This window comes from Vombatus ursinus, unplaced genomic scaffold (assembly GCF_900497805.2).
Source record: "Vombatus ursinus unplaced genomic scaffold, bare-nosed wombat genome assembly UNPS02014812.1, whole genome shotgun sequence".
NCBI lineage: Eukaryota > Metazoa > Chordata > Mammalia > Diprotodontia > Vombatidae > Vombatus > Vombatus ursinus.
Genome location: NW_020954590.1, coordinates 100,018,437 through 100,090,525, shown reverse-complemented (window position 1 = coordinate 100,090,525; position 72,089 = coordinate 100,018,437). Strand labels below are relative to the sequence as shown.

At 37.3% G+C, this 72,089-nt stretch overlaps 1 protein-coding gene across 3 annotated transcripts; it reads left to right on the top strand.

Annotated features, from left to right (window-relative positions):
- The first annotated feature begins 21,759 nt into the window (after positions 1 to 21,759).
- On the top strand, positions 21,760 to 45,631 carry LOC114053924 (peroxisome biogenesis factor 2). Of its 3 annotated transcripts, none has more exons than XM_027877071.1 (3): positions 21,760 to 21,993; positions 42,128 to 42,252; positions 43,332 to 45,631. In XM_027877071.1, exon 3 carries the CDS (start codon positions 43,352 to 43,354, stop codon positions 44,267 to 44,269), a length of 918 nt encoding a protein of 305 aa, XP_027732872.1. In that variant the 5' UTR covers positions 21,760 to 21,993; positions 42,128 to 42,252; positions 43,332 to 43,351; the 3' UTR covers positions 44,270 to 45,631. The 3 variants fall into 3 exon arrangements, with proteins under 3 accessions (XP_027732872.1, XP_027732874.1, XP_027732873.1); XM_027877073.1 differs by lacking the exon at positions 21,760 to 21,993 and adding an exon at positions 22,170 to 22,325; XM_027877072.1 differs by lacking the exon at positions 21,760 to 21,993 and adding an exon at positions 41,377 to 42,036.
- Positions 45,632 to 72,089: the final 26,458 nt, after the last annotated feature.

Here is a 72,089-nt window from a genome sequence, read left to right as displayed (position 1 = left end):
ATACATTTACCACATAACTATCATTGGAGAGTCTGACCCAAGCTCCTTCTCTACATTTATGTTTGTTGGAACAAATGTCAATTCAGTGCTTTAATACTAATATGAACAAACACACACACACACACACACACACACACATACACAAAGTTATATGCAATAGGACATTCAAGAAATAAATTAAATGAATGAATAATAGTAGTTAGCACGGCTTTTGCACTTTGAGGTTTGCAAAGTGCTTTACAAATATTATCTAGAAGAAACCAAGATGGTGAAGTAGAGGCAGCAACCCAACTGAACTCTCTCAATATTCCTCTCCAAAGAACTTCAAAATGATCCCTCAAGTCAAATTCTGCAGTGGCAGAGCTAACAAAAGGTCAGAGTGAGACATTTTCCCAGTCTAAGACAACTTAGGAGGCTGGCAAGAGAGGTATGTGACTCAGAGCAGGAGAGTGGGGGTGGGGGTGGGAAGGAGCATGGGAGCTGGCCCAGAGCAAAGCAAGAGTATCAACAGTGGGCCTTGGAGATGGCTGTGACTATGGGGGCAGCAGCAGCAGCTTCCAAAACTGTCCCCTTCAGTAAGGGGGTCAGACAACTGATCAGAAAGAGAATTCAGGGGACTATTTACTGGCACTAGATGTAGTTAGGGCTGATTTGCAACTCTATTGATGATAAGCATTTCTGGGTTGCAGTTTCAGGACAAAAATGAGTGCTTATGTTTGGTCACAAGGGAGCAGGAGCCCAAGTCACAGCTCCAAAGCAGAAAGGAACACTAATATTTGTGGCTGCAGGAAAGCAGGGACCCTTCCTGGGTAATAACTAAATCACAGACCATGAAAGTCATGACTACAGCTTGTCCTGGATCACAACACCTTGGAAGCACTAAAAATTTGCAGACCTCCCTTCCCCACCCAAGACTATCTCTGAAAATAGAAGCACAAAAAAGCCTGAAGTTTGAGACAGTGCCTCCCTACCCCAAAGTGGCAGAGCCCAACTTGAATAAAAAGTTCAAAATCAAGAAATAGGCTGGGAAAATGAGCAACAACAACAAATAAATAAATAAATGAAACTTGACCATAAAAGCTCCTAGAATGGCAGGAAAGACCACAGAAGAAGACAACAATGTGAAAACAGCTATAAGCAAAGCCTCAAAGAAAAATACTAACTGTATACAAGCCCAACAAGAATTCCTGGAATAATTAAAGAAAGAGATAAAAGTAGCAGAGGAAAATTGGGAAAAGAAATGAGAGTGATAAAGAAAATTATGAAGAGAATTAACAACTTAGTAAAAGAGGCACCAAAAAATACTGAAGAAAATAACACCTTAAAAAACAGAATTGATCTAATGATAAAAGAGGCATAAAACTTCACTGAAGAAAAGAACTCTTTTAATAGAATAGGTCAAATTGAAAAGAAGGTACAAAAATTCACTGAAGAAAAGAACTCCTTAAAAAGCAGAATTGGTCAAATGTGAAAAGAGGTACAAAATCTTATTGAAGAAAATAATTCCTTAAAAATAAGAATTGAGCAAGTGGGAACTAATGACTCCATGAGACATCAAGACAATAAAATAAGGCTGAAAAGAATGAAAAAAATAGAAGAAAATGTGAAATATTTCATTGGGAAAACAACCTTGAAAATAGATCAAGGAGACATAATTTAAGAATTGAACTACCAGAAAGTCATGATCAAAAAAGAGCCTAGACATCAAATTTGAAGAAATTATGGAAGAAGATCCAGAGGGTAAAATAGAAATTGAAAGAATCCATCAATAACCTCTTGAAAAAGATCCCAAAATGAAAACTTCCAGGAATACTATAGCGAAATTCCAGAGCTTCCAGGTCAAGGAGAAAATATAGCAAGCAGCCTACAAAAAAAAATTCAGATATCATGGAGCCACAGTCAGGATTACACAAGATTTAGCAGCTTCCATGCTAAAAGATCAGAAGGAATGGGATATGATATTCCAAAAGGCAAAGGAGCTAGTTTCTCAATGATACTGTTAAGATGATGATCTGAAATCTCATCACCATGCATGATTGACTTAGTTTTTGATACTCAAGTTGACAGTTGCTTCTTCCCTTGGATGGGAGAACTGGAACAATAAACTCCCAAAGCTTTCCTTTATAGAAGCCTCAGAACTTTCAAAAACTTCCCAGTTAACTCTCCATTTTCCATGAGCAACTCTGCTCAGTTTTCATTCCATGGAATATCATGGCCCCATTCTAGGTACCCTTTTTTCTCCCCCTCCCTCTCCCTTTCAGTTTCCTTTTATGTATGGTTTTCTCCCATTAGATTATAAGGTCCTGAAGGGCAAGACCTGTCTTTTTTTTTATTTGTACCCCAGTGCTTAGCACAGTGCCTGTAACACAGTAGACACTTAATAAATATTTATCGAATTCAATTTAACTGAAACATAGTTTTGTTTTCTCTGCTTTTTCTCTGAAGTTTCTCAATGAAACTGCTTTTCATTGTTTCTTGAGATAAAATTTTTCACTGTCTTTGGTCATCCTCCTTTAAAATAGAGGGAACTAGTTGGTAAAAGTGGATACAGCGCTAGACCAGGAAGATTTGAGTTCAAATTTGGCCTTACACATTTACTGTCTGTGATCTTGGCCATGCCATTTAATCTCTGTCTGCCTCAGTTTCCTCAGTGGCAAAATAGGGATAATAATAATAGTATCTATCATACAGATTTGATGTCAGAATCAAGTGAGGTAATATTTGTAAAGTATAAAGTAAAGCATAGTGGCACATAACAGGAAAACTTAATAAATATTTGTTTTCTTCTTCCTAAAATACTGAATTTTGTTACCAAGCTTCTCCCATTTGCAATGAGATTTAAGTCTTTGTAGGCTAAGGTAGTTTCTGTTTTGTATTTGATTACATTTCAATAAGAAAAGATTTTTTTAAGTTAATATCTATTTTTACTAATTTTCATTTTTCACAATAAATAAGTAGTTTAACAGGTTGAATTGGAGCTATTATAATCACATATATTGTCTTCTCATTTTGATCCTTTTTTCCTCTTTTCTAATCTTTAATCAGTCCATAACCTGACTGCATGCAGACAGCTGATTCTAAAATACTGCAAGTCTACAACTGGTCATTTTCTGTCTGTTAAGATTTAATCCATTTCATTTTTAAAATTATTTGGTGTTTACTGTGCCAAATATCTTCCAATTCTGTTCTTCCTGAAAGTTGTATGGATTGTCCGAATGGTCTATAATAATCCTATAACTACTTTCATTTCCTAATTGTTGACAATGTTTTCCAACAGTTTTCAATGTCCTCCCCTATTAACAGTTTTTATATATTGTCTTAGATTGGAAAATCTTGTCTACTTCCCCAATATCTCAAATATATTCCCTCCTAAACTCTGCATCTAAGAATCCTTTGCACTTTCAAGGTTAAGTATAGGTGTCGTCTTTACTGAGAGAGATTACAGCTTCTCCTGCACATTTTTACACTTTTACATATTTACTGTTACCAAAAGTTCTGGAGATAAGCCTTTCCAACTTAGATAGGCTGGCCTTTGCATGAAAGTTACAGAGGCCATTGCCACTAACACAGCCTTTGAGAACCCAGGGTCACTTCAAGAACATAAGTAGGACTTCAGTGGAGAATACAAATGTAAGTGCATATGTACACAAAGGAAACAGATCAATTAAGAGTAATTCTCAAATTTAACCCATTGCTATTCCAGCTCACATCAAATACCCTTTTTTTAAGACTTTTATAAACAGCTAATAGAAAAGGAGGTCCAAAGAACAAGAGTAAAAATAGTTAAATAAATTCTAAAAATAAAGGCTAAAGATAATGTAATTATGTGAATTTCAAAAAGAAATAGAGTCTCCTGAATAGAATTTATCTTGGAGTCTGAATAATATTAAATAATATTCTGATGGCCAGCAATCATCCTACATCAATACCAGAGACAAACCAAACTTAAGTTTACATTGCAGCTGAAAAGATTTAGACAGAACTTCAACATTTTTTGAGTGTGAATCATACTGGAATGAATTAACCAAAAAACACTGAATTCATATCTCTGAAGCATCTGGCTAAAAATCTTAATAAATAGCACAACAATAGTATTTAACACCTAAAACATTCTTAAATGTGCACTTAGATGGGGGAAAAAAATTCATATCACCCCCAGCAAGTTGCAAGAAGCTCAGAGTCTCACCATTGCTTTTTAGAGTTCATATCACCTTTTATTAATCACTAAATATGGTCCTAGTCATAGACCATGTGTCTATTATCTGAAGAGCAGCCTAATTAGGTATGGAAAGGCTTATAACCAATAGACTTCACACTAAGTGACGAATTCTTTGGCCAAGGCAACCTATAAAACAAAGAAAAATACACAATTTTGCTCAGTCCTGCACCATCTCTTTATGTGTCTTCAATAATGGCACACAATGGAAGAAAAAGTGATAGAGGGTCTACAAATAATAGATTTAAATAATCAAGTAATAAACTAATTTAAATATTTTCTATATAAGAATTGCTCTGCTTAGGAGACATGACAAAAATCACAGCACGAGAAGGGGGTAGAAAGTGTTAAAGGAATGACAGTAGCTTCTGTAACAAGTCATAGATTGGGTGTTCTGATCTATTTCAATGTTCCCATAACACATAAAGACGAGTGAAGAGTGGTACTTGAGGAATAGTCAACTCTCACACTGCACAGGGCTGGGGTCTTGTACCTCTCACCTAAGTGTATAAAACAACCCACTTCTCTGGGTTTGGCTTGCTGTTTGGCAACCTGTTCTCACACTAGCGGGTCTAAATTCCCAGGCATAGAACAATAACATAGTATTACATCCCAAATCTCTGAAGATCTAGGTAACCCAGTTGAGAAAAAATAGGTACAGACATACCTCATTTTACTGCACTTTGCAGATATTGTGGTTTTTAGGTTTTTTTTTTTTTAGAAATTGAAGGTTTATGGCAACCCTGCACGGAGTAAGTCTATTGGCACTTTTTTTCCAACTGCATACGCTTGTGTTGTGTCTCTGTGTCACATATTGGAAATTTTCTTTCAAACTCTTTCATTATTATTATATTTGTTATGGTGATCAGTGATCAGTCATCTTTGATATTCTACTGTAATTATTTTGGGGCACCACAAACTGCACCCACACAAAACAGCTAACTTAATCAATAAATGTTGTATGTGTTCTGACTGCTCCACCGACTGGCCATTCCTTGTCTCTCTCCCTCTCTCTCCTCAAGCCTCCCTGTTCCCTGAGACACAGCAATACTGAAATTAGGCCAATGAACCAGGAGAACTCGATTGTTTTCTTATTTTAAGAAACTGCTACAGCTACCCCCAACCTGCAGCAAGCACCACCCTGATCAGTCAGCAGCCATCAACTTCGAGGCTAGACCTTCCACCAGGAAAAAGATTGACTCACTGAAGGCCCAGATGATGGTTAGCATTTTTTAGCAATAAAATATTTTTAAATTAAGGTATGTACGTTGGTTTTTTTTTTAAACATAATACTATTGTCTTATTATGTTGGTTTTTGGAACATTGTGAAATGTTCTCTTTTGTAAATCTGCAAAACTTTTCATTTGGAGATAATTGTGATTTTCTCTGTATATGTGGGATTGAATATAAAATAACATTGACTATTTTGAGACATTACTATATAGCACTGGGGAAGTAAGTGAAAGGACATTAATTATGCCCCTCAGAGACACAGAGAATTGTTCTGAAATTGGGACAAGAACAGTGTTAAAAAAAAAATAAATGCATCTCTGCACATTTTTCAGGTACAGCAAATTTCAAACAGGGGAAATGTGTAACCCAAGCATGTCTAGGCATGTCCAATTCACCTTACATGGAGATGCCCTTGAGGGGCCCTTAGAATATGTCAAGGTTGCCTAATATGAAGGCCTCTGGGTTGGTACCTCTTTGATTACCTGACAGGGACCTTAAAACTAGAAAGACAAAGCCCCTCCCTCTCTCTTTTCCTGCTAATCTTTTTCTGTTCCTATCTTTTTATCCACTTTTATCAGCTGTGTCCAGAGGGTGAAGATTCCAGTTTACTCTCAGCATGAGCACCATGAACCCAACTGGTGGGAGGACTTACCTTCCCCTACTCTCTCTCTCTCTTTCTCTCTCTCTCTCTCTCTTTTACATTGGCTTCAAGAAATGGCCTTTGGGGCTTGAGTCCCAGGTAACTTAGTTTCTCAGGGCTTCCATGCCACACTGGCTGGCTGCATCAGCCTGCTTACAATCCTTGAAGTCCCAGGAACATTTTGAACCTAGAACTGGGACTGTCCTGTATAGGAACCTAGCTAAGCTGTGAATGTAATTCCCTTCTTCAATTAGATTCAATAAATGTTCACTAAATGTCCAATCTACAAATAAGAAAGACAGTTCCTGCCCTCAAGGAGCTCACAGCATAATGGGAAAAGACAACCCACAAAAGGAAGTTGAAAAGGGCAGGGTAGGGAGATGGACACCAGGGGATACCTGGTACAGGGGCATCCTGTTCCTGTTCTGTGGTATTCAAATCAAACAGGGCTGCAGATGGAAAGTGGAGAGACCTTCTCCTCACCAAAAACTGAAGTGGTGTAGTTGAGGGGTAGGAGGTGAGGATTATGCTTCCCACGTATTGGTGGAGTTTATACCTTTTGAAATAACTATTTCTGTGTAAAAGTTAATCTGATTGTAGGTGGCTAATGGAAGCAGGTGCAGGTAACCACTCTCTACAATTGAGGGAACACATTGGTTTGGGTTTCGGCCAATAGCAGATAGCCTAGATCTCCCAATTCCCTGGGGTTGTTCACAGGTTAGTAATGACCAGATAGGTTAGAGAAACCTAACTTCCAGGCAGTGGCAGCCAAGTTTACATCAGTTTTACCCTCTTTAATAATAAAACAATTATATGAAGTTTAATTGACTTACCATTATGCTTTGCAGCAATGTAGTTCTCACCATAGCAGTCTCTCTGTTGCCCTTGAAATTTTCTTCAAACTCACATTTCTCTACTTTTCAATGAGTAAAATAGCTTTCTCTGCTTTGGGCTGCTAAATTATTGCAGTTCATGCAGTGCAGAGCCTGGAGTCAGGAAGACCTGCATTCAAATTCAGCATCAGACACTTATTAGTGAGGGAAATGATGATTAATAACCAATAATTTGGGGAGATCCAGAGTTTTCTCCTTTTTCTAAAGTCCTCTTCAAGGCTCAGTCTCTGAAGGACAGGACTGATGATAGTATATAGGATTAACATTCTTCTCAATCTAAATTTCTTACCCCACCCAATCTTATGAGGAATTTAATCTAAGGTGAAACTCTGGCCCATTGTATTCTACTTTGGTAGAATACAAAAGTTTGGGTGGTAGATAGAGCCTTCATCTAAATTGCCCAATGCCTGGGTGATTTGGAAGTAAATGACATAATCAATCTCAAGTCCCCTAGCCCCTCAGTAGAATTGGTCTACCTCTCATTATAATATTGATTCTCTCTCATTACTTATTAACCAGAGTCTATTGCCACCCTTGGGAACACCCACCCTTCCAAGGGCATATAAGCATTGAGTGGGTTCTATAAGGGGTCTTTGGCATTTTGAGAGCGTCATTCACTGATCCTTTTATTAATAATATGCTAGCATTATTAATAAAATGATTAATTACCCAGAAACTATGTCTCTCAAACTTTTTAAATGTCACAGAAGCTGGGTGACCTTGGGTGAGTCATTTAACCTCTGTCTCAGTTACCTCAACTGTAAAATGGGAATAATACTAGCACCTAGTTATTGTGTCATTAATATCCCAGGGTTATTATGAGGATCAAATGAAATAATATTTGTAAAGCACTTATCACGGTGCTTGGAATACAGGTAGGTGATCCAAGTCCTCAAATCTATACTGCACATCATTTTTTCCCTCCAAAATGGTCCAAATCCCACCTGAATGATATTTGTTCTTCATACATATATTTTAGCAGTTATATTAAGGAAAGTTCTTTTTCTATTCATATTTGGTACCAATTTTTTTATCTTTAACAATGACAATAACCTATACCCTTTGACAATTAATATAAATTTCTTCTTTTACACAAAAATCACTTTTTCTGACCTTTTCATCATTAACTGTTCCATATGAAAAATGCCCTAAAGAAACAGTATATCTAACAACTCATTTTGGGAAACATAACAGCATAATTTATACTTATTTCTACCACAGCAGAAGCTGATGTCATTGTCTTCTTGCCTATACATTAACCCACCGACCAACTTGATTATGGCCAAGTCTGACCAAGGCCTGGCTATCAGGTGAAGTTTTTCATTTAAAAAAAAAAAAGTTTTCCACATTGCTGTATTTGATAATTTGGTTGACTAGTTAGAACTGGAAGTCTGAGTAGGAGATAATACCCATGGTTCCTTAGTTTCATCCCCTTTATGTTTCCTTTCCTCCAGTTTCCATAACCCTTCACCCCTCTGACCTAGACATGACCTTCTTCACTGTTCCCTTAGTGAGACCATCTCTCCTAGGCTTTCTGCTTCAGCCTAGAATCAAGGATGGGATCAGTGATCAGAAACATAACAAAAGGGTGGACAGAAAAGAGTAAAGGAGTTGGGAAGATGGCTTCAGTTTGTCATCCCCAACCCAGATTTTGGATGCTAAGACATAAATTTCTGTTCCCCAACTGGTCTTAACAGTCTGATCTTCTGGTGCCTTTAAATGGAAAAGATAAGCCATTAAAGTATTTCAAATAAGAATAATCACGATGCTGAAGAATTTTTATGTCTTTCTGTTGCAGAACAGTACTTATCTCTCTTTTACTATAAACATATACCCACTGACTGGAATCTTTGCTGATCTGGACTTTTAAGAGAGTTGAACTTTGAAATTCATGGCACATAATTATTCTTCAGCTTTGTAAGTCACAACATAAATTTCAGCTACTAATATTAGTGATGGAGCTTATTTGCCTTTGATAACAAAGGACAGTTAAGCTATATCTAATTATTATTTTCATCCTTTTCTGATTTAGGAGACAAGTTGCTATAGGGCTTTAGTTTGGTTCATAAAAGAAAAGGTTTATTTTTCTGAATCTCAATTGCCTAAGTGCTGCAAAGATTTATATCCACAGGACTTTCGTTTAAATTTTGGGAGGAAAGCAAACTTGGTAAATTGTAGGTCAAAAGCAACTGCTTAGTGGAAATTATGAGCAGTTTTAAAATACAATATTGTAGCAACTTGTGTTCACTGCTGCCAACAGTTTTGCTTAATTCTTCACTTAAGGTTTTATGGATAAAAATATAACAATCCTCTCAGAAGTATCCAACAGGGTATAAAATAAAACTGAGACATTTTGCCAGTCTTATAAACATTTGTGCTGCTAGATTTTGGGCTAGTTGAAAGAAACAAGACAGCTTGTTAGGTATCCAAATATAGAGTATATTGGAATTACACCATATGCTGTTCCAGAGAAACGTCTGATGTAGTTAATAACATGCTTTTGATTTATTAGTTGACTTCTGTGCAGATGTGTGATTTCTTGATTCTTTCATTTGTGTCACACTTTTGATGCAATCAACCCTCATGTTCTCTCTCCTTCTTCAATTCCTAGAAGAAAATACAATCAATCACCAGGGAAATCTATTGGGGTAAGAGCACTTTTTATAACATGGTTTTTCTCCTTTATCCTGTCATTTTTTAAAATTTCTTTTTAAAGAGTAAAGAAATGAGGTGGTTCAGTGGCAATCTACTTCTCTACATATTCTCTAATTTTCGGTAGCTTAATTGGCCAGTCTTAGTTTTGAAAGTTTATGAAAAACAAAACCCGAAACCTCTTTGTTTTTTCTCTAGAAATCTGGCATTTTGTAATGGTAATTATGAAATTAGCTGGTCACTCAATCCATAGGATCATGGGATTTATAGTGGAAGAGATGTTAGAGATAATATAATGCAACCCCTTCATTTTACAGATGAAGAAATGAACCTAGAGTGTTGAAAATAAAATGTCAAAGATCACATAGATGAGTAGCAGAGGCTAAAAGCTGAATCCAGGATCCATTGTTGTTTTTACTACCTGACATGAATAACTAGCAAAGTAATGTGATTGAAGACAATTCTGCTAGGCCCAGGTAGCCAATAAAAGACCTTGAATATTATTTAGTCCAGCTCTCATTTTAGATATGAGAAACTTAAATGACTTGGCCAAGGTCACACAGCTGGTTAATTGAAGAACCAAAGCTAGAATTGACGTTCTTGATTATATTGCAGTTATTTTTACTGACATTGTTCCCTCTTCTTTATTCTCTGTTATAAGGGTGGGTATCTGGAATGAAAACAGGAAAAGGATATATTGGGAAATCTATGTAGAAACAAATGGTATCAACAAAGGTTTCCTTTTTAAAAAATATAGTACACTGCTTCTTAAAATTGTTCCTAAAAATTCTAATTTCCCATTGCTTGTTGAATTTCAGCTTGCAGAATTTCAGTGAATTAGAAGGTAGTTATTTTAGATGTAGCACCTGTGTTGTGTTGCCAAGACTCTTGAAATGGCTAGGGCAAGCCCTGAAGATTCTTCTCAGAATTTACCAATTTTAGTGACATGGAACTTACTGAGGGAGAGAATTCTGGAAAAAAGGAAGAGCATCCACCTAGTGGGCCCCTCCAGGGAGCAGGCCCACCAAGGCAAGTGTGGCACAGAAGCATGACATTCCTTCTTGTTGTGGCCAATAATGACCAGAAGCTGAGTAATGAATCTTCATCCATCTGATAACAGGTGTGGCATGCAGATGAGACTGAAAAGCAGAAGCGGCCAGAAGGAGCTTCGTTCCCCACTGCTCAGCACCTTAAAAAAGACTTCACTAAAAGCTAAGGGGAAGATGATTCTGTTCCCTACTGAGGGCTACATAAGCAGTTTTTTTTTAAAGGTTTGTTCCTCAACTGTTTGTCATAATCATAATAGATAAATATCACCTTAAGGTAGCAAAGTATTTTACGTATAATATCCCAGTCGATCCTTATAACAACCCTATGAGGTAGGTGCTATTATTTTCTCCATTTTACAGACAGGGAAATAGACTGAGAGAAGTTCAGTGACATGCTCAAGTTCATACAGCCAGCAAGTGTCTTGTTATCAACTCTCTGACATCATTTTTATTACTTATTAATCTGTCCTCTCTTCTCCTTAATAAAAATGAAAATCAAGACACTACCAAATCTTTGTCTGGTATAACCAATTGGGTAGAAACAAGGAGAGGAAGCTCCATTTGTCTTTAAAGAGACAGAGACATGGTTGTTCTTCAGAGAAAACTGCTGGGGAGCAGTGAAGGAGGCCCTTTCATTTCCCACCAGAATTAGAGACAATGAACAGACCCCCCCCCAAAAAAAGAGAGACAAAAAAACTCTAGTCTAATGCAAACTACTGATGAGAGAATAAGTATACACACACACACACACACACACACACACACACACAAACTCCTTTCCAGTCTTACTATATTTTATACCCTACCACATAATTCAGTGACACAGGCCTCTTTGCTGTTCCTTGAACAAGATACTGCATGTCCTCACTCTGTTCATTTTCACTGACTGTCCCCCATTCTTGGAATGCTCTCTACCTCCTGGAAGCCCCAGCTTCCTTCAGGTCCCCACTAAGATCCCATATTCTAGAGGAAACCTTTCCTGTGATGATTATTTCCTATTTATCTTTGTCTGTACATAATCGTCCATTAGAATTTAACTCCTCTAGAGCAGAGACTTTCTTTTGCCTTTCTTTGTATCCCCAGTGCTTAGCATTATGTGATTGGCACATAGTAGGCATTTAATAAATGTTTACTGACTGACCACTAATATCACTTGGAACTTCACTGTTATTCCAAAATCCTTATGCTCATCTCTTAACTGATTTCCTGCAATGACTGCTTCAAACCTCTTCTACTGTCCTCATCACCAAACTCACTTTAATCCCCTTACTCTCAGAAGAACATCTTATTTCCTACTTTATTAAGGAAATCAAGGTTATTCAATATTATAGTCCTCCAATTCCCTCCCCACTTCATACCTAAAAACTTCTGTATTTTCATGTGTTATTTCTTTCTTTCTCAGAGTCGTGTTTGCTAGTCAGTAGCAAAGATTACACTTGAAACCAGGTATCCAGTCAATTCAGATCTTATACCACTATACCATGTTATCTTTCTTAACATGATGCTGAGGGTCATTCTTAGGCTCTACAATCCTTAGGAGGCTATAATACTTTCAGGATCATAGCCAGGCATTAATTAGATCATTAAAAGCTAAGGGACTTAACTCAGAAACCAAAGATAATGAAGTCTTTAGGAAATCATCTAGGCAAGGGATGATACTTGAACAAGAATTACTTCTACAACATTCTCAACAAAAGGTCATCCATATACAATGAAAGTACTCAAAAATATATATGGAAAGGAGAGTTTGTAAGTAATTCTAAACTTACACCCTAAACACTAACCTTAACTTTCTTAGTAAATTAGAAAGTAAAGTGATCATCTGAGAGTAAGGTGATTAGAGTAAGATCAGTGACAAGGACAGTACAAAGGTTTGAAACAAGCATTGCAGGGAGCCTGCAGGAGAGGAATAAAAGGATTCTGGAGTAGCAGTGAGGGTCCAGGTGATATTAGTGGTCAATCAATAAGCCAATATTTATATTTACGTGTATCTAAGTATACCTATAAATGCAAAAACTGATTTCCAAGTCATCCCTAGCCTAGGTGAATTTCCTAAAGACTTCGTTATCTCACACATATGTATGTCAACACATATGTATGTATGTATGTGTTTGTGTATTTGTGTATGTATATACACCCATCCCTTAAATGATTACTCTCTATCTTCTGACAGTAGAACAATCCTGATGTAAATAATCTCTGATGTAAGTGGCAAAGTGATTAACTACTATTCATACCTATTCAATTGCACTTAAAAAGCTTTTAGAAGCTCTTTTAGAGTACTACTATAGTTGATAGCCACTGCAACTCTCCAGAGAGGAAACTATACTTCCTGACTAAAGAGGATCCTGGAGTTAATGTTATCTGAATAATATTGCCACATATGTCTTCACTTCCTCTCCATCACACTCTCTAATTTAACAGTAAAATGCTGAATTTTAGAATTAGGAGGGGCTCTAAAGGCTATCCAGTCCAACCCATGCCATACTTGAACAAAATTTCCTTTTACAACATTCTTAACAAAAGGACATCCATACGCAATGAAAATAGCAATACATACATATATATGGAGAGTGTGTAAATAAATAATTCTAAACACATACTCTTAAATTCATCTACTTAAAAGGGATGGGGAAAGCTCCTTTCCCTTTGCTCTTTCTACAAATTATGGAACTATCCAGATTCAAGAACAGGAGCTTATTTACAAGTAAGTCAGCAAGACAAATGGAGGGGGAATCACCTAATTCTAACTTAAGGTCTTTGGGCCTCTAGCCTGTTGAATAATTGAGGCCATATTTATTCCAAAGTAGTTTGAAGACTTAGAGATAATGAAGTGTCAAATCATGCTATTATAAGGAATGGATGAAAGAATGGATGATGTTTTGCCTGTAAATAAGGTTTAGGAAGGCTACAATAACTGTCTTCAAATATCTGAAAAGTTGTCACATGGAGGAGGGAATCAGACTTATAGGAATCATGTGCATAAGTTAGAAAGGGACAAATTTTGGTTTTATATAAAGAAAAAACTTCCTAATAATTAGAGCAGCCCAAAAGTGGGGTGTGCTACCTGGGGGGGGTAGTAAGTTCTCTATCACTCATTGGTAGTCTATATACACAAATTGAAGAAGGAATTTGAAGAGAATTAGAGGGAATTCTTGTGCGGTGGAGGGGGATTTTCTTTCCTATACTCTTTTTCTCTGGCTCAGTTGATTTAGTCATGGGATGTAGTAGAAGAAAAAGAGTGTTGATGTGGTAATAAGGTGTTAAATTCCAGTGACCCCTTTCCAAAGCACAAACAGTTCTCTCCGAGTGAGAAGTGGCAACAAAATTGGGTGGGCTAAAAGTTAGCCACCCCATTGGGGCTATAAATAGCCAAGCACTGCAGATAGCCAGCAATTCAGGAATTTTATAGTTCAACAGTTTAAGCGAGTGCAGGTCAGGAGCTGACTTTGGAGGAGACACCTACAGAGGTAAGGGGAAAATCTCTCTTTTCTCCCTTTCCCCCATCCACATCCTATCAGTTGTGGTATCTAGTAGCAAAACTGCTCATATAAAATAGGACACCCTATCAAACAGGTAGAAAGTCAGCTTGAGAAACACAATTGAAGGAGCAGAGACGGACACTCTAGAAAGACAAGGATACTCTAAAGAAGAAGCAGCTTTGAGGAGTTCAACCTCTGGCAGCAGAGAAGAAAGCTGGCAATAGAATCAAAACAGCTAGGCCTGCTAATCAAGAATACTAGAAAACTGAGTAGCTTCAGCTACACATGTTCCCTAACATGTGCCTCACTATTATTGTACTCTGTGCCCACTCTTCCTGTGGATGCTACTTGTTGAGTATTCCCTCCCCAGGTTTTCTTGCTTTTTGTTTTTTGTTGTTTTTTTGGGGGGGAAGGGGAAAATGTCTTGAGCTGCTGTTTTTAATATGCCTTTGCTAAGAGGTAATTGTATAAAATGGCTAGATTTTAATGAGAAGTATAACAATGAAAGCTGCTGAGCCATTTCAGGAGTATACTAGACCCTGAAGTAGTTACCACACTCTAGTGACCCAAAACATGAATGCAAGTACGAGTTAGGCAAATAATATAGAGAGATGATCAATTTCCTTTGGGTATAAGTTGAACAAGGTGTCTTCAGGGTTTCTTCCAATTCTGAAATTTAATGAGAAACTATTGCTGATTACCTGGGATTAAACAGCAGATATCGAGTGAATGATTTCAGCTTTTCCACTATTTAAGGCTTGATTTTTATCATCATAGAAACTAGAAGCTAGAAGATACCTTAGTATTATCTAGTCTAAACCCATCATTTTGGGGAAACTAAGGTCCAGAAAGCTTAAATGATTAACCCATGATAGCTAGTGGTATAACCAAGACTAGAACCAGGTCTCCTAGTTTGTAATATAGTGCTCTCTAGTATGTCATTTGCACAAAACTATTGAAGATCTAGGTCTCCTGATCAATTTTAATATAACCATTCCCAAATACAGTACAGATATGTACATCAGTGCCTATCTAGAAAGGGCAGAGAATTGCCAATTGGTTTTGTGTGTCTAGGACTGCTTCCAAGATAACTATTTGGTTGGACCACAGGAGGATGGAGCCTTCTTGAAGGAGTCATTCATCCCCATGGTCTGTATATTAAAAAAAAGCTGAAAGACCATCTCTGGTTCTTTTGGACTTTCCCTTTGCCTATTCAACTCTTCTGTGTTCTGAACAGACCAGTATGCTACATAGTGATCTTGCAATCTGGGGTCTGGGGTGATCGTGGGACTAGAGATGTGGAAGTCTACATATTTTTAGTCTCTTCCCCTGGAAATCAGTAATGATTGCCTTTGGATAAGGCTACATGTTTTCCCATAGATATCTGAGCACATGTCAGAGATGAAGAGTTTCTAGGACTGGACTTTCCCATTTCAAGAGATGGCGACAGACATAGCGTTCAGAGTTCCTGCAAAAGCACAATACAAAAGACATGTGCACCTGCATAGTCCAAGAGAGAAATTCATGAACATTGTTTGTGACTCCAATCTCCTATGTAGAAGAAGGATGGTTTCAAATTTGCTTGGCAGCTGATTTCAGAATCTAGCCCTCTTGCCAAAGAAAAGAGATTTCCTGGGCAGCTCCAACTTTGGGCAACAATCATCTTGGAAGTGGTCTCGGACATTGAAATCCAATTGGCAATTCTTTGCCCTTTTTAGATGGGTCCTGATGTGTATATCTGTACTGTATTTGGGAAGCGTTATATTAAGATTGATCAGGGTAATCAACTTCTTTTAATAGTTATGTGCAAGGGACATAACTTTGAGTGGCCTCAGATTCAAAATTTATAAAGTTTAAGAGTCCAGTCATCAGACCTAGAGAAAGAAGTTCTGACTCTACAGCTTTAAAAAAAAAAAAAGTATCTTTCTTGAAGAGCGATAAGGACTGGAGTTGGGCACAGAGGGATAGTACAAAAGGTCTGGACCTTGTACTGGACCTAAAATCCTACAGTAAATTATTCAGCCAGTATAGAAAGGATAGTCCAAGTCTTAGGAGGACTGTGTTGGACTCTATGGGAAAAAAAAAGATAAATGGAATGTTAAAGGGAGCTAATAGCTATTTCAGATAATGCCCCTTTGGAGGTCAGCCCCCAGGATCAGACTTTGTCGATGTGAGCTCAGAGTCTTTAGGGAGTCCTAGATCACAGATTATGCACTACATTGACTCAAAGTTCTCAAACTCAAATTTTAAGAAGAAAAAGATATATTACCAATTGGCTTTGTAGCTTGCAAAAAAGTAATGAAGCACAATAAGACAGTCAACAAGCATTTACTAAGCACTCACTAAGTTGCCAAGCACTGTGCTAAGTGCAAAGGATACCATGAAAGACAAAAACAAGATCCCTGGCCCTTTAGGAGCTCACGTTCTAATGAGGGCAATAACATGCAAATAACTATGTAGGTGCAAGACATATCAGCCAGTAAGGTTATCTCAGCAGGAAGACACTAGTACTTGGGGGGAGGGAGAGAGAGTATAGAGAAAAACGTCCTGCAGAAGACAGGATCTGAGCTAAGTCTTGGAGAAAGTCAGGAAAGCCAGGAGATAGAGATAAGGAAAGGAGAAGCCTAAACATAGGAGACACAGTCAAAAGGGTTAATTAGTGAGTCTGGAGATGGAGTCTTATGTGTAAAGAACAGCAAGTGTGCCAGTGTTTCTGAATCAAAGAGCACATAAAAGGAAATGAGTAAGAAGCCAAAAAGTAGGACATGGCAAGGCTGTGAAGAGCTTTAAAAGACAGAGCATCTTATGTGTAATCCTAGAGAAAACAAGAAACCAATGGAGTTTATTGAGGAGCGTGGCATAGTTAGACTTAGGGAAAATCATTTTGGTAGCTGAGTGGAGGATAGAGGACAGGAGAGAAAGACTTTATGCAGAGAGATCAACTGAAAGGTGAGTGAAGTAGCCCAGGCACAAGATGATAAGTCCTATATTAGCGTAGTGGCTGTAAGTAAAAAAGAGACACATAACAGGGATGTTGAAAAGGCAGAAACAAAAAGGCCTGACAAAAGATTGGATATGTGGGGTGAACCAAGAGAAGAGGAAGGGGATGATATATTTTCTTTTTATCCTTATTCAATGAGTTCATTTCTAAGGTTATTGGTCTTTATTGTTTGCTTTTGGCTAAACTATGAATTGTAGAAGCATTTCCCTGGATTAATTTATTCCTTAAAAAGGATACTAAATCTGAATTGAAAGTATAAATAAATATCTAGTATAAATAAATAATTTGGATAAATTGTCTAAAGTTGAAACCCAGCATATTAAATAGATTTGTTGTTGAGTCCTATTTTTTTAAAATGGTCTTTCCAGTGCACTTGAAAGATATTTCTTCAAGAAAAATTAAATATTGCTATGTATGATTTTCTTCCATGTTGTTTTTTTAAAGTCTTAAAATAATTTAGACCCAAAAATGGTACAAAAATTTTTCTGTATGTTTTTGTTTCTGGTAAAAAAAAATTTAATGTCCTTTGAATAATTGCCTTTAATGATTTTTAAAGTATAATTTGGGATATTAATGTGTATTTTAAGTGAAATATTAAATTAAAAGTGTGTTTGGGAATCATATTTATTGCAAAGTGTTTAGCACAAACTCATATTTTTCTACATGCTAATATCTTATGTGAGTTTGTATTTTCATACAATCTGACTCCTTTCCTTTCAAATTCATATCTAAAATAGTGTCATTGTCTTCTCTGAACTGGGAGAAATTTGATTTGACTCATCAGTCAAAAAACTAAATAACCAATTTTTCTACCAAAAGTGCTTTCTTGTTTTTTTTTTACATAAGTCTAACATATATTTTTCACACATCAGATAAATGTAACTTTTCTTTTTAAAAGGTATATACACTAAACATTTTAAAGTGATTAATTTCATTTTTTTCAGATTTTATAGCTATATCAAAAAAATTAAGATGTTTTAATCATTTTAAAATAAATTTTTATTTAAATCATGGAGAAGTGGACCATCTTTCAAATCAATCAATAATCATAATAACAGTTATGTTGACATATTTTTATTACAGTGTATTATTAATACAACCACCATAATAGCACATAGTATTGTTACTCTAGTTCAATACAATTTTATAAATTTCAGAAATCTGTTTTCAAGAGCAAGCATACCTAATTTTTAAAATATGTCTAAGTGTTTATAAAGAAATATAGAGTTCCTAATTTAAAAAAAAAAGTATTTCAATAAGGCTAATATGAAAAACAAAGCACATACACAAATAACTTACTTTTTACTTTTTTCTTTCTGTTTATTTAGGCATCTGAAAAATCCAGGTTCTCTATATGACTCCTACTGGTTCATGAATCCTGAACATTTTATAGTTATTAGTCTAGTATGAAGGGATCACTAGACTATAGGTATGGAGCTGGAGGGTCATCTATTACAACCTCCTCATTTTATCACAGCCAGCTGAAATTTAGGACTGAACCTCATATGAACTGTTGAGAACAGTAGAAGAAAATGAGCTTGGGAGAGATCATAATAAATTATAATAATAACCAATATTTATACAGAACTTTGAAGTTTATAAAGCATTTTACATTAAGTCTTTCATTTGAACTCCACAACAACCTTGTGAGGTAGGTACTGCAGCTATCATCATTCACATTTTATAGATGTGAAAGACACTGAGGCTCAGAAAGTCTACTTTGACATAGCTAGTTAAGTGTCAGAAATTTGGGACAGGATTTGAACCTGATTCCAAGTCTAGCATTCTATCCATTATCCCACATTGTATTTTTAAAACTTCATTTAAAAGGTTAGATGAATCCTATAGTCTCCACTACTATACAAATAAATGAAAACATTTAAAACAAATTAAAAGATTTAAAACTTTATATTTGATTTTTTAAATTAATGATTTGTATATACCCTGCCTTAAGCATAGATGAGTATTCCTTAAATTGTTTTAGCACTCTATTAGTTGGCAGCTAAGAGACAACATAAAGCTTTCCAAAAAAAAAAAATCTTTTTTTTTGAGAAAGAAAACTGTCCTACATTATTGTTAGTTGCCCTATGATTATAAAACCTAAGTAAGTTTTGCTTTTACTAAGGCTTTTTCAAGGATGTGTGTGTGTGTGTGTGTATGTATATATAATTCCACAATAATTTTTGATTGATTTTGTAATAAATTAGTGTATACGCCCAGACTTCTAGGGAAATGCATTTGAAGAAACATCATGAGTAACTAATAGGACTACCCCTTTAATACTTATGCAAAAATATAAAAGAGCACAAAGAAGTATTAAAAAAAAAAACTGGGTTCATAACCTCAACTACCATCTCTAAAGATAAAGCACTTACTTAAAGAGCTTGATTCATTGTTATGCCCAGGTTGTCATTATCTGGTTATTCCCTGTCTATGAATTGATACTCTTTAACAAAATAAATTCATCTGAAATTCCATTACACAGCCAATGACTTCTGCATATTCAGCAACGACATAAGTGAACCTGTAGCTACAGGGAAATCTTAGCTAACTGGAAATCTTACCGAATGAATCATTCTGGATAGCTGAGTTTTCCAGTCAGCTGACAACCAACTTTTTAAGTGATAGAATTTATTTTTAAATCAATTCAACAAACATTTATTAAGCACCTATTATGATCAAAGCACTATCTAGATGCTGGAGACACAAACACAAACAAGATTTGTGCTCAATGAGCTTCCTATAAAGCACAGGTTTAATGTCATTTCCTTTCTCAAAAACCTTCAGTCGCTCTCTGTTGGCTACTGAAGACCTTCAAAATCTGTCCTCAACCTCTGTTTCCAGATTTATTTCATATTTAAGTACTCTATTTTGCAGCCAAATCAGACTAAAAACATTTTCCTAAACTCAGCATTCTATCTCCTGACTATGCTGTCATACATAGCTTAACCCCTAGCCTGGAGTGCATTCTCGCCTTACCTCTGCCTATCAGTATTATTCAGTTTCCTCTTTGTAGAAAAAAAAAAAAATGGGGGTTACATTTTAATTTCCGAACTGTCTCCCTCTGTCCTATTTCCCAAAGGATTAGTTCAAATGTCACTTCCTTTTCAAAGTTTTCTGGACCACCCCAGTTATATTTACTTATCTGTGCACATTGTTTTTTTTCCCCGTAGAATATATAAACTCTTTGAAGGATGCACTGTTTCATTGTTCTTTGAATCTCCAGGCTGGCTAGCACAGTATCTCGAAGGGCATAAAGTAGGTGCTTTAGAAATATTTGTCAAAATGAACTGAATCTTTGACGCTATGTTTGAAATTCCTATTTATATAGAGCTTGATAAAAAAAAAATTCTCCCGAAATGTCCAATTATTCGTGTTCTAAATGATGCTGAGGTCTGCAGGTTGATCAATGAGGTAGCAATGATTGACAAGCAGTGCAGTGTTATTAATGCCAATTATACATTAAAGGTAGCACACCAAGGTGAATGTTGCAATTGTCTAATGAAAAGAACTTCCTAATGGCAGGTGTACCTGTAGTACAATGGCACCCCTAGGGGCAAGCTCCTGTGATCTAAAAGGAAAAGGCAGTATTGTACTATAGAAAGAGCTGCTTAATTTGGAGTCAAGAGAACCTGAGTAGAAAGCCTGATTCTGCCACCAAAAAACCTGCGTGACCTTGGGCAAGTCATTTAACCTCTCTGGGACGAGGGAGGCTGGACTAGAGCTTACCTAAAAGTCTCTTACCATTAAAAATCCTACGACTTTAAGTGTCCCTGCCCATGCACACAATGGAGAGCTTTTCTTCCAGCTGATAAGCCCTTAGTGAAGCTCTCTGGGGTTACTGTGCAGCATTGATCAAAAGCAACCCCGCCGATGCATCAGCACTAGATACCTGTAAACTGAGATCTTGAGGTTCTTTGCCCCTCCAAAACTCCAACGCTAAACGCTATAGCCTCAGTCCACAGCAACCCCGGCATCTCTCAAGCCCCTTCCAATTCTAAACCCTGCCTGCTATTCGGGTAGGAGCTGACTCAATTCCCCGTCAGCGTCTGCAGCTTCGGCAGCACCGCTCCTTCCCCTCCCCACACCTCGCTCCCCACTGCCACCATCATTCCTCCTGTTCCCCCAATTCTCGCTACTTTATTCTATTATTATTAGCTCCTTTTCCCGCGAAACCTTTGCCAGACAGAGGGTACACGGCTGACTCCAGGTCTTCTTTGAGCAGTATGGCCTTTTAGTTACATCGCTGGCCAATCAGTGCGCTTCTTTGCTTCCACGTGGCGGACTGACCAATCACAGCGCCACTAGACGTGCAAATCGTGTTTTCGGCTCTTCTCGGTGCATTTCATAGTTCGTTTTGGGCCCTTGTCTCGACCTAAATCAGGGCTGGGGGAGGAGGTGCGGCTAGTGTGTCAGGGGGGGTTGCGGGAAGGTGGGGGGGTGGGTTGATATGTGTGTGCGCGTTCGTGTGCGTTCGTGTGCTCCCTTGCTTCAGCTACTTCCGGGTCTGGAGTCGCTCCGGAAGCCCTAGGTTCCGGAAGTATGGCCCTTGGGGAGCCGAGGTCGGCCTAATTGGGGTGGGGGGTGTAAGGGGGAGGGGGAAGCGTCCACCGAATGTTTCCGAGAAAGTCCGCCTGGACCGTGGTTTCTCCCACATCATTCCTGCCGGCGTCGGCTCTTCGGTGTCCGCGCGTGTGCGTGCAGTGATTGACAGCCGGCAGGCCAATCGCCTGGTCCTTCCTCGCTCGGGGCGTTGCCCGTTTGGGGGCCCGGTCCGCGAGCTCCGGCCTGCGTGGTTACGCCCGCGGACCGGCTTCCTCGTTCCAGGTAGGAGCAAACAAAAGTGCCCGGACTCCGGAGGGGCGGGGAAGAGGAAACTGGGCGGAAGCTGCCGCGCGCCCCCGACCCCCTCCAGTGCCCGCGGCCGAGTCCGAGAGCTCGCCGAGCCGCGGCGGGAGCTCTCCGTGCTTTGCCCCGAGGCCTTCTCGAGGAATTCCGACCCACTGGGCCTGGGGGCGGGGGGTCGTTGGCTCTTCCGGCTCAGGCCTCCCCAGATCCCCGAAGGCCCCGTCCAAATGCCCGCATCGCCACCGGGTAGACGCATCCCGGCCTTTCCCAAGTCTGTTCCTCAGGAGCAAGTTCCTAACACTTTCCAACAAGTATGCTCACTGCAGGGGCTTCTCTACCGTAAAAATAGTTAGCGATGGAAACCGGCTTACAGAGGGGTCAGTTATTGGAAAATTGGCTTCTGATAAAGGGGGAGGAGGAATTGTGATGCCACTTAATACAGGTTAGGGTGCTAAAAGTTACAGCGTCACTTTTTTTTTTTATGAAGTACTGCGTCATTCTTAAAATAACTTTTTAAACGGTCCATGTAGTGGCGTAAAGCACCCTGTCAATTAACACGCGTTTATTAAGTTTCTACTATGTTAAGCGATAGAGTCACAAAGCAAAAACCAGGCAGGTGGTGAAGAGTGCTGGGTCTGGAGTTCAGATGTGGCCTCAGATGCTTACGAGTTCAGCCACCTTGAGCATGTCATTTAAGCTCTACCTGCCTCAGTTTACTTAACTATAAAATGAAAATCTTAATATCACCTGTCTCTTAGAACTGTTGTGAGAGGATCAAATGTGAATATTTGTCATAGACTTTGCTAGCTTACTTTTTGAAGGGGAGGGGATGGGGACGTTGTGTACGCAAATGACATACAAAATAAGTAAAAAGTCAGTGGGGGAAGAGGAAAACTAGCATCTAAGGAGAACCAGAAGCATCTCCGGTAAAAAATGGCTCTAGAGCTGAGCTTTGATGAAAGCTAGAGATTCTAAGAGGTGGAAGTGAAAAGGGAGTGCTTCCCAAGCCTGGGGGACAGGACGAAAAGTCTTGGAGCTAGGAATAACTTGTAGGAGGGACTGCAAGTAGGCATGAATGAACGAACGGAACGAACGAATGAATGAATGAAAGAAAAAGCATTTATTGCTGTGTGTCAGACTGTCATTTTCTTGGAACACATACAAACAAAGTTTTGCAGGATCTTACAGTGTATAAAAAAGTAATATATAATAAACCATGAAAGGTATGCTGGAGCCAGATTATTAAGAGCCTTAAATGGCAAACAGAGAAGTTTGCATTTTATCCAAGACGAAGTAGCAGGGTAATGACATGATCCAAGCTGGTAAAGTAATAGCATTTTTGGATCTGAATCCTGTCTCTACCCTTTAATACCTTGGATGAGTTTATTAACTTTGTCCTCAGTTTCCTCATCTATAAAATAGGTATATTGTACTAAATGACCTACCTTACAGGACCCTTTTCAATTATAAACTTTGATCCTAAATTTAAAATTTGGGTTCACTAGTAAAATTTGGGCTCACCCTTTTAATTGCAAAATAAATATTTCCATCAGAGAGTTGGCCCAAATTCACTTTAACTTTGTTACCTTTTAAATTTTACCAAATTCATTTTGACTTGGTTAACTTTTTAACTAAAAAAAAAATTTGTAATAATTATAATAGAACTGGCATTTATAAATTACAAAACACTTCTCATAAAGCTTGAGGTAGGTAGAAGTAAGAGTCCTTGAACCAACCTAATGCCCATTTTAAAGCTTAAATGAAAGAGAGGTAAATGTCCATACATTTGGTCTTCATATTACCCCCATGATCTAGGAGGTATAATACAAGTATTATCCCCATTTTACCAATGAGGAAACAGTCTCAGAGTAATGGGTGAAACTAAGACTATAACCCAAGGCTTCTGATTTTTTAACCCAGTGGTAACTTCATTGTATCAGTTTTGCCCTTCTGCAAAATAGATAACAGTTATTCACATCATCTTGGAAGCTATTCATAGGTTGTGCCATGCTTTGACTGTTTACTGTCATTTGGAACCAGGCTCCTAGGATGTCTAAAGTTTCCTTCCTCTCTCCCCTCACATCTTACTGTGTCCATGTTTTCACTTCCCTATGTGGTCTGGGATGTTGAGGAACTAAGCAAATAGGTTTCCTGTCACTTCACTAAGTAATATAGAATAAAGAATATTATCACAAGATGAAAGTATATTGGGGACACAGGTGAATAGCAAAAATGGTTCCTTAGGGAAACATAAAATCACTTGTCTGCCAAACTTCTCAGCTTTATTTTCATGAATCTCTGTCTTACTGGATATTTGCTGTTTCCAGAGTTTTCACTGGTGGTTTTAATTCTTCTGAAGTTGGTTTTGGCACTGCTTGTATCTCTGGTCTTTATGTTAGGATTTTGAGTTAGTTAAGAATCTTGATTCTGTTTGCCCCCTCGGTTTTGGAGTCTTAATATTGAAAATGCTACATGCATGATATCTAATGAAAAGCCAAAGAAATTTTCATCATGTGAGCATTTAGTTTGGCAGAAAAAATCATGTGTATTGTGTGTCTTACCCCAACCCCACTGAAGTTTCTAATATTGACTTCTGAAAACCGTAGAAAAATAAAACCACAATATACACTACAATTTTCTAATCATGGAATACTAAAGGAAGATGTGAACTAGAGGGACAGAGGATCATTGGCTTTTCTTTTTTGTTTTAGGTTTTTATTTGTTTTTCCTTTGTCTTTACAAACTCTGATTTTATCTTGATTACCATTTGCTTTTATTGGAAGAGATTAAAGCTGGGAAATCTTGAGCAGAATATGGATTTTTGAAAGAAATGTGCCAATTTAGTGGATAATTTCCCAAGAAAACCCTTCTTCCTCTACACGTAAACAGCATTAAGGTAGCATAGTCCAGGAGTGATAAGCTAGGAGTCAGGAAACTGGGTTTTAGTCTTGGATCTGAGACTGTCTAGTTAAGTGAAATTGGGCTGGTTAGTTAACTTCTCTGGACCGAAATTTCCTATTCTGTTAAATGAGCAGGTTGGACCAGATTCTCTGAGATTCCTTCAGGCTATAAATGCCATATATAATGAGAGACAGACAGAAAGAGAGAACTTGACACTTTTCAAAGCACTTTTATCTACTCTGTCATCTAATCGTCACAGGCTTTTTGTTATAAAAGATATTTCTGTTCTATATATCCTTTATAATTCTTTTTCACCTCATTCCCTTCCACATCTTCTTCCATCCAGTGACACTGGCTTCTTGTTTGTTCCTCACATAATCCATCTTCCAACACTATATTTTCACTGACTGTCCTTTGTGCCTGGAATTCTCTCCCTCTTCATCTTTGACTCTTGGCTTCCTTGGCATCCTTCAGGACTCATCAGATACAGACTATCTTCTGTATCTTTGCTAATCCCTCTTTATTGCTAGTGACTTCCCTCAAAGATTATCCCCGATTTATCTTGTATATGTCTTGATGTATGTAGTTGTTTGCATGTTGTGTCCCCATCAGACTGTGAGCTTGTAGAGAGCAGGGACGGTTTTTTTGTTTTTCTTTGCCTAGCACATAGCAGGTACTTAATAAATCCTTGTTGACTCAGTACCAAACTACAAAAGAAAAAAGTTCCTTATTTAATCACTTATTAGTTTCTTCTAAACATAAAATTTCTTTTTTTTCTCTAATTTTTTTCTTTCTTCTATTTCAGGGTGTCCCCTCTACAAGCACTATCATGATTCTCTGTGTTTCCAATTACTAATGCTCTCCTCCCACCTGGCTACTTTGCATTTAATTAGATTGCTTTCACAAAATTCTATGGGGAGTCGGGGAATAGAGACCTTGGTAATCCCCTAACCCAACTAATGCCAAAACACAATCCCATCTATGACATTTCCCAAAAGTAGGCATTCAGCCGTGTTTGAAGACCTCCAATGAGGAGGAACCTACTACCACCTGAAGCATCTCCTCCCACTTTTAGGTAGCTTTGGTAGGAAGTTTTTCCTATCATCAAGCCTAAATTTGCCTCTGCAACTTCTACTTGTTTCTGGTTATTGCCCCCTGGGACCAAAGAAAACAAGTCAAATCCCTCTTCTACTTTCCTGACTTTGATATACTTGAAGATTTTCTGGTTTTATTTTATAATAACATAATAACTGACACTGCTTTCCAATTTGCAAATCACTTGACATACATTATTCCATTTTAACCTCACAATAGCCCTGTGAGGTAAGAACCGTAAGTACTGTTATCCTAATTTCACAGTTGTGGGCTCATTAAGTGACTTGGCCAACCTTACCCAGCTGGTAATAGAACTTTGGTCATTTGACTCCAAATCCAGAGTTCTTTTCACAATCTTACCCTGCCTACCCTATACTTTTCTTTACTATTTCTATTTCATACTTAAAGGATCATACTAAAAGAATCTGTGATTGCCTAGGGTCACATAGCTAGTAAGTGTCTGAGACACTTTGAGTTGAACTCAGAAAGATAAGACTTCCTTTTCCTGGCCCAGCACCATGTCCACTCTGCCGCCTAGGTCCCCTGCCTGGCATATAGTAGGTGCTATAGTAGTGTTAGCTATGATAATATTGGGCAGCTAGGGGGCACGGTGGATAGAGTGCTGGGCCCGGAGTCAAGAGACCTGAGTTCAGACATGGCCTCAAACACTAGCTGTATGACCCTGGGCAAGTCACATAACCCTATTTACCTCAGTTTCTTCATCTGTAAAATGAGCTGGAGAAGGAAATGGCAAACCACTCCGGTATCTTTGCCAAGAAAATTCTAAATGGGGTCACAAACAGACACAGCTGAAATGACAACATAATAGAATTGTTAATTCCTATTAATCTGATGGATAAATCTGTCAGTGCTCAGGTTCAAATCACAGAGTCCAAGGAATGACTGTATGAAAGATGATTCTAGAGTAAAGCAAGGTTTATTTGAAGAGTGTGATCACCCCTGAGCTAGTGAATTCACTCCCATCAGACATGTAATCCTTTGCTGGTCCAGTTTTCCACTGATTTCCTCCTTGAATGAATTTGCAAAGTTTTATGGGGAATGAGCCAAGAACTAAGGGAAGCCAATTCTGGTTACTATGAATGAGAAATTAAGAGTGAGGGATGGTAACTTCCTTATCTATAGAAAAGTGGAAGGAAGGAGCCCAGAACGTGTGGTATTTATGTGCTACACTATGAAGTTCATTAGACTGTTGTCATCCACTGTAAATGATCTTCAAGAGTTTTTGTGGCTAAAAATAGAAATCATTACCCTGTAATCAACCTGATAATCTCTCCAACCTTAGATAGGCTAATTTTTTTAAATTTTTATTTCTATTGATACCTTTTATTTTTGTATCATGTTCTTTTCAGAATATAACTTTTCTACTCATCCTATAATGAAGCTTAAGAAGAAATAGAGGCTAAAAAAACAATTCAGCAAAACTAATAATCTGACCGTGTATGACAATGTGATATTTCTTATCCACAGGGAGAGGAAGGTGAATTTTCTCTCTTTTCAAGGGCCAAGTTTGATCATCACAATTATATCCAGCACAGTTCCTGTTATAGAATAGGCACTTAATAAATGCTTGTTGACTTATACAGCATTCACTTTTGTTTCATTCTTTCCATTTACCTTGCAGTTATCATATGTAGTGATTTTCTAGATCTGCTTACTTCATTCTGTATCAATTCTTACTGATTTTCTCCTGTTTCTCTGATGTATTGATATTTAGTATTTCATTACATTCATTTACCACAGGTTATTTAATCATTCCCTGTTAACGGGCATCTGCTACGATTCCAGTTATTTGCTGCCATAAAAAGTGCTGTTGTGAATGTTTTGGTATGATATGGGTCTTTCTGTCATTGACCTCCTTCATATAGCGCACTAGCTGTAGAATCTCTGGGTCAAAAGGTATGGATGGACATTTTAGTCACTTTTTAAAAACATACAGCTACCTTTGACCTAGCAATAGCACTTCTAGGGCTGTATCCCAAAGAGATGATAAAAATGGGAAAAGGACCCACATGTACAAAAATATTTATAGCAGCTCTTTCTGTGGTGGCAAAGAATTGGAAATTGAGAGAATGCCCATCAATTGGGGAATGGCTGAACAAGCTGTGGTATATGAATGTAATGGAACACTATTGTGCTATAAGAAATGATGAGCAGGCAGACTTCAGAAAAACCTGGAGAGATTTGTATGGACTGATGCTGACTGAAGTGAGCAGAACCAGGACAAGGTTGTACATAGTGTCAGCCACATTGTGCGATGAGTAACTTTGATAGACTTAGCCCTTCTCAGAAATGCAAGGATCTAAGACATCTCCAAAAGTCTCATGATGGAAAATGCTATCCACATCCAAAGAAAGAACTATAGAGTTGGAATGCAGATCGAAGCATACTATTTGCTATTTTTTCTTCTGTTTTGTTTTGTTTCCTCTTTCTTGTGGTTCTAATTCTTCCTTACAAAATGACTAATGTGAAAATATGTTTAATAGGAATGTATATGTATAGCCTGTATCAGATTGCATGCTGTCTTGGGGAGGGAGGGGAGAAAAATTTAAAACTCAAAAGCTTATGGAAGTGATTGTTGATGAATCAAAATAAATTAGCTTTTTATTTTTTTAAAATAAATTAATTTTGAAAAAATTTTAAAAAAACATACAGCTAGGTACTGATTAGTGCAAATAATGAATCCCCTCATATGGTCACATGTATTCAGATTCACATGTGTGAAGTTATAATTCTGTCAAATGCAGTCTTTGTTCTAACTCAATGGAAATATACAGTGCAAATTTGAATATTGCAACAACTTCAAAGAATTCATTATTTTCCACTGTTTGGAACCTAGCTGTAATTACAGATTGCTTTTTCCACCTCTTATCTTTGTTGCCAGTTTGCAAAGTATATGAAGTGAAAATTCAGAATTGTTTTGATTTATATTTTTCTAACCATTATTTGCAGATTTGGATATGTTATTTTTATAAATAGATTTGATTGATATGTTTTATTTCTGCATCAGATAAATTTTCCCTTTATCCTTCTCCCTCATCTCAACCAGAAAGCCTTCCCTTATAACAAAGATTTGGTGATTCAGTAGAATTTTCTAAATAAACCATCATGTCATCAGCAAGTAGGGATAATTTTGTCTCCTTTGCCTATCTTTACATCTTGAACTTATTTTTCTGGCCTTAATGCTATTGCTTACATTTTTAGAGCTTCTATTAAATACTACCTGAGAAAGGGGGCATCTTTGTTTTACTCCTTTATTTATTGGCAAAGCTTCTAGTGATTCTCCATTGCATATGATGATTGCTTTTGGTTTAAGATATATGCTTTTTGTCCTATTAAAAATACCTCTTTAATACCTATGCTTTGTATGGTTTTTAACACAGATGAATGTTCTGCTTTGGCAAATGCTTTATCAGCATTTATTGAGATAATTATGTGGCTTTGTATATTTTTGCTTTTAATATCAATAATTATGTTGATTGTTTTCCTAATGTTGAACCATCCTTGTGTTCCTTATGTAAATCTAACTTCATCATAATGAATGATTTCTTTGATGAATTGCTGTAGTCTGGCAAGATTTTATTTACAGTTTTTGAATCAATGTTTATTAATGATAATTAGTTTATAGTTATTTTGTGTTTTATCCCTTTCTGGTTTAGCTGTTAGGACTATATCTCATAAAAAGAATCTAATAAAACACTTTTTCAGTTTTTGAGAAAAATATGGTTGTGCTAATTGTTGTTTTTATTAAAAGTTTGATAGAATTCTTCTGTGGACTCAGCAGGAATGAAAGCTTTTGTTTTTGTTTTCCTTTTCTCTTGATAGTTCCTTTACAGCTAGTTCTTTTTCCTAGTCTGATACTAGATTGCTTAACATGTCTGGTCTTTTGTTAGTTTTGTTGTTTTATGTTTTTGAAGATAGTCCTCTGTTTTGTTTATAGTTTTGTTACTATATAACTGTTCATTGTAGGTTCTGATTATTTTTATTTCTTCTGAGTTTGTTATGATTTTACTTCATTCACTTGCTGTTTTGTTGTTTTGACTTTTGCCCTCTTTTTAAGCTAAGTGGCTAAAAGTTTATCAATTTTGATAGTATTTTCAAAAAATCATTTTTGAGTGATTTTTTTTCCTTAGGTTTCTATAGTCTCAGATCCAGTTTTTCTATTTTTCTTGTGATTTTCAATCTCTCCTCTTTTTTTGCTTGTTTTGGATTATTCACTTTCTAATTTTAAATGCATATTCAGTTATTTAATCCTCTTTTTCTATTTTACTAATATATTTTAGGAACATAATGTTTTCCCTGAGAACTATTTTAGCTACATTCTAGAAATTGTAGTACAATTTTTTCATCATTATCATTGTCGTTCACATAATGATTGTTTCTGTGATTTTTTTTTTCCTTTGAACAATTCGTTATTTAGGATTTTATTATTAAGCTTCCATTTAGGTCTATGTCTTTTGTTTGTATTCTCTGAATTGATTACTATTTTTATTGTGTTATGGTCCATAAAGAATGTGTTTACTTTTTCTATCTTTTCACATTTATTTAGAATATGTCTATGCCCTAGTATATGGTCAGTTTTTGTAGAAGTTACATGTGGAGCTAAGAAATACATTTATTATCCTATTTAGAAGACACTGTAAATCTTTTAGCTCTAGTTTCTCCAAATTTGTTCAATTCTATATTTTCCCTTTCATTTATCTTGTTGGGTTTGTCCATATCTGAGAGAGAGACATTAAAGTCTTCTATTATTATTGCATTACTATATCTTTTTGTAATTTGATTTACTTTTCCTTTATGAAGTTAAATATTATGACATTGGAACACATAGATTGAATGTTAATGTTTGTTTATGGTTCCTTTCAGCATAATTGACTTTGCTTGTTTATCTCTTCATATTGTAAATTTTTGCTTTTGCTTTGTCTGATATGATTGCAACTCCTACTTTTTATGCATAGTAAATTTGTTCTAGCCTCTCATTTTTTATTCTATGTATATCTTTTCTTGTATTATCTTTCTTGAAACTGTAAGATAATGCTTTTTTTTCACTATCATTCTCATTTTATTATATTATTTAATGCATTTACATTGAGGGGAGGCAATTGGGGTTAAGTCCCGGGTCACACAACCAAATAAGTGTCTGAGGCCGAGTTTGAACTCAGGTCCTCCCTACTCCAGGGTCTGTGCCAGGGGTGGGGAACCTGTGGCCTCAAGGCCACATGTGGCCTTCTAGCTAGATCCTCAAGTGTGGCTCTTTGACCAAATCCAAACTTCATAGAACAAATCCCCTTAAATAAAAGGATTTGTTCTGTAAAACTTGGACTCAGTCAAAAGGCTGCACCCAAGGACCTAGAAAGCCATATGTGGTTCCTCAAGGCCTCAGGTTCCCCACCCCTGCCTGTGCTCTATCCGTTGTGCCACCTAGCTCCTCCAGTCCATTCTCATTTAAAGTTATGAGAGTTGTGTTTATATTTTCCTCTATTTGTGTCTCTAGTATTTTTTAATTGATGTTTTTTGGGGGGGGAGGGGGTTGGCTCTACCATTAGTTTTGCCTAATCTACATTGCTGCAACCCTATTCCCACAAGCACTCTGACCTTGCTTACCCACCTTTCCTACCCCTTTCTCTTTGTCAGCCTTTTCCCTAGTTTTATAGTTTTTCCTAATTTATTTTTATTTCTTTTACTTATGTAATTCTTCCCCCTTCTTTCTTTTTCTTTTTCATTTCTCAGTTAAGTGGCATATTCAGAATCCTTCTTCATCTACTTCCTTTCAATTTATTTTGTTTTTTAGTTTTTTTTTCTTTTTCTGTACTTTTTTTCTATAAGAGTCTTTATTCTCTTCCTTTCTGTCTATTCTCAACTTTTATTTTTGATTTATGATCTGTGTACTTAGTATTTCCTTAATCTCTTTGTGTTCCTTGTGGAATTAAAGCTTCTAAAGAACGAAGTATGATCTCCTTCTCCTAAACAATTTCTGTTACTACATTTATACATCTTTCCCCATCATCCCTTTTTCTCTTGTGCTTCACACTTACAGATATTATTTCATAAGGGAAGTAATGAGATATAAAAATCATAGAATTGTAGAACTAGGAGGGACCTTAATGATAATCTACTGCAACTTTCTTCTTATACAGACAGAAACACTTGGGCCTATACAGATCAAACAACTGGCACAGATGAGTGGCAGAGCCAAGACTAGAACCTGGTTTTCCTTTCTCAGACCACTGTTCTTTGTGCTGTGCCATACTGAACACTCTCTGTCTTTCTCTCTCTCTCTCTCTCTCTCTCTCATTCTCTCTCTCATTTATATTTTCCTGACAATTTAGAATTAGAAGTGATCCTGGGACCATCTATTCTAACCCATACCTGAAAAGGAATCCCCACTTATAATATACCTGACAAATGGTCATTTAGCTTCTGCTTGAAGCCATCCAAGAACAGTGAAGAGCAACCCACCATCTTCAGTCAACTGATTTCACTTTTTCTCTTATAATATTTGCTAAAGTGCTAAACTGGACTTAGTCTTCTTTTTTTAGTCTTTACACTCCTTCCTTTCACATTTGGTAATGATTTCTTCTGAATAATATACAATGTTCATTTATAATCTTTCTATCTATCCATCCATCTATCTATATCTATCTATCTATCTTTCTTTCTGCTGACCGCTTGAGGGCCACCATAGGTGATATGATGTTCTTATTAGCATGGAATATCTTCACATTTCATTGTCCAGCATTCTACTTTTGCGTGGCCTTCAAGAGAAAGTCATGGTTTAAATAATCAAAAGTTCATTAGTCTTCTTAATTACAACAAAAAATCCCAGTCATTTTCCATCCCTTAATGGCAAACCTCTAAATTTCATGTGTCATCACATATTCTATTCTTACCATCATTTGCAGCCTGATACTGGCATAAGTTTTGTATAATGTTGAGTAATGCCAGTGGTCTCCAATTTCTAGTACTTCACCTTTCCTCATTTTAAATTCTCATTATTAATAGTTCTTGTCTCATTTTTGGTCATTTTGCCTTTCTCCTATATGCCATTAAAAACTGCTGCCAAAGACAGCTGCTTTAAACAGTCCTCAAAAGTCTTGCAGTACTCAGCTGTGGGGTAATTAGGCCCCAGAGCACTTTTCTTCCAACAATTTAATCTTACTGTTTACTTCTCAGGCTATGACGTCTGCATCCAAATTGCTTATTTCTTCATCCTTTGATTAGAATCCTGGCACAGGCCCATGCTCTTGCCCCTGGATCTGTAACTATTCTGGGTCTTGAAAGAGTTCTATTATTTAAATTTAAAAAAAAGAAAACAACACCTTCCTCTATTACCCACAGCTTCTTGTTTGTTCCATGTCATCTTAATGTGTCTGTTTTTATCTTTTGAGCATACCTCCACTTTCTGTTTTCCTTTTACTCTTAAATATCTTTTGGGGATGGCTTTATTTTCTTACTTGATCTTCCTTATATCTTTATCACCTAATCCTGTCAATGCATACTTGTCTCATTTGTTCTTTTATTTTTACTACTCTGCTCTAGTTTCTTTTCCTTCCTGTATCCATGCTTTCCATCAGATATTCCTGAAGGTGAAAATAAATGCTTTACTATTTAATGCCTTTGGCTTTTCTCCTCTTTTTGAGATCTAAATGTGAAGATCTCAAGTCTGTGAGGATGATAGGGTAAGTGTTTTACAGATGAAGAAACTGAGGTAATAGACTACTTATATTGAATGCAAAGTGATGGAGCTGAGACTAGAACACAAGTCTAATATAAAAACTTGTTCCATGATTATTCAAGTATCATTTCTACAGTATTCTTTCTTTTTCAAGATTGTCCTGTATCACAGTTATAGAAAGAGAAGTGAAAAGTGTGATGTTCAATTAAAATTGCCCTAGAGATTGAGTGAAAATATCAGGTCTGTCCACTTTTGAGGGGCAGCTAGGTGGCACAAACTCATACTAGCTGTGACCCCAGCCAAGTCACTTAACCCTGTTTGCCTCAGTTTCTCCTCTGTAAAATGAGCTGGAGAGGGAAATGGCAAATCACTCTAGTATCTCTGCCAAGAAAACCCCAAATGAGGTCCTGAAGAATCAGATGTGATCGAAACAACTCAACAATTATTACTTTTATAGTAAAATAAGTAGTGTGATAGTTTTCAAAAAGATTAGTAAAACACAAAAGGTGTTGATGTTGTCTTTCATTTTTAACCAAAAGATCTACTGTTCTTAGCAAAATGTAACTTGTAAAATATAGCGCTATTGACAAACACTTAAGGAAATAAGATGGCAGAATTGTAAAAAAAAAAAAAATAGCGTCATGTTAGGCATCCTAAATTTGTTAAAGCTATAGCTGCACAATTTTAAAATGAACATTAGGATTTAGAATAATGAAGCACCATATCTTTATAAGGTAAACCTTGTCCTATTTAGGCTAAAGGAAGTAGGCAAGAGAAAGAAGTGAAGGAGATTAATTTACCTGCATAAAGTCATTAAGTAATTCAGTAACAAAGGTGGGATTTGAACTCAGTTTTTCACTTCCAGTCCTGTTCACTGTCCACAAAGTCACACTATTGCTAATGAGACTTAGTGATAACTTGTTCTCTTATGCCTGTGTTTGTAATTTGTTCTGGGAATAGCTGTCCTGCTAAATCCCTTTTTGATGCATGTCCCATTTATTAGTATTGATTTCAATGCAATAGACAGTAAATCTATCTGACTTCACAAAGGAAATAAAATATTTGGGTATGGGCAAGAAGCTTAGCAATCTTCAGTCACAGAATTAAATTTGCATAACTATCCCCAATCCTTTAAATTAGGGTTGGTTATGTGTATGTTTCCCCTTCAGCTTTTTTAAAAACTGAAGTGGCTAATGGGATGTTCAGTCTCATCCTCTTTGATTACTAGAAGAGTTAGAGGAGCATGACTTTGTAGAAATTAGTTTATTATTGTAGAATTAGAGTAGTATAGCGTGTGTGTGTGTGTGTGTGTGTGTGTGTGTGTGTGTGTGTGTACGTAAATATGTGTTGGGACAGGAGCAAAGAAGGTTGTGGGACAGATGAGACCTTAGATGTTATTTGGGAATCATGCATTTCTGCTGACAAGGTTTACAGATCTGTAAATTTGAATGTAGAATTTTTGTAGGCAGTATGCATTGACAAATATGCCTAATGGTAATACATCTAATACTGAGAGTCTCGGAACAAGTCAATAATAATGGCTTATATTGATAGCAGCAATGTAGGAGATGTTACTTGGTATTATAGCTAAAATCCATGTTATCCCCTTAATCATAATTACATTAATATTGACAGGCCCTTGACAATACTCACATTATTATTGATAAATTTCTGTCAATAACATGTTTCTAAATAAAATATATTCATTCATAATTTGTACAATACTCAATAAAAGCTCTAAAATACATCCTGAGAAATTCCTGTTTCCTCAGTGATATACATTAATTTGTTTTGGTTATGGAATATGCTATATAAGAAGCGCTTTTGATTTTTGGAGACAAAAATAAAACAAAACATGTATTATTTTTAAAAAGAAGTTATATATTGCTATTCTTGGTAAACTGATTTTCAGTTGTTTTTCAGTGAAAGAAAAGCAACGTGACATGCCTGGTGATAAAATGTCAGCAGGAGACCTTTTTAATAGTTTTTAGTGCAAGATCATTTTGTCTTAAACATATTTATGTGACAAGTTAATCACCCTAACCTTGGTAGACGTTACACCTTTTATCTGGTCTTCTTTTTGCCTTAAGCATTCCCTTCATATATCTCTGACTTGGGGTCTCCTTTGCTAAAAAGATAATAACCTGTTGGTGGTTGGACTCTTTTTTTTTTTTTCCGGTTTTTATTGACTGGAAATACGTGACCAAGGCTTAATTTTTAGGACTTTAAAAGGTCAGGAAAAGGGGACGAAAATGTTAAAAGCATGAGATAGCATGTGTGGAGTAAAGAAAAATGTGGGACCCCCCTGAAAATATTCTGGTCAAATCAAGTTATGTTAGTAAGATTGTATGGTGAGCTTAAAATCATAACAATCAATTCAGTCCAATTCAACAAACATTTATTAAGTACTTGCTTGTGCCAGGCACTATGTTAACTGCTGAGGATATAAAAACATAAATCAAATAGTCCCTGTCTTCAAAGAACTTATATGCTGTTATGCATAGCACTGGGTATCCTAAAAGTTTTAGTGCAGTTTTAAGCTTACTAAAACCTAAAACTGCACTAAGACCTTTGGGATACCTTGTATACAAAGGAATTTCCAGGAAGAAGATATTAACAACTGATGGGATCAGGATAGGCTTCCTGAAGGATATAATACCTAGAGCTGTAGTTTGAAGCTCAGTGTTCTTAGTGGTAGAGATGAAGGAGGAGTGCATTCCAGGCAAAAGGCACAGATGGGAGTAATGGAATGACATGGGAAAGGAGCAGTGAAGTGGGTAAGTTTGACTAGAACTTGTCTGTAATGTACCATAGGTCTAAAAAATTAAGTTGGAAGTTGTAAGGGTCAAACAGCAGGTTTGGACTTTGTCCTCGAGACAGCAGAGAATCACTGCAATTTCTTCAGCAGGATAGTGACGTGGTCAAACCTACATCTTAAGAATTTGTCATCTTTATAGAAGACAGGCTAGAAATAGGGAAACAATTAGGGGACTATTAGTATATGTCAGGGTAAAAAGTGATGAGTGGATGGAGAGAAGGGACAAATGTAAAATACATTAGTTTGGAGTACAGTAATAGAATTGACAAGACAACTGATTGGATGTAAGAAATGAGGGAGAAGGAAGAACAAAGGATGACTCTAAGGTTGCAAACCTGAATGACTAGAAGAATTTTGGTGCCTTTGTTAGAAATAGAGATTATAGAAGAAGGGAGGATTTGGAGAAAGGGTGAGTTATATTTTGAATATACTGAGTTTGAGGCTCCTGTGAGACATTCAGGTGGACTGGGTACACACACACGCACACACACACACTCACAAACTGGTAGAAACTAGATCACTGAGAGGAAATAGAGAAGAATGGCCTATGGCACACCCATGTATGAGAGTGATGTGAATGTTAATCCTGCAAAGGAGACTGAAAAGCAGCCAGACAGGAGAAAGAGAACCGGGAGAGAGGAGCGTCATGAGAGTACGGTGTGGGGAGAATGGCTAGCGGTGATTTACAGGGTCAAAAAAATACAGAAAAGTCAAGAAGGAAAAGGACTGAGAAAAGATAACCTTGGAGAGAACATTTTCAATTGAGTGATGAGCTCAGAAGCCAAATTGCAAAGATTTGAAAAGTGAGTATGAGGTGAGAAAAATCCAACTCCAATAAAGTATACTTTTTGAGCATAAGAGGGAGAGCTAAATATTAAAATGAATATCTGTGAAATGGATGGAGGAAAATAGATAGAATATGGGAGTGGTCAAAATAGAGTTAACATTTCATGAAATCACAGAATTTTGTAGGTAGAAAAGACCAGTGGACATCTAGACTGATACATATTTGAAAAAGAATCCTCTTTACAATATGTCTCATTAAGAGTCAACCAGCCTTTGCCTGAAGACTTCCAGAGAGGAGGAAACCACTACAAATAGAGGTAGCCCACTCCATTTTTAGTTAATTCTTACTCTTGTATGTCTACTGTGGACCACACTATACTGGACAGTGGCATAGATACAAAGTTTAAATAAGATAATCTCTGCCCCCTGTACTGTTAATCAGTTCACACATATCTTCCTAGGTTACTCCTAAGATGTCCTTCTTGTCGTTTCTTATTGTGTAATATTGTATAATAATATTCCATTATATTCATATACTACCATTTATTCAGCGATTCATCTATTGCTTTGTTTCTTCCAGCCGCACTTGAGGTCTTTGTGGCTAAGCTTTTCTTTTCTCTGACTGTTTGTACCTGTAGATAACAGTCTCTTCTGGGTTAACCTCTTGGGCCTCGTGTAACTCATGCTATTTCTTCATTTTGTTTGCCACTTCTCTTCCTTTTTTCATCTCCAGTCTCAATTTCTGTGTTGGAACTTTGTGTTAGGTCCCATCTCTACCTTTTCATGAACTCTTGAATGTAGTGCACAGTTCCTGTTTGGTCTTCTTTCCACTGTAGTCTTGATACCACTGCAATTCTAGATAGGGGTCTCTAGTACCAAGCTTCATTGTCTGCTGCAATCTCAGCTTTTGCTTTCTCTCCAATACCAATTCAATTATTGACAAAATACCCAACTGGGAGTTGGTTCTGAGCCCAGTTCTGGCCCTGATAGGCCCTGATCAAATGATAGAGATAACCCTGGTCTTAGGCTTCTTTGCAAAGCTCCCATCCCTTTCCCTACTTCCCCACCCCTTCCTCCTTCATCATACTGGCTCCTGTATCCCTTCTTGTTGAGCTCACTTTATCTTCTACTGCGGATTTGAGTGCTCCATGGCTCTTGTTACTATTGTATCTCTTAGCAATGACCTATGGAGACTGGGTCTGTGGCCCTCCCTGCTGCTTCAGCAGGTCAGAAATAACATCCCCTCTGTTGTGCTAACTTTCTCCTCACCTGGTACATTGTGAGTATGAGAACCCACGTTTTTAAAACTCTGTGAGGACAGGCCCACTGCAGCCCATCCTGTCTTAGACTGCAGACTTTAGACTGCTTTTCCCCCTCCTGTTCAGAAGGTCTGCACTAAACCATTTAGAATAGTTGAGGCTGCCTTCTACCTCTCTTTTCATCCTCTAAGAACTCATAGGCTTTTGGCTGGTATAATCCTGACCTCTATGGAAGAATTCACTGTTATTTTTTTTTGGTGTTCTTGATGATCATTCTTTATGGTGCCCTTTCAGATATACTTGCTGAAGTGTATTTGGGAGCGCTGGACTGCTCTGTAAAATATTGCCACCTTTTTTTCTTGTAAATTTTCCTTGTTATTATAAACTTAATAAACAGCATCCAACATGGACATAGGCAGAAAAACAAAAAAGGAGATTTTATTTGCAACTGAAAACATCTGTCATGTGCAGTTTGCTATTTCTCCCACTACACACATCTTGGGGTCATTGGGATTTTTTTTTTTTGTGTAATTCAAATTTGACATAGTAATTCCAATGCTATCCTCTCTCTTCTTCTGAACTTTTTTTTCTGTTCATTTTTTAACAGTTCATTGACATTTTTTGATTTCTTTTCTTTTGAAATAAAAGTATCAAAATGTCACCATCTCAACCAGAAGTCTACCTGTGGAGTTCTCATACAGAATTCTTATACCCCCTTTTCTTTCACTCTTAAGTTCAAAAGACATCAATACATGCACTGTAGAATGAGGGACAGGGGAAGCAATTGGAAAGAAAGTATATATAGGTTAATCAATATAGATTTATTAAGCACCTGCTGTGTTCCAGGCACTCTCTTAGGCACTGGAGATATAAATATTTTAAATGAAATAATCCTTACAAGGAGTTTACTTTGTAGTGGGGGGCGCTTATTACTAGAGATGAAACCTGATCCGAATTTTCTTAACTCAAGTAGCTTCATTGTAATGATTCAGGCAGTATCAGACTATCTGTCTGTCTCTCTCACTTTCTCCTTCTCTATGTCTTTCTCTGTCTTTCTCAATTTATATTGAACTAGATAGCATTTAAGAAGAAATCTTGAAATGCCTAAACCGAGGACTTTATACATCTTCAGGATTACCCCAAATTCAGAGATTACTGTCTCCCAACCAGCTGTGGAACAGAATAAATCCCACAAGATTCCCCTCTACTTGAAGCCTATGTCCATCATGATAATCCAAAGACTAGGAGCCTTCTACAATCATGTATTGCTTTAAACTGAGGATACAGAGTGATCCCCTAAGACTGAAGGCAGCATGTTATAGTGAAAAGAATACTGGCTCTGGTATTAGAGTACTTTGACCAAGTTCCTTAGCCTCCCTGGGCCTCAGATTCCTCATCCATAAAATGAGGGGGTTGGATTAGATGACTTTCAAAGTCCCTTCAAGTTCTAGATCCATAATCTTATGCTTGCCATACTTTTTTTTTTCTTCCTCTCTGGGTTTCTTGACCCAGTTGACTTCAGTATCTCATCACCAAATCTATGCCTCATAGACATTTCAAACTCAACATGTACAAAACAGAACTCATTATTTTCCCTCCAAGCCCTACCCTCTTCCCAACTTCCCTGTTATTGTCAAAGGTACCCCCATCCAGTCATGCAGGCTTATAACATTGATTCCCTTGACTACTTGCTTATACTCACCCCACATATCCAGTCTGTTTCCAAGTCTTGTCATTTCTACCTTTTATTTGTCAACTCTTCACTCACACACCCATGTATCTGGTACTGCCCTCATCACTTTCACACTTAAACTATGGCAAGAGCCTTCTGTTTGGTCTCACTACATCAAGTCTTTCCCCAGTCCATCCTTCAACTTAGTTGCCAAGGTGATCTTCCTACAGCACAAGTTTGACCATATCACACCCCCTCCCCACTCAGTAAGCTCTATTGGCCTCTTACACCTCCAGGATCAAATCTAAAGCCTTGTTTGGCATTTAAAACCATCAATAAGGTGGACTCCTTCTTACCTTTCCAGTCTCTCCCTTCCATGTGATATGCGATTCAGTGTCTCTAGTCTTGCATTCCTTTTAAAAGATGTGCCATCTCCTAACTCCATGCCTTTTGACTGACTGTCCTCCATGCCTGGAATGCACTACCTCCTCACCTCTAACTTCTGGCTTCCATCAGGGATCAGCTCAAATCTCGCTTTCTAAAGGAGGTCTTTCTAAGTGGTCCCCTCCATCTACCCCCTACCCAGTACTAGTGCCTTCCCACTTAGATTACCTTCTGTTTATACTATATATCTTGTATGTACAGTTCTTTGAAAGTTGTCTCTCGAATTAGAATATGAACTCATTAAGAGCAGAGGCTATGGTTTTGCCTTTCTTTGTATCCCCAATGCTTGGCACAGTACCTGGCACGTAGTAAATGCTTGCCAATTGATTGCTATTGACATGTGATGTATATCAAAATTATGAGTTGCTTGCTGTTTCTCTGCTCCTTAGGAATTTCAGATGTTATTAAAACAGGTATACTTTGATTTTTTCTTTAATCATTCAAATGATGCTCAACTCTTCTTTTTACTCATGCTATTTTAACATAGTCTATTTGGGGTTGAAAATAGTTTATGATAATCTGGAATTCAGACTAAGGCTATGAAGAAATACAGAATATCCCAAAAACATTAGTGCAGTTTTAGTTTTAAGTTTTAGTAGTATCTTAAAGCTGCAGTAAGGTTTTTGGGACACCCTTTATGGTGATGTAAGGTAGTTAATACTGTGCCATATGTTTTCTTATTTCTCCCACCTCACTCATTCCCCATAATCTTTTCAGTAGTATATAGCCATCCACACTAGAAAGTTTGGGATATTGTGCCATTCACCTGGCAACTCTTCTACTCCCCACCTCGAACATACCAATCTGTACTAGATATCATGCCTCTCCCTAAGTGAATTAAATCTGCTAAGCAATGAGTGGCTAGTGAGTGAGTGCAAACTTGCCTTAATGAATGTATCTAACAACCTAGACCATGTTTTACATCCACCTACCCCAGACATTTTGGGACATCTTGCCACACTACACATTCTGCCCTTCTCCACCCATTCTTTCTACCTAACAGTATCTACCTACCTAACAGTATCAAATCAATCCTGCTATTGCTTCTGAAAAGTACGTTGACATTGGACTGCACTTTGACTGTTCACCATTCCTTTGACTCTCCAACCTTTCCCTGGCACTCTGCTGTATGTGTTGTTCTCCCATTTGATGTAAACTCCTTGAGGGCAATTACTGTCTCATTTCTGGATTTATATCTATAGTGCCTAGCACAGTGTCTGTCACATAGTGGGCACTTCATACAATCTCTTTCATTTATTCATTTGAAGAATTATGCTTCTGTTCCATAGTCTTGGATGCTGTGCTTCAATTAATGCAGCTGAAGTTTGTGTTACCACTTTCAGATCTTTTTCAGGTAAATTAATGTCTCCCCTTCTATCTTGTTCTTGTAAAGTTGATTTTTTAAACCCAGGTATAAAATTTTATCCCTATTTTCATCTTATTAGATTCATCCTGATGTTCTAATCTGTGGTATTCCAGTGATGCAGCCAAAATGTGGATGCTTTTCTATTGAATATCAGTACAGTGCCATATTACAACAAACCAAGCCAGAGTCACTGTCCTTCAGAATGTGAGTATATATACCTCATGTTTCTCTGATTCTAAATCAGGACCCTAACTCTGTAAATGGACTATAATTTGAGGAAAAGAGTAGTCTAGATAAGGGAAAAGACTCCCTACCTCATCATTTTGGTGATGTGTAATATTCCTGACACTTTTGTTCTCTTTTTTATCCTATACCCGTGACCCCTACAGTTCACCACATTTCTGAATAACATTTGTGCTATAGCTTTCAATATTCCTTTGAAAATTTCCCCCATATATAATTTGTACCTATTAGTATTTTAGTGATAATATTACTATATTTATTTGGATTGTTTTTTAAAAAGAATTGATTTTCCCTTGTCAGTTTTCACAGTAGCATGATAGGCATTCACCTCTCTTATCCCCACCACTTGCCTTTATCAATGAAAAGGATAGCGATTAAAAATTAAATTATTCATTTAAAAATATAAATGTGGAAAATGCCAGAGCTACAGATTAAACTCTTGTCTTGATTCACCATCTAGTGAAAAGTTATAGTTTACAGTTATTAGTCTTATGATAAACTTTCCCATTAATCATATTAACTTAAAGGTAATTTGGAAAATAGTGTTAATTTTAATTTTTTTATGGTAATGGTTAAAGTATCTGGCTAAAAGTTTATGGGACACTTCTGCCTTGGAAGTGGTTTGTTGAAAAAAAAATACAACCGGGGCAGCTAGGTGGCACAGTGGATAGAGCACCGGCCCTGGATTCAGGAGGACCTGAGTGCAAGTCGGGCCTGAGACACATAACACTTACTAGCTGTGTGACCCTGGCAAGTTACTTAACCCCATTGCCTAGCAAAAAAGAAAAAGGATACAACCAACTAAATGTGTGTGTGTACACACACATATATACATATATATAGTATGTAAATATATATGAGATAGGAGAAAGAATACAGTTATAATAAAGAAATTATAGTAACTACATTGCTATAGTATATTTTTGCACTGTTTAATGGTATAGTTTTTGTCCTGAATGTCCTGAACACGAATCATGCTTTTACAAAATTTAAGCATTAATAAATTGGGGTGTGTTGACTTATTTGTTTGTTTTCACCAGAGTCCTGCAGTGAAGAAGATATGTCTTCCAAAGGAAAGAATACTGAGCACACAAGCCCTGTACTGAGAATAAGTCAACTGGATGCCCTGGAACTGAACAAAGCCCTGGAACAATTAGTTTGGTCCCAGTTTACTCATTGTTTTCATGGATTTAAGCCAGGGCTCTTAGCCCGGTTTGAACCTGAGGTAAAAGCATTTTTGTGGCTTTTCTTATGGAGATTCACCATTTACTCCAAGAATGCCACTGTGGGACAGTCAATTATGAATATCCAATACAAGAATGATTTTTCTCAAACTCAGAAATATCAGCCACTAAGTAAAAATCAAAAGTTATGGTATGCTGTTTGCACAATTGGAGGAAGGTGGTTAGAAGAAAGATGTTATGATTTATTCCGTAACCACCATTTAGCATCGTTCTATAAAATCAAACAGTGTACTAATTTTATTGTTGGGCTTTTGAAAGTAAGTAGTTTGGTTAATTTCCTGATTTTCCTTCAAAAAGGAAAGTTTGCTACATTGACAGAGCGTCTCTTAGGTATTCGATCTGTATTTTGCAAACCCCAAAACATCCGAGAAGTTGGCTTTGAGTACATGAACAGGGAACTTTTGTGGCATGGTTTTGCAGAATTTCTGATCTTTCTCTTACCACTTATTAATATCCAAAAGTTGAAAGCCAAACTGTCATCTTGGTGTATCCCCATCACAGGTGTTCCTAACAGTGATGATACATTAGCCACCCATGGCAAAGAATGTTCCCTTTGTGGAGAGTGGCCCACTATGCCTCATACCATAGGTTGTGTACATGTGTTTTGTTATTATTGTGTTAAAAGCAGCTACTTGTTTGACATGTACTTCACTTGTCCTAAGTGCGGCACAGAGGTGCAGAGTCTGCAGCCACTAAAGTCAGGGATCGAAATGTCAGAAGTAAATGTTCCTTAGAAACAGAATCCACCTTCTTTAAGCAAAATAGGTAATACTTAAGAATGCATGTCAGAGTCACCATTTCAAATCTCTCTAAAGACATAATTAAGACACTAATCCCTGGAAGCTACATTATGTCAAATTTATTGTGTAAATTCTACTACATCTCGAAAATAAAAGTATCATTAGTTTGAACTTAACCAATTTTAGATTTTTTTTTAAAAAACAATTCCATTTGAAATAAGGATTTGTTTTTGGCTTATGCTCAAAGTGATTTAATGGCTGCTTGCTTACTTTCCTGAATAACAACTAGTAAGAATGTTCTTTCCTGCAAAGAAGTTGAGCTATAAAATGTACCCTAATAGCATGTGGATGCCTTTGTAATATCTTTGGGTCACAGGGTCATATTTAGAGATGGACAGAACTTTTCAGCTCACAGGATCATAGATGGAATGGCCCTCAGAAGCCTTCTAGACCAATTCTTTCAAGATTGCTAAGCAACCCCAGGAAAGTTAAGTGTCTTGCCTGAGGTCACATAGACAGTATGTATCAGAAGACATGTTTGAACCAGGACCTGTGACTCCAAAGCTAGTTCTCTTTGCACTGTATGACACTGCTTCATAAATCATCTCATCTGACCTCCTCATTTGTACAGATAAGGAAACTAAAGGCCCACTGGCTTATCCCAGATCACTAAAGTAAAAAAGTAGTTTGTAATAAGTAATACCTAGGATTTGAACCCAGCTACTCCAATTCCAAATCCCGTGCCCTTTCTTCGTCACCACTGGTTGCCATAGATTACATTTGCTAAATATTTTTTGACTATTTGCATTATTTTAAAATCATGGCACATTATAGGCAATCCTTAATATATTTGAAAAAACACTTGGAATAAGAAGATACTGTGTTCCTTTTGTATCTAGTTGTATGACCACGTTACTTAACCTGTTTGAGCCTTAGTTTTCTCATCTGTAAAATGGAGTAATACCTGTAGTACTTAGCTTATGGGATTATTATGAGGCCCATGACCTAATGTGTATATGTGTATGTGTGTGTATACATATGTACGTATGTATGTATGTATGTATAGTGCTTTGCAAACTCTAAAGTTCTATATAAAGTTAGATGCCTTTACTATTATATTACCTCACTACTATTACATTATGTTACTCATTACTATTATATTACCGCATAACCAGGCTTAAGCAACATCTGAAATTGCCTCTGTCATGTTTCGTACCTTTTTTTTCTCTCAGACTTGCCTAATGATCTTTTAGGAAGTAAAAATAGTTTGGAAATGAAGATTAACTGTATCTTTAGACTTGTGATCTACAGAGTTTTTGATCATATACCTCTATCAGTAAATTAGTTTTGAATGTATGCCATTAGTATGTGTATATTTGCTTAGAAAATCATATGTAAATTTACACAAAAATAGACATTTTAAAGGTTGCACAAAAACAAAAAATGAAAAAAATTGATTTGAGAACAGTAAAAACAATCCTCTTTTCCCAAATTAATAATAATTGTTAATGATGTTTCAGTGAACAGTATGATAGAATATGCCATATTTTTAAAAAATTGGCTTATTTTGTGATAGTAATTCAGAAGTCTTGGTTCTAATTACAGTTTATTTCATTACTTAGTTTTAATGGCTGTCATAGCTGAAAAAAATACCTCACAAAGATATATAGATCTATATGGAAGAAGTACACCATTGGCTTACAAAATCACAATGCTTATTTGTCAATCCCATCCACTAGTTATATAAAGGTTTTTATTAAAATTCAGCTAATAATCTTCCCTAATGTCACTCAGTTCTTGCAAATTAATCAGGTATTATATTTTTATGTATTTAACAAAATTTTAACAAAAAAACAGGTTATAAATTTGTTTCCAATTTTTTAAAGATATGACACATGATTTTATAGTTGATATACTTATATAATTTTCTGCAAACTGAAGAGAGTTAAGTATACAAGAGAAGAGTATGGTCTCTAGTATCAAATGCTGCAAAGAGAACAAGAAAGATGAGAGTTGAGAAAATGCCACCAAATTTGGCAATTAGGAGATTCTTAGTTACTTTGAAGATAGCACTTTAAATTGAGGAATCAGGGATAATGAACCTTGGAGACTGGAAATATATCTTCTGTGGAAATAAGGAAGTTTAGAAGAGGGATCAGTTTAGCAGGAAAGATAATGTAGTGGAATCTATGAATATTGCAACACATCCATTCCTCCTTTTCCCACTGAAGAGCTAAAAGTAAGGGGTGATGGTCTTACCAGTGACTGCTTCAGAGTGTAGACTGCCCACTCAAGGTCACTATGGAGCTAACCAGAAGTTACTGGGAAGAGAAAAGAGTTTTTTGTCTTTACAATGCTTCTGGTGTCTAGGTGAAGATTAATAAAATCAGAAGTCAATATTGGGTTATAGCAGATGATTGACACCATGGCAGTGAAGTCACTTGGAAAATGGCATAGATATATGCATATCAAACATGCAAGTGACACAAAGTTGGGGGAGAGGTAGAGAGAGAAGCTACCACACCAGATACAAGATCCAAAAAGATCTTAGCCTAAGACATTTGATTAAATTTAATGAGATAAAAATTACCATACAGTTTTATTTCAGTGTAAATGTAGATAATGTACAGTTTTACACAGGTTGAATTTGCAAGTATAAGACTGAGGAGGTATGGTTAGACAAACATTTCATATGAAAAAGATCTGTGGCTTTGAGTGAGCAGCAAATTAAATATGAATTGTTTGTCCTTGTTCTTGAAGAGCACGTATGACTTCAGGAGGGTGGTGCAAGTGAATAGGACTTAAGTAAGGCAGGGTTGTGCAAAGTCATCAGCCTCACTCCTCCAGAGGCATCAAAGTCCAGTAGCAAGACACAAGTCAAGACTTCTGGCACTGGCCCCAGATGCAGTGGGAGACCTTGGCCTTTTTAAACTAAGGACTTTCTCAGGTCTCAGTTTATCTGAAGCACATTCAGTAATTAAAGGCTAGGTAAGAATTAATGCAAAAGATGGCCTTGTTTGCCTTCACAGAAGAATCATTCTGGGGGGTGAAGACACTTAGAGTTTCTGGTCAGAACAGAAACAATCACTGTTTATACTCACTCTGAGCCAACAAAACCCAAACAATGAGCAAGTAAGGCATGGGAGAGGACCTCGTATTGAGCAATCAGTGAAAGCCAGAGTGATTTGGATCTAAAGGCATAGTGAAAGTAGAGTTACAACATAATACAGCAACCTAGAAAGCCAGTGTGATAGTGGGCTGCTTTAAGAGAGAAAAAGGAGTAAGTAGATGATAGTCCTGGTCTACCTAGCTGTGGTTAGGACAAATCTATGTTGTGTCCAGTTCTTGGCACCATATTTTAGGAAACAAGAGAGTACTCGGAGAAAGACAGCCAGGATGGTGAAGTACTTTTAGTTCATGCCATGTGAGGACTGGTTAAAGGATATGGGAATGTTTCACTTGGAAGAGGCCAAAACTTGGATGAAATAGGATAGTTCTCTTCAGGTTTTTAAAAGGCTGCCACGTGGAAGAGAGATTAGATTTGTTCTTCTTGACTCTGCAGAGCAAAATTGGGAGCAACAGGTGGAAGATGTAAAGAGGCAAATTTAGGTTTGATGGAAGAAACTTTCTAACAATTGTTGTTCATTCATCTCTGACTCTTCTTTACCCATTTGGGGTTTTCTTGGCAGAGATACTGGAGTCATTTGCTCTTTCCTTCTCCAGCTCATTTTGCAGATGAAGAAACTGAGGTAAACAGGGCTAAGTGACTTGCCCAGGGTCACACAGCTAGTGTCTGACATTTGAACTCATGAAAATGAGTCTTCCTGACTCCAGGCCCAGCACTTTATCCACCGTGACATGTAGCTGCCCCTTCAAACAATCAGAGTGATCTAAAACAGGAAAGAGCTAGCTCAGAAAGATTGTGGGTTCCATCGTGACCTTTTAAGCAAAGGTTGGATGACCAATCTTCAAGCATGCTTAGGAGGAAATTCTTTTTCCAATGTAGGTTGGACTAGGTTGTCACTCTGCAACTGAAATTCTGTGACTATAAGTTTTGTTTTGTTTATAAATGGGTGGTTTAAATTATTGAATTGTCTTAAATATATACATATGTGTGTGTATATATATACACATGTATATATACATATATGTGTATATGCACATGCACACATTTTACAAATTCATATGTATAACATGCATATTGTGATCACCACTTGGTAATCAGTTTTTTTGACTGTAGCAACTACATGTTGGAGGAGTTGAAATCTTGTCAGTGGATAGTCCCCAAAGCCAACAAAGTTTCAGATACCTCTAGTATGAAAATCCATACTCCCATATTTATCCAGGTGTGTGTCTGTAACTCTACAGCTAGCTGTTTATACGTAGGCATATATGAGAATCAGTGTGAGAGAATGATAGCTGTCTAGCCTCTGACACATTGTGGTTCTATGACCATGGGTAAGTCCCTTCACCTCTTCTGTGTTTCCAGGAAGCTTTCTAGGACTCTAAGATGCAAACCAGTTGTCATTCAGCATTGGCTGAGGGAGCTTCCTCATCAGAGTTCCCCGTAACAGTGAAATCATAGGCCCAAATAAACATGAGTATGCATATACATACATATGCGCATGTCTGGATGTCTGCTCATTTGCACTATCCATCACTGGTCAGGTTGGTAGTCTTTTTGTTTTTTGGTGCTTTGCTTTCTTAATTTAAAAAAAAGTAACTTAGGGGCAGCTAGGTGGTGTAGTGGATAGAGCACTGGCCCTAAAGTCAGGAAGACCTGAGTTCAAATCCGGCCTCAGACTAAGCACTTGACACTTACCAGCTGTGTGACCCAGAGCAAGTCACTTAACCCCAATTGCCTAAAAAAAAGTACCTTAGAGGGGCAGCTAGGTGGTGCAGTGGAGAGAACACTGGCCCTAAAGTCAGGAAGACCTGAGTTCAAATCCAGCCTCAGACCAAACACTTGTCACTAACTAGCTGTGTGACCCTGGGCAAGTCACTTAACCCCAATTGCCTTAAAAAAAAAAAAGTACCTTAGAAAAATAACTCATGTTAAATAATAGGTATATGAAAAGTACATGGTATATTTTGGTTACTTAAATTATAATTGCATTTTTAAAAATTAGCTCTTAATTTATATTCTTTAACAGTGAAAAAATATAAAATGAGTTGTGCTTTATCTTAAGATAACAAATTGAGAAAAATTTAGATAGCTTGAGAATTAACCAAAAGGATACCTCTTCTGATGCTAAATCAATTGTTTTATGGGTGAAATGTCAATACCAGTGAAAATTCTATTACTTTCTAAAAACTGTAATATATTAAAGAATTGAAAACATAAGCATTGAGTCTTTTTACCATAAGTCTTAACATGAATATATGAATATTTTCTTCAGAAACCTTGCCTTTCAGTAATTCCCTTTTATTTTAATTGGAAAATAAAACTACAACATAGTGAAGGAATTTTTGGCAGATCTTTCTGTGTGAGTATTACTAGCCCATTTAGTATGTTATGCTTACTATTAATGCACTGGCCTCCACATACTTTGCTGTGGGAATTATCTGAGACTCCATCAACTGCCCTCCCTGCTTCTTTGCCATTAGAGTTTTCTCCCTATTCTACCTAATCTCTAGGACTTTTAGCCCCCACCTTCTTTAGGGAAATGAGAGGCTAAAAATTACTCTTATTTTCAGCTAGGTTGTGGATTTAAGTAGGCTTTTCCAAACTTCGCTGGGAACTTAACAACCATAAATAATAACACTTCTAAGAGATACAGGGATGGTAGGGTTAGAGCCCAGAAGGATATTAGAGGTAATCTAACCCAATATCCTCATTTTATAGATGGGCTTTCAAATACATCCTCAAACACTTACTCTTTGTATGACCCTTGGGCAAGTCACTTTAACGTCTGTTTGCCTCAGTTTCCTCAGTTGTAGAATGAGGACAATAATAGCGGGTTGTGAGGATTAATGAAATAATACTTGTAAAGTACTTAGCATAGTGTTTTACTATGTGCCATATAAATGTTAACTTTTATTATTATTAAAGTGCTTAGTACAGTGGCTAGAACTACAGGTGCTACATAAATGCTATCTCTTAATGATGAGTAGAAAGGAACTTGAGGCCTAAAGAGCTTAAGTGACTTGCCCAAAGCCACATAGCTACTAAATGGCTTGAGAGGCAACATATAATAGTAAATAAAGGGCCTATTTTAGAGCAAGGAAGACCTTAGTTGAAGAACTGCTTCTGACACAGTTGTGTGACCCTATCTAAGTCACTTCTTAGTGCTCTAGGCAACTCTAACAACATAAATACCAGCTATGTATCCATGGAGCAGTTTCCATTCTGAGATTTCCCTATATTGATAAAATCACAGATTCGGAGACCCCTGATGCCTTCCTACCACTGCAAAAAAAAAAAAGTTAATTACTTATATCTTGGTTTGATTTTAATGATCTCATTATAGAATATCAGTTAAATCAACAAAGGCAGAAATCTTTTTCTCATTCAATTTTATATTCTATCTTTTGGCCAAATTATTTTTAATTGTAAAATATTCTTTCATAAGTGACTGCAAGTTGCAGAATATTACAATCTTAGAACTAAAAAATAATCTACAACGAAATGTAAAGATGCATGGAAGATATAAATGCATGTTAATGATGACTTTCATTCAAAGTGTTATACAAGACACTAACAAAGATGTGTAATTGCTGATTTTATAGTGAAAATGAGAAACAAGAAGTTTCCTATTGATACCTCTGCGATATGAAAAGAACAAGAGGACGGCCTCCAACCTGGTGGTTAAATCTGCTAAGAAGGATTTTGTAGGAAAGCATGTATCAGAATCAAGATAAGAAGGCAGCACGGTTCTTTGTAAGGTACATCAGTGAAGAGGATATCCGCACCCATGAAATTACGTAGCCCCTGGAAGAAAGTACCAACACTTCACTTGTCTAGTAGTCACCTGGCAGCTGTAAACTTTAACATTCTTTGTAAGTGTGCAGTATCATTATCTAGAATAGAACTAAGAATCAGGAAATTAATTCCCCCCTCGCCCCCTCCCCCAAAAAAAGAACCCTTGGGTGATGTTCATGCGTCAAAGCTAATGATTCTTAAGCCCTCACTTAGAGCTTGTTGAACATAATTCCCACAGTGTTCGTTGGTGTCCGAGCCCAGTGCAGATTAGAAGCAGTAAAATAGAATGGGATAGGGGAGGACTAGTAGAGATAGGCAATCCTGGCAGCATTAAGGAGGATAGCTGAAAGCCTATTAGTAAGGGAAGAAATAAAAACTAAAAAAGAAAAGAACTCAAAAAGCACAACAATCTAGAATCAGTATGGGTTAAAGTATTGTTCTAGCATAGTACGTTAATTGTTCGTAATGATGACCCTGAATCAAGAAGTTGTCTTTGGTACATGTTGTTCAAGGAGGAAGCAAACTGGTATGTTTTTTGTTTGTTTATTTTTTCTATTTGTTTGTTTGTTTTGCTAGGCAGTGGGGTTAAGTGACTTGCCCAGGGTTACACAGCTAGTAAGTGTCAAGTGTCTGAGGCTGGATTTGAACTCAGGTCCTCCAGACTCTAGGGTCGGTGCTCTATTTACTGCACCACCTAGCTGCCCCCAAACTGATAAGTTTTAAGGAGTTTTTCATTACAAGAATTCACATTAAAAATATTCATGTAAGAGGTAACTGTCAGATATTTGGAGAACATACATAAAAGCCTATTCCTTGGCAATGCTCAATGAATGAAGTATTATTATTATTATTATTATTGGTAAGGCAATTGGGGTTAAGTGACTTGCCCAAGGTCACACAGCTAGTACGTGTCAAGTGTTTGGTTTGAGGCCGGATTTGAACTCAGGTCCTCCTGACTTCAGGGCCGGTGGAATGAAGTATTATTATAATAAGTAGATTTGAGCTTAGTAGCACATTGACAGCAAATAGAATCATTGCAATCATAATTCAGTTGAACCGGTCAGAGATGGTTTTCACATATATACACTTGTCACAATGTCAATTGCCCATGGTTTTTATTATTTTAAACTAATATGTAAGATAATCTCATGTTCAGCCTCTATTGCAAGTGAGGAGTATTTCATTTTTATCTAAGTTTCCCTTAAAAGGGATGTAAGAAGTGAAACAAGAGGATGACTTCCTCTTTCCTAGAAAGGCAACCTGTGTTTCCTCTGGAAAACTTTTTACTTTCAATAAGAAAGCTTACAATTTCACAAAGCCATTAACAAAAAAGATTTTATTAAGGACCTCTTTGCACAATGGCCTTCATCCATCCTGCCTTGACCTGTTATTCTGGCAGATGTAACAAGTCAAGCAAGGTTAAGCCAAGTCAATCTTGAGGACAGGGGATCCAAAAGTAGGTAATTCAATACGTAGTTAACTTTCCATGGAATCACTACTGAAGTGAGTACACCCTTCATATTAACAGTAGAACAACTTGTTCTCATTAAAGAACCGATGTAGAAGATCCTCTGTAGAAAAGAGATTAACTCATGCTGTACCTAAATTGTAGTGCCAGTAAATGCATATTTTCCTTTAGTTAGATTAAATTGGATTTTTAAAAGAGGTATGAAGTTGATACTTTTTGTACAAAGATAAAAAAGTTTTGCAGCTAGTATCCCCGCAGGCAATAGAGTACCCTGGGATGTATTTCTCCTGGGTCTGGTGACTTGAACTTACTAGGGTAGCAAGGTGCTTTCAACATCTTGATTATTTTGAATTTCAGTACCCTGAAAACTATTTGTGTCGTTTTTCTCTCTTGTGCTGGCCTGAGATCATTGTCCTTGGTAGAAAAAACAAATAATAAAAGTTGAATAGTTCTGTCTTCTTTGTCATGACATTAACCCATCCCACCTAAGCACCAGCAATCCTATCCTTTGACTAGGCTTTCTCTTGATCTCAATGCAGGTTAAACCCTCACCCCATTTTTTTTCCCTTAGCATTCATCACAAGCCTCAGCTAATTGTGAATTTTAGCGTTCTTAATACTGAGTGAGCTTTGCTATGATTCTCAATAGCTGGGCTACTGTAGCTAAAGTAGTTATAACCTGCAAGTAGAATGGACTTAACAGCTATGAATAGTAACTCAGCTCATATCCTAGGGCCCTTAGTAGTTTCTCAGGCAAGGAGAAGGGTTTATTGCTGCACATTACTGTAAGACAGGTTCTGCTTCTTATTGCAAGGCCTCTAGACTCCCACCCCATCCAGTTCCACTGTGACATCCTTTTCCCCAAGTTCTACCACAGCTCTGTCTTTGGATGACACCTATGCTACTGTTTGCCTTAGTTGTCTCACCCTCAAAAGATTCTTCCCCACTTATGTCCTCAGATAATTATTTCAAGCATAAAAATTTTCTTGGAACTCTTAAACATATTTCATATTTCATAGAAATCCAGATTCATTATGTGTAAAGTTAGGGAAACATAGGTTTAAGCATTTTCTTAGTATTCTAGGTTATTTGTTTGCATTTCCCATCTGTTTGACAAATCCATTTTTATGGTTAGCACAGACATAAACATCAGTTCAGTTCCTGCCTAAATTATCCCATATTCTGAATTAGTGGAATTGTAGGTTTTACTATTCTGATTAAACATAGTTTAAACTGATGCAGAGTGAAGTGAACAGAACCCAGGAGAAAAATTTATTCAATGACACCACTATGGCAAAGACAAACAATTTTGGAAAAATTAGCAACTCTTATCAACATAACACAATTCCAGAGAACTAATGATGAAACATGCTACCTACCTCCTGGTAGAGATAGAGAAGTGAGGGACTCAGTGCAGAATGAGACAAGTACTTCTTGTGGACAATACTTCTTTGAAAATTTGTTTTGACTGACTACACATGCTTATAAAGGGGATTGTTTTTCTTTAGGTCTCAATTTTGGAGGAGAGGAAGGGAAGGAAAGAAGGCAGATTTTTGTTGATTATGTGTGTGTGTGCATGTTTGCTTGTATATATACACACACACATATATATGTTATATATGTATATATCATAGTTTTTTAAAAGAACTTTTTAAAATGTCCTCAAATTAGAAGATTCTCATTTTCCATCCAATTCAAAAATGCAAAGTTCTTTAAACAATGGGTAAAAGGCCTGTCGGTTCTTTGAGGAAGAGCACTACAAAGCTTTTCATAAATCAATTCTTGATGGCCCTATCACTATATTCCTTAATTACAACCAATATTGTCTTACATAGATGTCTTTGTTTAAGAGCGGAACAGTAATGAGCTCTATAAGTTTACCCTCTACATTGGATTCTTGGCTTTAAATACATTTAAAGAGTAACAAGGGAGTGAGGTCTCACACACACACACACATACATTCCTTCCTATTCCTCAATTCACATATTCCCCCTCCCACAATAATAAGAATGATAATAATGCCTTAACAAACCTGGATTATTTAAGAAAAGAGGAATCATTTAAAGAGAAATGGTCTCTATTATTTTTGTCTTAAATCTTTTTAAAGAGGGAAAAAGAAGAATGAAGATGCCCCCCCTTTTTTTCTTCAAAAAAGGCAGGATAATTTGGGATTTCAAAAACCAAATCCTTCCCCAAGAATAGAGCAGAGCCAGTCTTCCTACATGCTCATACTTGCCTAGGACCGTACAGGGAAGCTGGTTTCCCAGTTTTGTTTTTGTAGGGTCTCTCAGGAGTGTCATTTTTAATTTAAAATGTTATGTAGCACTCTTGCTTTAAGGAAAAGCACAGTTGGGATTCAGGAGGACAGTAAGAGAATTTTTTTTTTTAAGGTACATGCAATTTCAGAACTGTCAATTTTAGCTATATCTCTTTAAATACTTTTTCTCCTAGAATCTAACTGGGTGGATGAGATTTTTTTTTTAATTCCATTATAGAAGTAATAGCCCTGTTTTGGTGTTTTGTAAGCAGATAATATTCTGCTAGTGACTGTCTTTGCAATAATGCATTGCTCTGAATTCTGAATTCTATTATTTTACATCTACAGCAGCTTAAAGTGTATTTTTTATAAAGAGCAAACTTCACCTCATAAAAATTCATTACATAAGGGCATAAACAAGTACTTTTCCTTCCAGTCATTGGCAGTAAGTGATTCATCAGTTTTCCACAGAAAACCAATTTCATTGCAGATGTTCTGTAATTTCCAATCTCCCTGAGTTGTAGAACCATATCACACAATCCCAATGCAAGGAATGTAAGGATTTTGTTAAAGGTCTGTGCTTAGTCTCTTTAATAGGATTGAATATCATTTGCTGTCTCATCAGTTTTGTTTAAAAAAAAATTTAGTAATCAGTCTCCTATTCTTTCCTACATAGGTTGATTCTACTATATGGGTGGATAACGGGTAGGAAATACAAGACTTCCATGATCCCTTGACTTCCCAGAGGAATAACATTCATGTGTTCTGCTGCAGTTCTGCTGCAAGGAGTAGCATTAAAATAAGTAAAATTTACAATATTAGAATAATAAGAGTTTTCTTAAAAGTCAAATCTTTTTACTTCTCAGAGAGTAATTTTAACTCTTGACATGCCCCCAATGGTGAGAGGGGGATAAGAAGAACTGAAGAAAATCTCAAATTTTGCCATATATATAGTGAAAAAGGTATTATTTCACAAAATAAAGATTTCCAGGGGTTCAGAGTTGGACTTCAGTAGCCATCTAATCCAGCCATACCCCAAAAAAGAATCCCCCCCCTACAATATACCATACTGCTTGGAGACCTGATAGAATCCAACTACGTTCAAAAGCTGCCTTCTCTGCTCTTGCACAACTCAAATTTTTCACAAGTTCTTTTGATGTGAAACCTAATCCAGCTCCTTGGCAGTATCTTCCCATCGCTCCTGGTTCTGCTTTCTGGGGACAAAAAGAACAAGTTTAATATTCTTCCATATGATACCTGTTCAATGGTTTTCCATTGAGTTGCACCTAGGAGTATATGTACAAGTTCAATAGGCTGAAATTAGAAGAGGCTGCATGGTGTAGTAGAAAGAAGACTGAATGTGGAACTGAAGGAACTAAATTGTGAGTCTGTCCTGATAATCTAAGCGAGAGACAATGACCTGAACTAGGGAGTTTATGATCTTCAGTCAGAGACGAGGGAAGAGTGTTAGCAATGTAGAAAAGGCACTGTTTGGGCACAAGTTGGTCTTTATAATCACTGAGTTCCTTTCTGACTCTGATTTTGTGATCTTGGCTCTGCTACTTAATATCTCTATGATCTTGGGAAAATTACTAAGCCTCCATTTGGGATTTTAAGGCCCTTCACAGCATGGCTCCTTCCTGCCTTTCCAGTCTTATCATATTTTACTCTCCTCCAAGTACCCAAAAGTTCAGTGACGTGGGTCTGTTTGCTCCTCCTCACACGTGACACTCATATCTGAGCTCTGTGCCGCGTCGCTGGCTGTCCCCCATTCTATTTCATGCCTGAAATGTTGTCTCTTCTCATCTCCCCTATTAATATCTCTGGTTTCCTTCAAGACTCAGCTCAAATGCCATCTTCTAAAGGAGACCTTCCCAGACCTTGCCAGCCACTTTGAGCCTTCCCCTTGATGGTCACCTTTCTTGTACTCTGTATATGATGCTTATATGTACCTTTTTGTTCACCTGTCATCTTCACATTACTGTGTAAACTTCTTGATGGTAGATAATTTTTTGTGTGTTTTGCCTTTCTTTTTATCCCCAATACTTAGCATAAACCTGCTTTATATCCTTTATGTCACATTGATACATACTCAATTGTCAATAAACATTTATTAAGCACCTACTACATGACAGGCACTGTGCTAAGTGCTGGGAATACAAAGAAAAGCATAAGGCAGCCTCTGCCCTCACCACACAAAAAGTTGAAATGGGTTAGTAAAGGGGAGGTATGAGGAAATCCTGCAGCCAAGATGGGAAATGATCTGAGGAGGTATGAGTCACAGAGTTGTTTTCTTCTTGCAGAATGATGAGTTTCTGGAGATGATGAAATCCACGAAGTCGGCCCAGTTGAAAAATCATCAGGTGAATTCCCTGATTGCTCTCCTTAAACGGTCGAGGATTAGGGAGCAGCTCTCCAATGTCCAACCTCCTCCCTTTCCAATCAGATAATAAGCTCTGTATTGTTTGGTTGATTGATTGAATATAAAATAAGGGGTTTGGATTAGGGGATGTCTAAGGTATTTTTAAACTCGATTCTTCACATTGAAAAGGGAAGGCATCATGTAGTTTAGAGGAATAACAAATCATCTATATTGACTAGACTGTGGGAGACACGAGTAGAATGAAGTAAGGCTAGGTAGGTGAGTTGGTGCCCATTTTGAATGACTTGCAATTTCAGGTTAAGCGATTTATACTTTAATCCAATTCCAAACCAGCTCTGGTACTTCCCATCAGACTTTTCCCCTGCAACCCCAAGTTCTAGTAGGTGAACCTTGGCTTGGCAAGAACCAGGGTTCCAAGTCATTTCCTGGAGATTGTCAAACCGTGTTGCCATAAGCATACCCCATCCCATCAGGTGCCCTGTATATGCTTTCTTACCTCATTAGGATTCAAGTTCCTTGAGGGCAGGGACTACCTTTCTTGTATGTACTTACATGCCCAGGATTTAGTACAGTGCCTGGAACGTAGTAAGCACTTAATAAATATTATTCATTCATTTATGTATTCACTAGGCAATGGGGAGTCATTGAAGGTATATAAACAGAGGTATGTGGTACTCTAGTTAACCTGACAGGATGAATTGCAGTGAAAAACTGAAATTAAGAACACCATTTAAGAGTCTGTTAAAATAGTCCACATGACGTATGATGGTAATGACACTTAAAAGTCCATTAGAATCACCTGGTGGTCTCCCCAAACCTACTACCAGTATCTCTATTTCAGTTTTGTATAGCTTTTCAAAGTTGAGAAATGTAATATAAAGTCAAAGTGTTTGGGATGTGGCAATGTAAGAAATGGAGAAAACAGGGATGTTACAAACTCAATAAAAATCAAAATGCCAAGACAAATGCTAATACTTAGGATTTAGAGTGTGTGTGTGTGTGTGTGTGGTGAAGTTAGACATCTCCTAAATATCAGTGTTAAAATCTAGTCTTAGGAACCTCTTTCAGACTTACATGAACTGATGCAAAGTGAAGTGAGCAGATCCAGGAGAACATTGTACACAATAACAGGAATATCGTACAATGAACAACTGTGAATGGTTGAGCTATTCTCAGCAATACAATGATCCAAGTCCATTCCAAAGGACTTATGATGAAAAATGCTGTCCACATCCAGAAAAAAACTGGTGGAGTCTGAATGCAGATTGAAGCATGCTATTTTCACTTTATTTTTTTCATGTTTTTTTTTTCTTCTTTTGGTCTGTTTTTTCTTTCATGACATGACTAATATGAAAGTGTTTTACATGATTGCACAAATATAACCCACATCAAATTGCTTGCTATCTTAGGGACGGGGGAGGAGATGGAGAGAGGGAGAAAAATGTGGAACTCAGAAATTTTTAAAAATGAATGTTTAAAATTGTCTTTACATGTAATTGGGAAAAAATAAAATACTATATTAAAAATAAATGAAAATGAAGATCAGCCGAGTCCCTGGTCAGAAGACTCCCCCCCCCCACACACACACCCGAAACAAAAAGGGAGCATCTTTCCGTGAACTGGAAAAAGAAATAAAAGATAATATAATTAATTATAGTAATAAGTGGAGAAGTGTTGCTGGTGTGACAGCATTTTAAAGGGAAAATAAAGCTGGTCCTTTATCCCACTGAAAGCTCTTGATGCTTTTGTTCCATTTATCCACTATTGACTTTTCTTGCTTGAAAACTGATTATGACTTAGTTCCAAAAGGATGATCGAAGGGTTGGCAACTACCTGTAAAATGTAATTTTAGCCACACTGAAGAGTCCTCCCTCACCACATCTCCCTCATTGGTTTTTTGCAGTTCCTGAAATGGCCCTGAATCCCATAACCACCATTCTGTCCTGCTCAAGTCACATGTTGCTCTTTTGTAAAATATATATTTTCAAAGCTACCCTTATGATTGCTTTTAACTTCAATCACCGATCTAAAAATGTTCTAAGTCTTGGGAGAAGGGGGAAGGGAAAAACAAAAAGGCAGACATTTGAGACATCTGTGCTGGGCAGGGAGCATGGAGCAGAGAGGGAAAACATGCTGAAGTGCTGTGCTAGGAGGTCCTAGGCTACCATGGGCCAAGAAGTCACTAAGTTCCTAGAGAAGAAGCAGGGAACAGGAGGCAGTGACTGCGTACTTCATAGTTTTATCCAAGGTCAGCCCTGTGCCTGATGTAAGATTTCTTCTTCTTATATCCTGGGCTGATTCCAATTCAGTAAAATCAACAAACTTGACCCAAACATTTTATATGAGCAGGATATAGGGGAGGAAGAACAGACACAATACGAACAGACAAAGAAACACAGTATAACATAGTGGCTAGACTAGAGGGTCAACCTGGGGGTCAGGAAGACCTCAGTTCAAGTCTTGGCCTTGACACACGCTAGCTGCAGAAATGGGCAGAGGTTACTTAACTTCCCAGTGCCCAAAGCAACTCTCAAAGATGATAAGTTATAAATGACCACACTTTCAGTGGTAGGAGTAACTAAACCAGGAATTCCCTAAACCAATGACATCACAGATCTAGACTCCTCCCCCCCAAAAAACCCCTCTGATGATTTATAAATTATAATTTTACTCATAAATAAGAATATATAATATATAATAATAAATTATTTATAAATAAATATCATAAATTATATTTATAATTAAACAATAAAAGAAACTATAATTCTTTGATACACAGAAAAATATTTCTACACAATAAATTAGAATATTAAAGCTGAAAGGGATCTTAGAGATAATCTAGTTTACTACCACCCTAATCCACCCCGTTTGCACTTTGAGACACTAAAAATGTGATTTGGAAAAGTGGTCATTTGGATTGTGACATATGTAATGGCAATAATAGATAAATACTATTCTGTTATTTTCACTGATGACTACAAGATGATATAAATGAAGGCTAATTAATATGGCCTAGAAAAAGCATATGGCATAATGAAAGGTCCTATTTCCATTAAAATATTTATAGTAGCACTTTTAATAGTAATAAGGAATTGTGTGTCCATTTATTGTAAAATGGCTAAATAAATTATGTACAAATTGACAAAATATTACTGTACCATAAGAAACAACGAATATATTGAACAGAGAAACATAGAAAGGTGAACTGATGCAACGTGAAGCAAGCATAACCAGTTAATAGACTCAAGGACTATAAAAACATAAATGAAAAGAATAACAACAGCAAAATAACCAAAATTCAATGCTGTGCAATTAAGACCTAGTGTGGCCCCAAAGGAGTTCGTATTCAGTCAAAGGGCCGCACTTGAGGACCTAGAGGGCCACGTGTGGCCTCCGGGCCACAGGTTCCCTACCCCTGCCCTAGACCATTCAACTTCTTTTTATCCATTGTTTTCCCCAATTAGACTGTGAGCTCCCTAAGAGCAGGGACTGTCTCTTGCCCTTCTTTGTATCCTCAGTGCCTAGCACAGTACCTGGCACATAGTTGGTGTTTAATAAATGTTGATTCATTGATTGATTAAAAAGAAATATACATAAGATGGAAACAAAGCCAAGTAAGAGAAGATGAATGTAAAACCGTAGCATAGTCCTATAAAAATACTGACAAGAACGCTAAAGCCCAGAATAAGTTGAGGTGGAAGAGGGAAGATGGTGACATTTAAAAACAGCGTTTTCTTTTAGTTATATTGGAAGAAAAATGAGTATCAAAGAAGAGATGCTGTGCTGAAAGAGAAGCCTCTTGAGGACTTCATGGGTAGAGAAAGGACATCAAGGCCCTGCAGTTTTGGAATGGTGAATTGCTATTTTTAAAAATAAATTTTTGTTTATTTTTTAAGTAATGTTTTATTTTCCCCAATTACATGTAAAACATTTTTTGACATTTTTTTTTTAAATTTTGAGTTCCAAATTCTCTCCCTCCTTCCCTCGTCTTCTCCTCTCCCTGAGACAGTAAGCAATCTGGAGTATTTTTTTTCATATGACTATTGATAGTTTTGATCCCTTTGAGAACTGCCTGTTCATATCCTTTGACCATTTATCATTTGGGAATATCATTTCTTATAAATTTGACTCTGTACTCTACATATTTGAGGAATGAAGGCTTTATCCGAAATACTTGCTGTAAAAAAAATTTTTCCCCAGTTATCTCCTTTCTGGTTATCTCTGATTATTTGTAATCTATATGTAAGTCTCACTACTATTATATTCTAAGTTTTTCCTTACTTTTCCCATGGATACTATACCTGCAAAATATACCTGTAGTATACAAAAACAGTACCTGCAAAAATCGCCCTCCCAATGGGGGGCGAAGAAAGATTTTTTTCAGGTACTATTTTTACCATGCCATTTTTTGCAATTCTTTTCTCTGAATTTATTGTCTACTGGCTTACTGTTAATCGGAAGGTCACTGATGGGGACTTATGAGTTATTTTAGGAGTAATTGCCCATAAGGTACCCTAGGGCCTAAAAGTAATAGCTGCTTTCTAGGGAATACAGCCCTTGAGTGTAAGTGCAAGTTGGAGAAGTAGCCCTGAAAGGGTGTTACATAAGTAAATACAAGATAATTTTATGAGGGAGAGAGTGTTAAAAATGTGGGAGATTAGGGAAGGTTCCTTAGAGGAGTTGGTATCTAAGCTGAACTTTGAAGAGAGATTACGATCCTTACAAATGAAGATAAGAATGCAGTGTATTACAGGCATAGGAGAGAGACTCTGTGAAGATATGGAGGTGAAAAGTGGAATGCTGATTTTGGGAAACATGAAAATGAATAATATGAAATAAAGCTAGAAAAGTGGGTTGGAGCCACATTGTACAGGGCTATAAATGTGAAGTTGAGGAGTTTCTATTTTTTTTTAGAGGCAACATGGAACCACTGAAACTTTTTAAATAGAGGAATTACATAGTCTATGTGTGTCTCGGGAAGATTATTTTGGCAGCTGTATGGAAGAAAGAATTAGAAAGAGGAGGAGAATAAAAGTAAGGAGACCAATTAGGAATCTATTGCCATAGTCTAAGCAAGATATAATAATAGCCTGAACTAGGATAGTGGCCATTTGAATGAGCACCATTTGACATGGTTCATTGGATAGAGTGCCAGGCCTGGTGTCAGGAAGACCTGAGTTCAAATCTAGTCTCAGACATTTACTAGCTATGTGAGACCCTGGGCAAGTCACTTAACCTCTGTCTGCTTCAGTTTCTTCATATGAAAATGGAGGTAATAATAGCACCTACCTCCCAGGGTTGTTGTAAGGATCAAATAAGATAATAATTGTAAAGCAGTTGGCACATAATAAGTGCTATTTAAATGTTAGCTATTATAATTATTAATTAGAAAGAAAGGGGCTGGATATGAGAGATATGGAGATAGATTTGACAAGACTTGGTGGTTAATTTGCCATGGAGTATAAGGGAGAGGGGGAGAAACAAGGATGACTTGGAACTTACAGATCTGGACAACTGTGGAAATGGTGATGCACTCAAAACAGAAATAGGGAAGATTGAAGAACAAACAGGTCTAGGGAGAAAAATGAGTTTCATTTTTTTGAGGCATCGATGGGACATCCAAGTAAAGATACCCAGATGAGAGTTGGTGATATACAATTAAACCTCAGAGGAGAGATTAAAGGCTGTATATGTAGATTTGGGAACTACCACAGAGGTGATCATTGAAGCCATGGAAATAGAGCTCACCATGGGAGACAGTATAGTGAGAAAAGTAAAAAAAGGGCTAAGGCAGGGGCTTAGGTTATACTCACACTTACGGGGGTAGGAAGATGAAGATGAACCAGGCAAACAGACCAAGAAGGAAACAGAAAATGGAGTGTTGGCCATGAGGAAGAGCAAATAGGCCAGTAAAACTGGATGGTAAAGTACCAGTAAAACGGGAGGGGGATAAAGTGTGAAAAGTCTTGGGCTGGCCTTAGTAAGGAGAAGGGTTACCTCTTCAGTAGGGAAATGGCCCGAAGGAGGAAATGGTGAGGGATGATAATAGGATTTTTGATGAGGAAGAGGGAAAGAGGGAACTCTTGCTAACAGCTTTGACTTTTTTCCAGTAAAGTCTGCTGCAAGGGATTCAGCTGAGAACGCTTGAGGAAAGAAAAGAAGGCTTGGGACAGCTACTGTGCAGAATGGTATAGGGTAGAGGTGCCAGGCTAGAGGCCTGAATGCCACATTGCATCTTCAAAACTCCTAAGTGCTGCTAGAAACCAATCATAATGTAATTGGGAAATAATTAACAAAATAAAAAAAGTACAATGAAACACAGAATAATGTTAATTTGTGGTTTTCCAAGCTGGTATGAGACTGGAAGGGATCCTTACTAAGGTTTAGTAGTTTAAGTGTAAGGTCTTTTCTATTTGAGTTTGACACCACTGGTATGGGGAATCAATTAAGGAGGAGTAAAAGGATTACCTTACTGTAGTAAGCAATGGAGGTCCAGTTGCATATAAATGTCTAGGTTCAGGACTTCCTCCAGCTCCTTTTACCAGTACCTGAATTGGAGCAGAGGAGTCAGGCAGGTGGTGGGAGTAAGCCCAGGATGGGGGGTTTGGAAAGGCAGCACAACTATAGAATAAGACAGCAAGGAGTTCAAAAGCAGAGGAGAGGGAAGAGTTGCACTGGTTGACTCAAGGATTGAGATTAGGTAAAGAGGAGAGTTCAGCCAGAACAGGGGTGATGGATGGCCTGGCAAGATACTGATGAGCAGAAGTAAGATGAATGGGGAGTTACAGGAATCAAATGTCAATTCCATCATAAGGAAGTTATACAGTCTGCTGGGTGGTGCGTTGCACAGTGCTGGGACTAGGAGTCCCGGGGGCCTGAGTCTGATTCCTGCTCAGACCCTTACCAGTTGTGTGACTGGCAAGTCTCTTAACCTCCCTCAGCCTCAGTTTCCTCTTCTGTAAAATGGGGTTGATAATAGCACCTATCTCTCAGGGTTATTTCAAAATGAAATGAGATAACATACTTAAAGTGCTTTGTAAATCTTAAATTTCCACAGTTATGACATTTGGGTCACAGCAAATAGGGAGCTAGTCTTAAACCCAGTATGACTTGAGCTTAAGCCCCCACCTCTGAGACCAACTGGCTATGTTACCCTTTGGTATTCTGGGAAACTCCCTCAGACTATAAACCAAAGAAGAGGTGCTGAGGTGCCTTGATAGAATTTTCCTCATCCAGGGCTTTTCTATACCAATGAAATCAAAGGTCCAGTCTTTTCCTGATAATGATAATGATGACTAAGATGACATTGCAGATTAGGGGTTGAGCTCCACTTGTAGAAGATGCCATCAGGGAGTTCCCTATACCATTGACATCATAGGTAATTTTTTTTCAAGCCAAAATTATAGTCTACCTCCCTCGCTATTCTCTGTATTTTTTTTTAATAGATCAAATGTAACAGTACAACACTTAGGTTTAGGACAGTGGCCCTATCAAACTGTAGCACTACACAACTTTTCTGCATGAGGAAGGACCTGTGTGAAATTGATACATATTTTTTCACATGTATATTACAATTTAATGAAATTGTTTGATCTTGGTTCTAGCTCTTTGAACTTAACAGCTGTGTGACCATGGGAAAGTCATTTAACCTTTCTGAGCCTCAGTTTACTCATCTGTAAAATGTGCCCAATTATACATGTCCAGGGTTGTTGTGAAGTGCAGACTTTGCAATTACTTGAAGTGCTATATTAGGTGAGTTTTTATTAGTAATAATATCACTGTAAATCTGATTCTATGATGGAAGTATCCATCTAGTTCCAGCTTATGTCCTTTGAAGAAATTACAAAAAAAACAAAACAAAACAAAACACGAAATTCTAAGAAAAATGTGTTTTGTTTTGTTTTTTTTTCTCATCTCAAGCTAACAAAAGTGACCAGGGTATGTCAGCAGGTTGAGATGTCAAAGTTCTTGATTCAAAGTCCCCCTACTACATAACAAAATAGAATTACTTGTTTTTTGTTAATTACTAACATATTTGAGATAAGCTGACTTCACAAATTCCCTTGGGCACGTTGGTTTTAAGAATGTTTGTTCTCTAATTCTTAGAATTCTGATCAAAATGTAAACTTATCTTTAGTAATATATACTTAGTCCACTTGTTTGGGAATAATATCTAAAGCTAATGTTTGTTCTGTTCTCCAAAAAAAAAAAAATTAACTCTTTGCTACTGTAACCTGTTTGGGCCTGTTTCTAATCTCCTATGAGGGGTAAGCATGAGAGGTTAGAATGTGTTCCATAGTGCTCAACTCCTCCACTGAACCAGGAAATATGATCTTTATCTGCCATGGCTTTTTTTATCCTTTGAAAAGACAGAAGCAACATTAGCTCAGTTGCCAACCTGCTGTCTCAGATTTCTCTTTGTCCTCTGGAGTAGGTCTTTTTTTTTTTTTTTTCATTCCCTTTCAATATTCTCTGCTGCAAAAGTATTTGAAAAACCTTGATTTTTATCAACTGATTTATTTTTAAAGCCAGTTTATTTGCCTTGAATTGGTGGATTTTACTCTTCAGTCAGGCTAAGATGCTTGGGATGCTAATTGTGTCTCACTCAACTGTTTTACTTTAGAGAAATGAGTTGAGCTCTTTTCACCTGCATAAATGTGAGCACAAGTTAGGAATGGGGGTGGGGATTCTGAACATACCCATTCTGAAAATGAAATGGTGTCCTTATAGGAAATCAGATTGAAGCAACTGAACTCATACATAGTAGTAAAAAAAACTCGTAACTATTCATAATATATGGACATATGAATATGGATGTATATATGCATACACATATACTCATACATATGTATTGTATATATGTGTGTGATTGTATATGTATATGAGCAGCTAGGTGGAGCAATGGATAGAGCACTGAGCCTGGAGTCAGGAAGACCTGAATTCAAATCCAGCCTCAGACATTACCTGTGTAACCCTGGGTAAATCATTTAACTTCTGTCTGGCTTAGTTTCCTCATCTGTAAAGTGGGAATGATAATAGCACCTACTTCCTGTGATCAAATGAGATAATAATTGCAAAGTGCTTAGCACAGTGCTTGGTGGAGAGCAAGAGCTATATAAATGTTAGTTATTATATAGATGAATTATATAGATGTCTATAGATAGGTCAGTCAGCTAGCACTTATTAAATGACTGCTATGTGCCAGGCACTGTGAGAAATACACACACACACACACACACACACACACACACACACACACACATACATTCTCGATAAAGAGGTAGATGTATAGATGGATATAGACATGCATATATGTACATATACATATATGTATATGCGCATATGTACATATATATCATAATTGCATGTATGTTTCCAAGATGAAGGCTAAGCCAACAATTTTGTGGTATTTGAAAGAGAGCAGTAATATAACACAGCCTGAGGCCACTTAGGATTTATCTGTAGCACTGCCTAACCAGAGGAAGCCTTGTCTCCAGGCAATTTGATAGGAAATATCTGCCTAAAGAGGAAGAATGTTCTATGGGAACAGAAAGAAAAATCTTATTTGTTCTTTTGCATGTCACAACTTGAGTTCAACATTAGGCTACTGCCAGGCTGGTCACCTAGTCATCTGATATTCTGTGTGAAAGGAAGACAAATTGTAACTGCTATAGCACTTCTAGTTTCTATAGTATTCATAGAATTATAGATCTAGAACTGGAAAGAACCTCAGAGGTTCCATCAACTCCAAACCTGTCATGTTACAGATGAGGAAGCTGAGAACTAGAAAGTTTCAGTGACTTGCCCAGGGTCACATAGTGTCAACATGGGATTTGAACCCAGGTTCTCTGACCTCAAAGCCAATAATGTACTGTAATTTACTTTCTTCCAAAATTAGTTCACAAGTCATTTTAGTGTTTTTTACCATAGGATTTTTTCTCCTCTGTACCTGAATTTTGCATAACCCTACCCATCACCAAGTTGGGTGGTGAAGGGCAGCTATATTTAAGTGGAAGAAACCCTGGTGAGCGTTAAACGCAAACTCTTATTCCTATTATAGTGTTTTTAATCCCTACAAAATATTTGAGCCTCTCTGCCCAGCTACAGACATTAACATCCTATTTACGTCAAATTTGGTTAATAATTGAATGAAGGAAGGGAATAGTATTTATTAAGTGTCTGCTATATACCAAGTACAGTGCTAAGAACTTTACAAATATTATCTCATTTGATTGCACAAAAACTCTGGGAGGTAGGTGCTATTATTATGATAACCCCATTTTACAGTTGAGAAAACTGAGACAAACAGAGGCTAAGTGACTTGCCCAGAATCGCACTGCTAGTAAGCATCTGAGGTCTTCCTGACTTTGGCTTCAGAGCTTTATTCACTGCAACTTTTAGCAGCCTCCTGTTCTTATTTATTGGCTGACCCATTCCAGGCTAAGTAACTCTGCCAAACTTCTCTTTCCCCCTAACCCCCTCCCATAGTCTATACCACTTCCTGCCTTTCATTCAGGATCCTTCACAATCTGGATCCTTCACAATCACTTTCTAGCCTCATTTCATTACACTACCTTTCATGAACCTTAAGAATTTGCACAGTCTGTCTCTCAAGCCTCCTTCATTATCCAAAGGAAGGTCTTTCATGGCTCATTTCTAGTGCTTCCACTCCTGTGAAGCCTTCCCCAATTTCCTTTGTACTATACATATTTGCATGTATGTTGTATTCCCTTCATTAATAGAACATCCAGTCCTCATGAAATCAAAGGAATGTTTTGGTTTTTGTCCTTATATAGTAGCCTCTTAATAAATGTTTGCTTGATTGAATTCAATCATGCAATTAGCCCACTAGGGAACATTAGATTAAACATCTACACGTCAGTACTTCAAGCATCTGTAATTTCATTGATGTTCATGTATTCTCCAGTGATCTACATCATGGTCGTCTTGTGATTTAGTGAGAGTTGTGACCAAAACCATCACGATCCTGTGTCCCAGAAGTCACACGTAAGGCCAGGTAGCTAAAACACTCCCCGGTGAAGCCTGCAGCACATGAAAATTAAAGTGGGAAGTGTTTAACAAAATAATTAAAAATACAACACAACACAGAAAATGTTCCTTTGTGTTTTTCACAGTCAATATGCAGCCAGAGGGATCTGTTTCTACTTGAGTTTGACACCACTAAGTAGTCTACACAGTGACGTCTCACCTAACTTAACTAGGCTAGAGGTTGGAAAAAAGGCATACCGTCTTCACTGAGCCCATTCTTGAAGTCTTTCAAACTTGGTAGAAAATATGTAAAGAATTTAAGTGATCTAAGACCTGAACTAACTGTAATTATCTCAGTTTGCCACTTGGTACTTCATGATGATTTAGAGGTTTCATGATAGAATAAAAGCTCAATTGGCAACTAGGTGTCACAGTGGATAGAGTGCTGGACCTGGAGTCAGGAAGACTCATTTTCATGAGTTCAAATCTCGCCTCAGACACTAGCTGTGTGACCCTGGACGAGTCACTTAACTCTTTTTGCCTCAGTTTCCTCATCTGTAAAATGAGCTGGAGAAGGAAATAGCAAACCACTTCAGTATCTTTGCTAAGAAAACCCCAAATGGGACCACAATGACAGACTACTGAAAAACAACTAGATTACAATAATGTATGAACAAAAAATTTGAGTATCCACACTGTGTCTAGTCATAGAATCTTAGAATTTAGAGCTGGAAAGGACATTTTGGTTATCTAATACCCCTACTCCATCACCACCATTTTACAAATGAGAATAAAGCCCAGAGTGGTAAAATAACTTGTCCAGTGTCACACAAGTAGAAGGTCAAAGTATTGTGATTCAAAAATAATTTCCCTGACTATAAATCAAGAGCTCCTTCTACTATACCATGTGGCCCCTGGCTTCTGAATGACTGTATTATAAAAGTTCATGTCTAATATGTTCTTTGGAGCAAAGTTCCCAAGCTAGCCCCACCCCCTCATTTAAATCATAAGTACCTTAAATATTATACCATATGAAGAGTTATAAGAATCTAACCACCACAGATAACAGTGGTTTCCTGGAGAAATGAGCTCAGAATTCCGACCTGGAACAATCAGAATGAATCTCTCACTGCAGCCTAGGCAGGTGCCCTTGATCTTCCTTTACGTTCCCCAGATTCTGGGTAATGAGAGTGGAGTCCACCTAAGTTCCCAGATACTTGGTGGCTTCCAAGGCTTGGTACAGGGCCTTCCATTAAGAACTTGAAGGGAGTGAAAGATCAGGCCGTGCCTAGGGGTTGTGGGGAAGCATGTGCAAGGAGGCAGGGACAGAGTCCCTAAACAGTCTGGAATTGTATAGGTCCAGGACCTCATAGAAGAATAAACCCCATGTGAGATGTAGAATCATAATTTTAAAAATAGAAAGTACCTTAGAGAATATCTAGTCCACTCATTTTACAAATGAAGAAACAGATATAGAGAGGTTAAGTGATTTGCCCAGGACCACGCAAGAAGTCAATGGAAGAGATGAGATTCGAACACAGGTCTACTGACTCCAAAGGCAGCCTTCTTTCCACTGCGTGTTGGTGCCTTTTCTAGTTGTCACAGTGGCTAGAGCACTGGGCATGGAGTCAGGAAGACTCATCTTCATGAATTTAAATCTGGCCTCAGCAATTTATTAGCTATGTGACTCTCCGTAAGTCACTTAACCCTTTTTGCCCCAGTTTCTCATCTGTAAAATGAGGCACAGAGGGAAATCACAAACCATTCCAGTATCTTGACAAGAAAACCCCAAATGGGGTTATGAAGGGTTGGACACAACTAAAACAACAACTGCACAACAACACAGTGCCTGATGTACGTGAGGTCTGGCCAGCTCCTTGGTTCGCCTTTATTCTTTTCTTCTTTTGAACCTCAGGTATTGATATGTCTTCCCCTTTCTACTGCTGTCTTCTATTGCTTCTAGCCAGGTTTCTCCCTTGGCTAGAGTGCAATTTCATACACAACCCTCTGGAAAGTCACTAAAGGGTTGCTTTTTTTTATTTCCAGAGATAGTCACAGATTCATTCAATAGCTTCCTCATCTATAAAATGAGATAAGTGACCTAAATAACCTCTAAGCTTTCCTTAGCTCTAGCTCTATAACTCTGTCATTCTATGAATAGATGTTTATTAAGCACTTAATGTGTTTCAAATATTGTGTGAGGCATTGGGTAAGATAGGAATTTTGGGTAAACTTACCTAATGTCTCAGAGCTTACAGCCTAAAAGGGAAGACTTAGAGAACACTTTTTAAGGTTTACAATACTTCGTTAAAATAATCTTGCAAAGTGGGTAGTGTGTTATTATCCAAATTTTACACATAAGGAAATTGAGTCCCAGAGAGAATCATAAGATTGGGCTGCCTCATAATGTAGTGGATTTCCCCTCCTTGGCACATCTTCAGAGGCTTGATGACCACTTCTTGGGCATGTTACGATAGGGATTCTTTTTATATACAGATTTGACTACATGGTTGCTGAGGTACCTGCCAACTCTCAAATTCCACGATTCTGTTACAGTTAGAAAGGACCTTATATATCATTGAATCCAAAGTCCTCATATGGCCTGCTTGAAGTCATGGAGATAGTAAGTGGCAGATCCAGGACTCAAATCCAGATCTCATTCAACCACATCTTAGCTTCCTATCCATGACAAAATAGGGAATAGGTGATCATTGATCACCTATTAGAACCCGTCTGGTTCTAAGGTACAGTGATCTGAGGGATGTTAATGGTGGGGACACAAAGGACTGAACTAAGATTCATCCACATTTCAAAATAAATACAGGTTCAGGTTATCTTGGGCATTTTCTCACAAAAGTTGGGAAACTATTGAGTGAAGAGGAGATATTAAATAGGAGATATTAAATTTATGGGCTCAAGCCTGGGGATGCTGACCATGCTGGTACTAGTGGAGCCAACGTTAACCCTGGGAGAAAGGGAGGAGAGAATAACAGCCTCCCATCTTCTTCCTTCTTTTCCCTCCCCCCTACCAGGCCTGCCCCTAAAAAAGTGATGCTACCAGAGAACTAAAGTGAGGTGAAGTTAGAAAAATGGTGGAAGTAGCGGAAAGGGAAGGAGAGTCCCCAGGGCCTCTGGCTGTTGACAACACGTGCTTGTATGTAAGGAACGCACTGAAGTTGTGCGTATGAGGTAGGAGCTACCTGTATGAGATAAGATCTCTGCCCTCACAGAGTCCATAATGTTGTTGGAAGACATGACCAAAATATCAAATAGTAGCAAACAATATTAGGCAGTATGAGATGCTAAGTGGTACAGTGGATAGAGCATGGGGTGTGCAGTCAGGAAGACCTGAGTTTAAATCCAGCCTCAGGCATTTACTAGCTATATGACCCTGGATAGGTCCCTTAACCCTGTTTGCCCCAGTTTTCTCATCTGTAAAATAAGCTGGAGAAGGAAATGGCAAACCACTCCAGTATCTTTGCCACGAAATCCTCAAATGGGATAATAAAGAATTAGACACAACTAAAACAAATGGACAACAAATGTAATAAAGTATTAAATAGAGCAGCACAGATTCTTGGGTGCTTTATGACTTCAGAAAAAAGGAACGTAAGTTTGGTCTTCAAGTAATAATTATAATAATAATAACAGCAGCACTTATATAGCACTTTAAGATTTTCAAAGTGTCCTGTAAATATTAATCCATTTTATCCTCACAACAACCCTGGAAGGTAGGCACTATTATTATCCTCATTTTATATATAAGGAAACTGAGGCAGACAAGTTAAGAGACCTG

Coding starts and splice junctions, on each gene's coding strand:
- LOC114053924 (XM_027877071.1), top strand. CDS start 43,352: ATGTCTTCCAAAGGAAAGAATACTGAGCACACAAGCCCTGTACTGAGA.